The sequence below is a fragment of the Heterocephalus glaber genome, unplaced genomic scaffold, assembly GCF_053883595.1.
Source record: "Heterocephalus glaber isolate CG9 unplaced genomic scaffold, H.glaber_assembly_v1.0 deba00001837, whole genome shotgun sequence".
Lineage (NCBI taxonomy): Eukaryota > Metazoa > Chordata > Mammalia > Rodentia > Bathyergidae > Heterocephalus > Heterocephalus glaber.
Window position 1 is genome coordinate 219,617 of NW_028258493.1, and position 72,089 is coordinate 291,705.

General features: G+C 36.1%; 2 pseudogenes; both read right to left on the reverse strand.

Moving 5' to 3' along the window:
* Positions 1–11,773: 11,773 nt before the first annotated feature.
* Positions 11,774–12,932, reverse strand: LOC106008186 (olfactory receptor 14C36-like; annotated as a pseudogene).
* Positions 12,933–67,202: 54,270 nt separating this feature from the next.
* LOC101725410 (olfactory receptor 14C36-like) lies at positions 67,203–68,201 on the reverse strand (annotated as a pseudogene).
* Positions 68,202–72,089: the final 3,888 nt, after the last annotated feature.

A 72,089-nucleotide genomic window follows, 5' to 3' on the forward strand; every position in this document is an offset into this window, starting at 1 on the left:
GAAGCCATTAGGACCTGGGCTTTTCTTTGTTGGTAAGTTTTTTATTACATTTTCAATTTCACTCATTGTTATTTGGGTGTTTGGAATTTCTATATTTTCTTCATTTAATTTTGGCAATTTGTATGTATCTAGAAATCTGTCCATTTCTTCTGTGTTTTCCATTTTATTAGAGTACAGGTTCTCAACGTAGGTATTCATGATTCTCTGAATTTCTCCTGGATTTGTTGTTGCTTCACCTTTTTCATCCTTAATTACATGGATTTGAGCCTTATCTTTCCTTTTTTGATAAGGTTGGCTAAAGGTTTATCAATTTTATTTATTCTTTCAAAAAACCAACTCTTTGATTCATTGATGTTTTGTATCATTCTCAGTCTCTATTGCATTGATTTCTGCTCTGATCTTTATAATTTCCTTTCTTGTATGAGCTTTGGGTTTGTTATGCTCTTCTTTTTCTAGGAGCTTGAGGTTCTGCATTAGGTTATTTAACTGAGTTCTCTCCTTGTCCTAATATGGACATTCACTGCTATGAGTTTCCCGCATAGAATTGCTTTTATTGTGTCCCCCAGATTCCTGTATATTGTACTGGCATTATCATTTACTTGTAGAAACTGTCTAATTTCTTCTTTAATTTCCTCTGTCATCCAATGGTTTTTCAGGAGGGTGTTGTCCAATTTCCCTCTATTTGTGGGAGTTTTGCTATTTCTTATGTTATTGATCTCCAATTGTATTGCACTGTGGTCTGATAATATACAGGGGATAACTTCGATTCTTTTACATTTACTTAGATATGTCCTATGAGCTAGCATGTGATCTATTTTGGAGAATGACCCATGTGCAGCTGAAAAGAATGTGTATTCTGATTTTGTGGGGCGGAACACTCTGTAAACATCTATTAAGTCAATTTGTTCAAAAGCTTGGTTCAGTTCTAGAATTTCATTGTTAATTTTTTTTCTAGTTGATCTGTCTATTTGTGAGAGGGGTATTGAGGTCCCCCACTACAATTGTATTAGTACTTATTTAGTTTTTCATGTCCATTAATATTTTTGTATAGTTTTGTGCATCTCTTCCCCTTGGATTGTTCCTTTCACAAGGATGTAGTTGCCATCTTTGTCTTTCTTACTTAGTTTTGGTTTGAAATCTACTTTGTCTGCAAATAAGATTGCTATGTCTGCATTTTTCTGGGTTCCTGTTGTGTGGATAACTGTTTTCCATCCTTTTACTTTCAGTCTATGGATTTCCTTTTGAGTTAGGTGTGTTTCTTGTATACAGCATATTGCTGGATTTTCCTTCTTAATACATTCTGTCAGTCTATTTCTTTTGATTGGTGAATTGAGGCCATTAACATTCATAGTTATAATTGAGAGATTTTGACTCATCCTTGTCATGATGTTTAATGTTGTTGGCTCTTTTATTTCTTATTTCCCCACCTTTTGCTTTTGTGCCTTACCTTGTATGTTGCCTTCTCTCTGCTGGGTCTCATGGAGTTGTGACCTTCATTTTCTTTTTCTAGGATATTACTTAAATTTGTTTGGAGTGCTGGTTTGGTGCTCATGAAGTTTCTCAGGTGTTCTTTGTCGTGAAAATATCTAATTTCCCCATTGATTTTGAAAGATAATTTTGCCAGATATGACAGTCTAGGTTGGAAGTTATATTCTTTTAGGGCTTGAAATACTTCACTCCAGACTTTCCTTGATTTGAAGGTTTGTGTTGAGAAATCTGCTATGATTCTGATTGGCTTTCATTTGTAGGTGATTTGTTTCTTTTCTCTTAATTACCTGTAGAATTTTTTTCTTCTGTTGGGTTTTTGGGATCTTGACTATTATATGTCTAGGTGTAGAATTTTTTTCCTCATGGCTTGTTGGAGTTCTATATGCCTCACTTATCTGTATGTTCAATTCTCTACCTCTGTCTCAGAAGTTTTCTACTATTACTTCTATGAACTTTTTAAATGTCAATTGTGCTTTCTCCTGTTTTTTCGTGGACTCCTATGAGTCTTATGTTATTCTTCTTTGCATCATCTAGCAGCTGTTGGACTGATTTCTCATGGTCCCTTATTATCTTTAAGAAATCTCTGTTTTCATGGTCCTTAACCACAGTCCTGTCTTCTATATCTGATATTCTGTCTTCAGATTCTGATAGTCTTCTCTGCATGCTTTCCATGGAGTTTTTAATCTCTTGAATATCTGTTTGAATCTGTTTCATTGATTCAATTTCTTTCTCATGTTGGGCGATCATGTTTTCCATTTCTTTCTTATGCTGGGCATTCATGGCTTCCAGCATGTTCCTGATCTCATCTATTTTCTTATCTGTTTCTGCTCTAGAGCTTCTAATCTTGTCTTTCATTCTGCTCACCATGTCAGTATTTATCTGGGAGATTATTTCTGCTTTGAATTTTTCTAGAGCCTCATGCATCTGCTTTGTTACTTCCTGTGCTATCAGTTCAGGGTATCCAAGTGGTTGCTTGTCAGACTTTTCCTCATTTCCCCCAGAATTTCCTTTTTGTAGCATGGAAGCCTACCTTTGTGCCTTAAGTGTCTTCTCATTTTTGTTTTTGGTACTGTCCTTGGTTTAATTCCTAGGTTGATATTTCAAAATTGCTTAATGTAGGTAACTTTATTGCTTGTGTTTAGAACCCTTGTGGAATGATTGCTTTTCAGATGTGTCTTCTAGATATATCTTGTGTTTGGCTATTTTATTTTCCTTAAACCAGGTAGGAAAATGACTCTGAGGCTTTTATTTTCCTTATACCAGGAAGGAAAACTAATTAGATCAATCACAACATGTTAGCCCAAGAGACATAGTCAGCAATACCATAGCATCAAGCACAGCTTAGAAAATGACAATTTGTGGTAGTTATTAATCTATCAATTTTAACTATGTGAGTTAAATTCAAACTGAGGACCAACCTAACATAAGTTTATAATTAATAAACTCTTCAATATAGCATCTTTCCCCTTCGGGTGGGGAGTTAAAAGGAGATGGGGAGGGGTAGACAGGTAGAAAGAGCAGGTAAGATTAATGGTGAGGCCCGAAGACACACAAAGGTCACACAAACTCTAAGAAGTTGTTAATGGCAAGAGAAAATGGCAGAATGAAAGAACAGTGATGTGAATAGAATCACTTAACAGCAACAGGGAGGCAAGATACCAAATTTACTTTCCTTTAAACCTAATGATAATCAAAAGAAGGAAAAAGAGAAGAAAAAACAATAAGGGAGAAATTCGAATTCAGTCCAGAAAGGAACAAATGGGGTATGAAGAGCAATGTGGGAGAGCAAGAGAATGAGTGAGAGAGAGGGGAAAAAAGATAAAAGAAAGAAAAGAAAGTAAAGTAAAACTCTGAAGAGCAGAGAGAAAGTAAAAATTAAGAACTGAAAATAGGAGAAAAATATTTTTTTTCTTTTTTGCAAATATCACTAGAAATTATGGGCCTCCTTCAGGGTATGTCTCTGCTGTCACAATAGGCAATGTAGGAATCCATGTGCATATATGAATCAATGAGTTTCAGCAAGCAAGAAGCAGATGAAGTACAGTGACCTGATGTACCTTTATTGTAGAGACTCTTTACTTTTCTGCTGAGCTTCAGTTTTCATCAAGAAGCCTGAGAAGCCCTCTTTCTGTTACTAACTTCTGCTCTATATTGTAGCACTCAGGGCAAGGGTATTTATAATCTCCTATGCCTCTGTAGTGTAGGACCAGGTAGCAGAAAAGCCAGAAGGCCAGAGGCGCCCAGAGGGGGCTGGGGGATTTGGACTTGAAAGGGTCCACATAGCTAAGCAGACCTCACAGTGGCATGGGTGGGGCTCGGGATAGCCACGTAGCTTCAAGCTGCTCCTCTCACCTAGCTGGTCCAGCTTAGCATGATTACCTTCTTGATCCCCATGCTGGGCTGTTTTCAAGGTGAGATTCTTGCTGGGGAATAGGTGCACTTAGTGATGTTATCTGGGTGAGCCTCTGGCTGGGGCCTGTGCATCTGGCTCTTGTCAGGTTGGGCTTCTGGCAGGTGCCTGAACATCCATGCCACTGATGACCATCATGCTTCTGTCTGGGTCCTTTGAGCACTTATTGGTGGTATCTGGTGTCTATTGCTTTTTTAATTGTTGACCTTTCCAGTACCTCTATTGAATTTGTTTCTTAAGTATAGAAGTCTTTTGGTGGTGTATTTGGGGTCTTCTATATATAGTACCATGTCATCTGCAAATAATAATTTAAATTCTTAATTTCCTATACCAAATTGTTTCTCAGTTGTAAGACACTGAACATATAAAAGAGGATCAAAATGTATAATAGATATTGTTAAATAGGAAAAAATATAAAAGGGGAAGGTTAACTAAGGAGGAGGACAGGGGAATGGAAAGACGGGAAAGAAAAAAGTGTAAAAAGAAGTAAAAAATGAAAACAATGTTTATGTGAATAGTGAATGGTGGAGGGTTTGAAGGGTGGGAAGGGGAAGAGGAAAAATATGATTCAAAATATATCACGTATAGGTACAAATTCCCAATAATGAATGTCAGCATAGTGTATACCTAAAATACACCAATAAGCTTATGAATAAAATAAAATTTCCACTGCATTCTTTGTCTCAATATAATTATTGACAAATGAAATGTTAGAGGAAATTCCTGTATTTGAATGTAAAAACTTCAATGATACAAGCTATGTATAATATAGTCTGACACAAATTATTCTTTAAATATGATTTAACTTTTTAAAAATTCACTAATATTTTCCAGAGATGCATTTCATTCTCACACTTGTATTTATTTTTTATTCAGATTGAGACTGATAAAATTTTAATGCATGTTTTAAAGGTCAGAGACTTTTTAATTTGTGAAGAGGTGAAGGCCCCAGCTGAACATCCCACACCCAGGCTTGAGCTTCGGCCCCAAATGTCCCTCCAGGAAATGAGCAGATGTGAGCAGATATAAAGAGCTTTGGTCAGGCAACAATGGCAGAAAAGACACATTCAAGCTCATGGTTACTTGAAAGGTGCCACCAGACACTGAGGATTTCTGGATAAGGAGAGGAATGCAAGGATGAGGGCTCCCATGACAAGGTGGTTTGCACCACTGGCAGGATAGGCATCTGGATGTGCCTGATAGGGCCTCTTATTGGGCTGGAATTGTGAGGATGCTGAGAGGTGTCCCCCAGGATGGAGGGTGCGATCTCACTCCCAAGGGATCTTGACTCCTGCTTAGGAGAGTGGCCTGGGCTCCTCAGCAGTGCTCACTGCTCTCTCTGGGGTCATCTCCCTTTCAGGGACTCCTGATCCTGAAATCCAAGATGACTGCAGGGTTAGAGAAATGACTGGAACTTCAGGGTGCAGTTCTGGAGATGTGGAACAGAATGTGGCAAACCTGGCACTCCCTTGTCCCAGCGGGTCTTGGAAGTACCTGGGTGTGCTTTGTATTTTGGGAGAACATCATCTAGGTAACTGTAGGTAATGATCTTGTCCTGACAGCTCCTAGACAGAAACTCCATTTGTGAAGACCATGCCTATATGAGCTCAGCAGGCAGCCACCCCAAATTTAATGCACTAAAACAGATGAATATAAAATGAGACTAAGATATTGGGCTTTGTCCTAATTTTAGTTACCCATAGCACATTTTTTGGCCTAGCACCTATAGCTTTGTTAAAATTTTAATTTTAATTTTGTGTTATTTCTTTATATTTTGTTGGCAGGGAGCTTAGTCAAAGGCCTGAATCCAGGGCCTAGCTACTGAATAATTTGTCCATTTTCCATGGAAAATATGAGAAAAGAGAAACACAAGTTTATTTAACATTGGATCAAAGAGTGCACACAGCTATTCAGCACCTTGGAGCACAAAGAACACCACTATGTAGAAAGAGGGGAAAAGCAGGAAACAGACACTCACATTTGGCATAAAGTTTGGGTTTCCTGGGGCACAGGGAAAGTTCAACCATACCTACTTTCAGGATGGCTGGTTCTGGTGACTATGTGGTTATCTAAGAATGAAGAAGCTGGATTTTTTTATATTGAAAAAATTTTTATTCTTAAAGATCTATTTTTTCCTCTAGGTTACAGTTTCTCTTGTGTGCAATACCAGTCTGTGATTGTTTTAAACAAATGTGCAATCTATGCAATTTTCCTGTGGAAGGAGAAAATTTATTTATTCTTTCATCTTGTCACGCTGTTATGAATATTTGTACAAATACAGCTCCACAATGGTGGCTTTTTATTAACCTGATTTCAATTATTAAAAAATATGTGAGGCAGTGAAGCTCAGCTGTTCCCAGCATAGGGAAGGAAGCTTCCTGCCTCCATCCCAGGCTCCTAGGGCAGAGAGGGTGAGCTGGTCCCAGCACCCAGGAGGAAGCTCCCCCATCGCCATCCCAGGTTCCTAGGGCAGTGAAGCTCAGCTGGTCACAGTACCCAGAAGGACGTTCCCTGCCTCCATACTAGGCTCCTAGAGCAGAGAGGGTGAGCTGGTCCCAGGACCTGGAAGGAAGCTCACACACCACCATCCCAGGCTCCTAGGGCAGAGAAGGTGAGCCATGTGGGCACCAGAAGCACCATGGAAATGAGAAGACACGTAAGCCACAAAAACAGACTTCTGGATCACCTATAGCAACCCCAAAGGGAAACGAGATGGAACACTCTGATACTCAACAACCTAGACTCTCTGAGCTGGCAACAAAAGAGGATCTGGGAAAAATGAAATCAGAAATAATTTCTCAGATAACAGCAAAGATTTTGCTGATGGTGCAAGACATGATTAATAAATCTAGAGAGGACACAGATTAAAAAAATAGAGGATCTGAGGATTATGATGGAATCTCAACATAGGAAACAAATGGAATCCAAAAAACAGATAAGAACAGATTTCCAAGAGATTAAAAACTCCATCGAAAGTCTGCACAGCAGAATGAACCAATGTGAGGATAGAATTTCACATATAGAAGATAAGATTGCAATTAGTGACCAGGAAAAGAAACAGTGCTTTAAAATTGTAAGGGAACACAAGAAATCAATCCAGAAGCTGCTAGATGATGTAAAGAAGAATAACATAAGAATGATTCAAGTCAATGACGAAAGAGGAGAGAGTGCAGATGACATAAAAAAAATGTTCACAGAAGTAATGGCAGAAAACTTTCCAAGGAGGGGAAAAGAGCTTGACATACAGATAAGTGAGGCATATAGGACTCCAGCTAGCCTTAATAAAAAAAAATCTACACATAGGCATATAATAGTTAGGATTCCAGAAATCCAACAGAAGAATACAATTCTACAAGCAGTGAGAGAAAAGAAACAAATCACATACAAAGGAAAGCCCATCAGAATCACAGCAGACTTCTCAATGCAAACCCTCAAGGCAAGAAGAGCTTGGAGTGATGTATTTCAAGCCCTAAAGGAAAACAGCCTCCAACCCAGATTGATGTACCTTGCAAAACTATCTTTCAAAATTGATGGAGAAATAATATACTTTCATGACAAAGAGCACCTTAGGAACTTCATGAATACCAAACCGGCACTCCAAAAAATTTTAGACAATACTCTAGGAAGAGACAATGAGGGTCACAACCCCAGGAAACCCAGCAGAATGAATCCATTGGGTGTGACAAATTAAATGCAAAGGGGGAGAATCCAACAAAAAGAAAAGGTCATGACAAGGCTTTTAAAACTTTTAACTTCATCTCCCTAATGAGTGTATAGTTCAATCTTGTTGTACTGATTAGTATTTTTCTGATTCTAGAGTTTCACACCATTCCTTGTGCTATACTGGCTATTTATCATCTTCTTATGTCTACATTTTAATTGGGTTGTCTATTAATGAGCTCTAAGAATTCTTTATATATTCGGCTCATAGGTTATATGCATTGTAAATAGGGTCTGTTTAAGGACTACATTTCATTTTAATGATGTCATTTAAAGTTCTAAATTTTGGTGGAATTTCATTTATCAATTTTTTTCTTTTATACATCATGTTTTTTGTATTCTAGGTAGTTCTTGCCTACCCTGAATTCATAAATATTTTCCCTTATAATTTCTTCTTAAAGTTTTATACCTTTAGGCTTTCTTATTTAGGTTCATAGATCCCTTCAAGTTATTTTCATGTATGGAAAAAAAGGGTTGAGGTTATTTTTTTATACACGGATACTAGTGATCTAGTACCATTTGCTGAAGACACTCTCTCTTCCTCAGCTCTTGAATTGAGTTTATATTCTATTAAATGCTAATGTTAAATAATCTTTCAAAACTCAGTGGACCATATCTGTGTGGTTCTATTTCTAGATCCTCTGTTTTATTCCAATGATCTATATGTCTTTCCTTACACCAACACTGCCTTGATTACTGTAGCTTTAAAAGAAGTCTTAAAATTGGGTGCTAAACGTCTTCCAACACTGTTTTTGTTTTTGTTTTTGGCTTTTCTGGGTCCTTTGTACTCCTACATAACTTTTAAATTTCAATATTCAATTCTTCATTTATACCAAGTATACGCAGACCTGAATTTTTATATATACCTTGTGTTTTCTAATCCTGCTAAATTCAAGTACAAGTTCTAGGGGCTCCTAGAGATTTCTTAGTATTTTCTCTGTAGATGATCATTTCATCTACATATAAAGATATTGCTTCTGCTGTGCCAGTGCTATCCTAGTTGTGTCATTTTATTGCCAGACTATTTTGGTGGGAACTAGGTTTCAAAGTTTAATGGACAGATAAAGAGTAAGCATATCTGCCCTTGTTCCCCACCTTAAGGAGAGAACATTGTATCTTCTCCATTCATACAAGGTGTTCTCGCTGGAAGTATGGAGTACATGTCTTTAAATTTTTGAGAAGTTTCTGTTCTAATTCTCATCTCCTGATAGCTTTTACCATGAACAGCTGTAGAATTTGGTCCAATACTTTCTCTCCAACTAGTGACAGGATCAATCATATGGCTTTTTCCTTTCCTCTGTTAAAATGATGACTTTTGGGGGGTAGATCTTCCAATGCTGAACCAACACTGCCATCCCTATAACAAAACCACTTTCTACATCCTGCAGATCTGACTTCTAATAGTTTGTCTTGTTAAATAAATTTCTATCTATGTTCATACTTTTTTCTTCTATTATCTTTATCCACTTTTAGGATTAGCACAATGTTGAGTTCCTAAAATGAGGGGAGATGTGTTCCTTCTTTTTTCTGCTTTTATTGTTTGATATAATTTATCAGTTAAAATGTTTATGAGCCTGCTGTTGTCATATAGGTAGGTTTTCAAGCTAGGAATATGCTTTCTTTAATAGGTGCTATTCAAATTTTATATTTCCTCCAGAGTTAGTTTCATTAATTTGTCTTCTAAGTTACTTCTTAGAAGTTGTCAAATTTATTTCAAAAAAGATTTTTTAATATCCTTTTGACATCCTTTTAAATTCTGTAAAATCTGTGGTACTGTCTCCTAGATCTTAATATTGTAATTTAAAAAATGTATAATTGATATTGTGTAACAGGAAGAAAAGGTCTAAAAGAGCAGGGGAATTGGGAGGGGTAGGGGAAGGGAAAAAAGTTAAAGGAAAAAATATGAGAAGAGGTAAAAAATGGAAACAAGGTCTTTGCAAATAGGGAAGGGTGGAGGGGGTGAAGGTAGGGCAAGGGAAGGGGAAAAAAAATAAGAACCAAGAGACTCATGTAATGGTACAAGATCCCAATCATGAATGTAACTGTATTGTATACCTAAAATGTACCGATAAAGTTAATGGGAAAATAATACGTGAGTCTGGGTGCTATATAAGGACAGTAGGTTCCTTCAGGTCACAATCAGGAGGCTCCAAATCCTAGATCACATAGTACCCTCAGATCAGCCCCTGTAGGAGAGGCCATGTCAGTGACCTAATAGTGAGAGGGCATTAGGAGGAAGCTCATGGTGATACAGAAGCAAAGACAGAGCCAAGGTCAGGCTCTCTCAGAACACCACCCTCTGGTGGGGACTAAGTGGGGCTCACAGAAGTAGCACCCAAAGAACTCACCATGTCCCACTATGGCAGCAGGTCTCAGAGGTTTCACAGCTACATACCACCCTGAGCTGCAGTCCATCACGTGACTGCAGTTAAAACGCACACAAAACCTGCCAACTTCCATGATTTTCTTCCATTTCGATATTTGGAAAATTTATACTCCAAGAAGTTAAAGTTGTTGTCCTATTATTTTTATAATTCCTAAGCAACAAAGGCTTTCTTTTCAATTTAGAAATCGTTATAATTTTACCTTTTATATACTATGACATTTTATCACATTTAATGGTGATTTAGTTAAATATTGCTTTGTTTATTATCTAGAGTGCAAATCTGTTTTCTTAATACATGAAAAATTATTCAAAATCATTACCATTTTAACTTTTTATTCTCAAATTTTAATAGAAATTTCTTTTTAAATGGGTGATTTTTTTTCTGTTTATATTTGAATTAATTTGCAGCCATATTGCCTTAATAGGCTATTTAATACATCAAACATTGGTCAAAGTAAGGACAACTATTTTGCTTCTATATTAAATTCACATTTTCTGAAATTATATTTCATCTTCCATTGATGGTGCTATATAAAGATTACTTTAACATAATTTCTTCCACTTTGTTTAATGTATTATTGTAAAAACCTTCAATTTTTCCATCAGTGTCTACAATGTTGATAATCTAGTTTCAAATTATTAAATTGGAGGAAATTTAACATTTTGTGCTGTGAACTATATTCTTCAAGGTTTGTCAATAAATTTGCATGTTTTCATATAAATCTTTCTGTAGATTGAAATCCTTTTTATTCAACAATAATAACAGTGATGATTGTGCTCCACAAAAGAGCATAAATTGGATAAGTACAATTGTTGTCAAGGTTATAGATGAATAGATATATATAATCCCTTTCCAGCTAACATTGTAATGACAGAAATAAGTGAAATAAAAATAAGGATAATAATTATACTCTAATTTAATAAATTACATAAATTATTTGCTTCTTGTTTTTATAGGATAATAGTACAACCGAGTGAGAATCTGAGACAAAGTGAAAAGTCCCAGTTTGGGTCAGAGTAAGGCTTCCCAAGAACTCACAACTTTGCGGAGAAAGCAGAGTTGGGGGATCCCTCACACCTGTGGCCTGGCCTCCACAAGGCTGTGAAGGACTCCAGTGAACACAGAGAGGAGGCTTTGGTAACAGCATCCAGAGCTTTGAGGTAAGCTATGGAGCACAAATATACCTGTCTCTTTACTTGAGTTTATTAGCTCCAATACCAAATTATTCCAGAAAATACATGAACAATTCAATACAACATCTTGTATGCAAAGAATGTATACAGTTTGTCAATTAAAATGGAGAAACAAGCAAGACTAAATGGCTAAATTTTTCAATACCATGCCTGCTGAATTTTTCCTGATATTTCATAATGTGTATCTTAGTCTTTTTTATTGTTACATGGCATCCTTCTTATATATTCTCTCATTCAGTTTCTGATGAACTAAGAAATAGCTTCAACCATATACTCTATGAGGACTTTAGCAATGTGCTTCATATTCTACATTTTCTATGCATTGTAAAATGCTTGTTAGTTTAGTATCTTCATTATATTCTCACTTTCTAAAAGCAGCATTTTTGAACACAGGACACTTTGGGAGGAAATTTGAGATGTACAAAATTTGAACTTCTGCATCATCCAGCTCATTTGCCTATAGCTTGACTAAATAAAACTTATCCAAGCACTTTAGAAATGACTGACATTGATATATATGTTTAAAGAACCTAAGAATTAAATTCACACAAATGGTATGGAATAACTTTAATCATTTATCTGCATGTATTGCTAAAAGCATGAGTACGACTAAGCTGGATAGGAAAAGCCTCCTTAATTCCCAGTACATCTCCTGAATAGAACATTCTTGTCATGAGAGTCCTGATGGCACACATTATGTTTTCATTTCTGAGACTGTAGATAATAGGGTTGAAGAGGGGGGAATCATGGAGTAGAACACAGACAGGACCATGTCCATGACACCAGAAGACATTGCAGAAGGTCTCAGGTAGACATAAAAGGATGAGCTGAGGAAGACAGAAACCATGAGAATGTGGGGGACACAGGTGGAAAAGACCTTTTTCCTATCTGCTCCCTCTGGAGACCTGAGCACAGTAGAAAAGATGTGAATATAAGACTTGATGATATAAAAGAAACAGCTGCCACCAAACACCAGACCAGAGACAAGAATGGCAATCTGGTTGCTGAAGGTGTCAGAGCAAGACAGCTTTAGCAGAGAGGGGATATCACAGAAGAGCTGCTGAATAGTATGTGAGTGGCAGAAGGGCATACAGAAAGTGTTAGTGGTCTGTAGGGCTGCATAGACGAGGCCACTGAGCATAGCAGCCAATGTGCTGTGGACACACAGGTGAGGGTTCATGATCACAGGGTAATGGAGGGGCCTGCAGATGGCTGCAAAGCAGTCATGAGCCATTATTGTGAGAAATAATAACTCTACAAATGCAAAGAATATCACAAGGAAAACCTGAGCTACACATCCTGCCTTTGAAATGGAGCTTGTGCCCAGCAGGGAATTCATGCAGGAGTTAGGGACTGTGACAGAAATGTAGCAGGAGTCCAGGATGGACAGGTTTCTCAGGAAGAAGTACATGGGTGTATGATGGCTCTTATCAAGAGTAGTGACAGCAGGAATGACAAGGTTTCCCATTATGGTCACCAGATAAATGAAAGAGAAGAACATGGCATAGAAAAGTTGTAGAACCCACATGCCAGAAATCTCCATGAGGAGAAAGTCCATCATTGTGCTGGAGTTGGACATGTGTGGGTGATGTGGTCTGTGCCTGAAAAGAAAAGACAGAAGTGCTGAACACAGGAAGAATCACAGTGTGGAAAATACCTTCATAGCTATTAAACTCCAGACCCAGGGATCACAGGGATGTTCAGTGCCTGGATCTCCTGATATTTTAGGATGATTCTCAGTTTGTCTGAAAGATAGTCTCCATCAACCTAAGTAGGTATTCATTGTCATTGTTTCTCTGTTTATAATTTTCTCCTGCATTGAAATTTATGTGACTTGTTTTCTGAAGGTTATTAAAGTTTGTGACATGTGTATGATATATATATTTGTATATATATATATCTTAATACTGTTTCAATATCATTAAAACACTGTTCTAACTAGATTTTACTGGCTCATGTGCAGTTTCTAAAATGTTACAAGTCGATAAAATGTATCACTTTATAAGATTAAGAAATGAAAAAATCCTACATTCTAGTATTTTAAAAGAAATTAAAAATACAATAATTTGCAGTGTTAAGACCATAGCTTATTTAATTCAATATCCTTGTTTGCATCTTGGAGTGAAACAAGCTTGCTTTCTATTTTTCTCTCTTTCTGTCTTCTTCTGTGATCCTCTTTCTTTTTCTTAGGATCTAACCCAGGACCCAGAACACTTTCTATGCTAAGGAGCTGCTCTACCAATTAGGCATAAAAAATAAGCATAAAAGTGCCAGAGATTGTTCTATGTCTGTCTCTTTACTGGGTTAAGTTCAATATTTCTTCATCTTGGTCTCTCTTTCTCTCTCTCTCTCTCTCTCTCTCTCTCTCTCTCTCTCTCTCTCAGTATTGGGACAGCAGTAATTGAGATGACATGAGAACTACAGGAATTATTCAGAATGTCAAAAATATTCCTGAAATGTCCCTGGTTATCACTGTCAGGAACTTTGTTATGAAGTTTGCTGTTTTCCTGCAATTTTGAGACATATACTACTCTCACACTACTTAGGTAAAATTAATTTATTAATCATACCTCTCTAAATGTAATGAGTGTTAGCACTGCCTCCATGTTCTCAGAGTAGTCTCCTCTTGGACCTCAGCCATAGCCAGTCTTCCTTCCTGTGGTTCTCAAGGATCTGCTGTCCTCTGCCCAACACAATGTCTCTGTTTCCAACAGAATGTCCTCATGTTTTGCCTTTGATGAGTAAGTTAGAATTTCCTTCCCTTATATTTTATACTTCTGATCTAATTTGAATTTTACTATATACAACTTTCATGTGTTGTTATACCAGGCACATATAGCATGTGTCCATAATATTTATACACAAGAGAAATTTGCCAATGAGAGACTTCCCAGTGCCTCCTCTGATGAATAAGGTAGGGAAAAGGAACTCCCATGACCTGCTATTTCCATTCAGTACTTTAAACTTGTGACTTTCTCCACTTAAGATAAATGTCCCTCTCTAAAAATTAATAAAGATTTTTATTGTTGTGGTCTTTGAATTTATCCTATGATTTTTATTATAATAGGTACTTATCATGCAATAACAGGAGTTTAGAGAGTAATAAAGCAAATATCTCTGAATCTCATGAAAGTTTAATTCTACTACAAGAAAGCAACACTGTAGAGGTAACTGTCTAATGTAAAATATTGTGATAAATTTAAATTATTCTATGATAAATCAGAAATGGTATGTAGACAGGAAAGGAAACAGAACTTGGTTAACTAAGTGATTATTTTCGGAAGATTGCCACTTGCCAGGTAAGTAAATTGGCTTATTTTACAGTAGATGCTTGAGTTATGACCAGCCTGACATATGAACAACTTGGGTTAAGTCCACAATTTTAGTTTTAACTTATGACCACAGTCTTGAGTTTTGACCCAAATGCAGGCTACTTGTGCTTCCAGATGGTCTAAGATACAGATTTTACCCTTAAAAAGTTCTGGAAGAAACATTATAAAATCCTTTACTGTGTGGGATTAACTTAGAAATCCTGGGCCAATGTCTCTCGAAGGACAAAGAGATCTGTCTGGAAGAAAGTGTGCCCTAAAATAATACGAGAGAGACACTTCGAAAGCAATTGACCAACTTCAGTTACAACCAGCCCTCACAAATAAATTGAGTTAAAATTCATGTCAATTGTGTCTCTTTCCTACAAAACTACTACTTTGTTTTAGTGCTTCGTAGACAACACCAGTACTTATCTGTTGAGCAGCTTTAATTAATTAGATTAATACTAAATTTCTCCATACTTTGGTTAGATGAGAGACTGCACTGTGAAGCCTAACTTCGAGTCTTACAAGGATTGAAGACCAATATTTAATGATTTTCTATCCTAAGAGAACTAAAATCATGACAAAACATAACCTTTCAAAAGAATTCAGCTGATTTATATGTTAACACTTTATGACTTGAAATATATTCTTCCTGGGGAAAAAGTCTGAACAAGGTGATCTGAAGATTTATGTACAGGATAAATATATATTTATGGAATTACAAGAAATCTCTGTTGCTCTACCAATTAGTATATCTCAGAGATTATACATTGTGGGAATCTTTTCTTCACTTTAATTGTAACACTATCTAATACAGTTGAAGTCTGTTTCACTGAGACAAAATTGCTATTAGCATTATTGTACTCATGCCTCTCTTCATGTGAAGCCTGTGACCTTACTCTCTTTGGTTTAGGACTGAAATTTCCACATTTTATGTGAAGTTACTATGACTTACCCCAAGTAAGAAACTAGTATGCACTAAGCACACAAAATATATGCAAAACATAATGAGGAGCAGAAGCCTGGATATCTACAGTTAGATCAGGTGTTATTAATATTTGAATATAATTTACAAATACACAAACTTTTAGCATTCTGCTGCGAATGAACAATGATTTTATGGCATATAAATAATTCCAATATACCTGATTAATTAGGCTAGTTGATTTTCTCTTTAAGAGTAAAATACCTTGGAAATTTGTAAAATAAAGATTTTGAAAGTATACATTTCCACAAGCAAAGCACATCAAAGTATTTTCTGAATTAAATAATCACTCGGTATCAATAAATAATCTGCTTCTATACATTTTATTTAAACAAATTACATGGATAGTTCTCAAAATTCATCTCTCCAACTGTAAAGGAAAGTGCTAACTGCATTTCTCCTCTGTTATATTTAGATCTTTGAACTCTTCCCACCAAAAACTGCTGCTTTCTCAAAGAGTATCACCTCAAATCTTGGTACATATATTGAATTGGTAGAAAGCTTCAGGTTTCTTCAAGTTGCTGTCAATAAATATTTGAGATATTTGTTTCTTTCTGCCATATTGTAATTTTTGAGTTGTATTCTTGTGAAAGCATGACTTTATATGTAACACAATAACATACTTCCTAGAGCACATGGTTTGGGATTTTAAGTGTTTCTTTTTCCTTTTCCCAAAACTGTTTACTACTGTGAAACCTTATGCTCAAGTGTGTGGACTGGCCCAATGATACCAAGATATGCTTCAGATGTTTATTTTGTGCAAACATTTCCAAAACTGTTAGACAATTAAAAGAATAGAAATTATACATGAAAACTTAATTAACTGATAATGCACTAATATTATGGTTAATAATGTGGCTGTTGTATCAGAATGTATATTGAAAATATCTAATCATGTATGTGCTAAATGCAACTAAAATAATACAAGTAATTAAATTTTTCCCTCTAGATAATAATTTAGTCTGTTTATTTTGTTGGAATGAATTAATAACCATTTTTTCTCATGCAAAATCATTAAATTAATATTCTGCCATAGTGTCAAATGGGACTACATCTCCTTTAGTAGAAAAGAATTATAAAATACAAGACTTTTGCAACAAAATGAATGTTTTCTTTGTACTGTGGAGAGTTTTAAATGAATGATTAAATAAAATTTCAATGGATTCACTCATGGCATCATTGGTTTACATAGTGGTTTGATTCTTAGTTATTCTGGAAATTATGATTGAGTACCTAACACTCCTCAGCTCAGGCCCAGATAAAAGGGATGTGCTAATGTGGAATAAACTACAACCAGATTAATCAAAATTCAGCACTTTTAGAAAAAGATTCTTAGAAGATTCAAATTATGAATCATTCCAATTTATGTTTTTATTATATTTATATTTCTTCATTTTTATTTTAAACAGTGATTTTCCTTCTCAAGGAAACTGAGTCATTCGTGTTAAATCTGCATCTGAGATCATCTGAAAGCACAAGTAGCCAACATTCATATTGCAAATCAAGATTAGGTCTTAAATTAAAACTAGAATTCCACTCAAAGCCCAATTTGTTCCTACATCAAGCCAGTTGTAACTTGAAAGTCCACTGTATATCAGTGCATACCAATAGTTTTTTATTTGATTAAATGCATTCTTTTTTCACTTAAGTTATTAATTCATTCCAAATGAATGAGTGTTCACCCTAGAAGGAAGTTCAGAGACAGTTATAATGATATTCATAATATCACTTTACACTCACCAGGTCCACACTGTGAATAGCCAGTTCCTCCAGTAGCTCTTATCTCCATGTAAGATGTCTAAATATACATGGACCAATTTTCCAATGGTGAAACCTCAGCATCATTTCCTCATTTAAAGACTTCAGTAGGAATTTTATGGTGCAGCTAAAGTCACCAGGGACAGGTTCATGCGATTGTGTAACAATCATTACATCATTCCAATTATGTAATTCAGGGAAACAATTTTAAATGTTGGCAGGGCCCTTAGAGACTCATCAGGAAATACAGAGAACACTGTTGTTCCATGAAATGAATTTGCCTAAGTGCACATTTCTGGACCTCAGAATGGTTTGTAAATCTGGAAATATTGGTGTTCATTTCCTTCTTGCATGATCTGTTAGATTAATGCCTTTCAGGACTCATGTTAAAAAATGATGGAAACCTCCATTGGCGGGCACTTGAGAAATCTATTTGCTGTTGAGACTGCTTAAAATGGAAAGTAACTCTGCATTAAAAGTCAGCAAAACTACTTTAGCTCCAAAATGTGTAATTAAGTAATCTTTCAAGAGTTTTATCTATAATCCCTACTTATACACAAATGATGCACTAAGATATATGCTTTCCTGAGTAAGCATGCATTTGTAAAACTAGTTGGGGTTTATCAAATCACTGAATGATTTGTAAAAATAGAAGAAATGTCTGTGCCTCTAGAAACGCACATTGAATGGATATATAAAGATTCTGTGTGTCACTCATATGAGTTTTTATTTGTACAGCATAAGAGTAATTTTTGTGACAGATTAGATTTTCTAGCAAAAATTGCTTAGGTTTGATATTTTCAAAGAATGATCCCAAATGTAATTAAAAGTATCAGTACACACTCATAATTGTCTTTTATCACATGTGTAGAATCCTGAGCCATTTTCATAGATCAAGATCAGAAATGTGCCAAAGGAAACAAACTTATATTGATCAACAGTCCCATTTGTCCCTGCACTGGCTCTTGGAGAAGTATCTGAAGCTAAATAGGGGACAGGAGGTATACCAGATGCTCCTCCAGCATGGCATTTTACCAGACGGACAGCCAGGAAGCTCTTTGAGGTAGCCTGCACCATGTCAGAGACACAAGTAAAACTAAGAAGTTCATGGGCCGGGAATTTAGCTCAGTGGTTCTGTCACCTCTCTAGCAAGCACAAAGATCGGAGTTCAATCCCTGGTACCAAAAAAAAAAAAAATCCTAAGAAGTTTATGGTGGACTAAAATAAGCACATTTAAACATCAATGAATACGAACAATTTTAATGAATTTAGATCCATACATGCATAATGATGCTAAAATTAAAATATGTTTCTGATAACTTTAGGAGTTGACAATAAACCACTTGATCATTTTAAGCCTCAGAGCAAATTAGAAAATGTGGAAGGATTTATCCTGCTCACTCCAACCTAAACAACCCCACAAGCCCAGTGAATGAGACCAGCATGGATGAGAATATGAGTGTTTATTAAATATCATTTCAGGTGTATAATATTCTGGGGGGTACTGGGGATCAAACTTGGTACTTTGTGCTTGTGAGGCAGGCAGCAGAGCCACTGAGCTAAATCCCCGGCCCCTCAGCTGTATAATATTTAATTTTACATAGTCAAATGTCCCCTTATTTTTGACATATTCTTAACTTGAAACAGGAAATTTATTCCTATTATAATTTAAAAATGTAATTAATGTTACATTAAAAAATGAGAGATTTATACAATTTAATCCATTTTAATAAAATTTAAACATACAATGAAAGAGTTATGTTTATAAAATCTCTGACAGAAATATGAACATATATATATAAACACTTAAAATATATTATTTGATATTTAGATCTATAATCCACTTTGATTTTAGTTTAGTGCATGGTGAATGATATTGGTCTAGTTTTAGTCTTTGGGAGGTTGGAATCCAGTTTTCTCAACACCATTTATTAAAGAGGGTATCTTTCTTTCCTCCAGTGAGGATGGTTGTCTCCAAAACAGAAACACTAAACTTGCTGGAAGATAAGTTAGATAGAACTCTTGAAGACATTGGCATAGGAAAAGACTTTGTGACTAAAACCTCAGTACCATAGGAACTAGCACAAAGATTCAACAACTGGGATTTCATTTTATTAAAAAGCCCCTGGACTGCAAGAGAAACCACCAACAGAGCTAAGAGATGACCTACAATGTGGGAAAAATTTTATCAGCTGTTCTTCAGACAAAGGACTACTATCTAGAATCTATAAAAAAACTTAAAAAAATCAGACCCCTCAAATATAAAGACCCAATTCAAAAATGGGCATCTGAAATGAACAGACATTTCTCAGGCAAAGAAGTAAAAGCAGCCAATAAACATATGAAAAAATATTCAGCATCACTTGTCATTCAGTAGATGCAGATAACAACACTGAGATTGCACCTCATCCCAAAAAGAATGGCTGCTATCAAAAAATCAATCAATGACAAATGCTGGCAGGGTTGTGTGGAGAAAGGAACCCTTCTTCACTGTTAGTGGGAGTGAAAATTGGTGCAACTACTGGAAATCAATATGGAGATACCCCAAAACCTAGGATTACAGGTCCTATTTGATCCAGCTATACCCCTGATGGCTATCTTCCGAAAAGAATTAAAAGAAACATACCACAGAAATATATGTGCACCCATGTTTATATCAACACAGTTTGTAATAGATAAGCTTGGAAACAGCCCATTTGCCCATCAACTGGAGACTGGATAAACATTTTTTTAATATAAAGTGGAGTACTACTCAGCCATAAAGAATGAGAAACTAGAGACATTTATAGCTAAATGGATGTAAATTAGAGGCAATACTCAAGTGAAATAAATAGGACAAATGTGTAAATACTGAATAATTTTCATGGTATAAGAAGCCAAATGTGTAAATAAGGATCAAAATGCATAATTAATAATGTGAAATAGGAAAAAAGGTCTAAATGGGGTAGGAGAATTGGGAGGGGTGGGGGTAATGGAAAGAAGGGAAAGGAAAAATATAAGAAAAAAGGAATAAAAGTCTTCATAAATAGGGAGGGGTGGAGGGTTTGAAGGGAGGATGGGGGAAGTGAGAAAAAATAAGAACCAAGACACTTTATGCAAAGGTACAAATTACCAATGATGAATGTAACTGTATTGTATATCTAAAATGTACCAATAAACTAAATGAAAAAATATATTATTTGAAATTTCCATTAAAAAGTGGCAAGTGGCAGAGGAAGAAATTAGGTAGATGAAAACCATTACATATATGATAATGGATAATAAACATGTGTGATGAACTCAGGTTCATTGCACATTTTTTCATTTTTAAATTTTATTTCATTAGTGCATGTTGGAGTACATAAAGTTTGCCTTAGGCAGGAGGTGCAAGAATTTAACACATTTGATTCATTTTTATTCCTCTTCTTCCCTCCCACTTGCACCTCTACATCCCCATGTTCTCTTTTCATTATTATGTTGACTATTATTATTTTTTTTCATGTTTGCAAATTATAATGTTTATATTCATTGTGAGTATTTGGTACATGTTACATGACACATCTTAAATATTTTTATGTATCCTCTCATCCAGCCTCCCTTTATTCAGGGTCTCTTTGATCCTTTCCTGTTTGCAAAAGATCACTGTGTTTCCTTTTATCAAACTTTTATTTTGCTCTTTAATTTCAGTTTCTCATGCTAGAGAATCAATTAGCTATTTAACCTTTTGTTTCTGATTTATTGAACTTAACCTTATGGTCTCAAAATGTGTCTGTCATTTTCTCACTGCTGAGAAAAAATGCCCAACACTCACAAGTTAAGGGAAGAAAGGTTTATTTTACCTCACAGTTTGTAGAGGTTTTGTTCCCTAGTCAGCAAGATTCAAGGCATGCCTGCATAGCAGAGAGGCAGTGCAGAGGAGAAACAGTTTATGACATTGCAGGCAAAAGGAAGCAGCAACATCCAGCCTCTCCTTCCCTTTTATCCCATCCAAGCTACAACCCTATCTATTGGTGACACTTGTACCCAATGTGGGTCTTCACTTTTTGGTATTTTCATTCAGCTACATCCAAAATCATGCTAATCCATTTAGTGAAATAATCTAGTTATCTCACCAGTAAAACATATTCATATATCTTAGATCTACCTGCCTCTGAAAAGCCCCATCTATGAGGGCATGAAGCTTTAGGAGGATAACTAAATAAAAGCCATAACAAGGTAAATTCATTTTTCTACAAATGACTAAAGCTGTCTTTATGGCAGAGTATCACTTCATTGTGTGTAAATATATTTTCTCTATCCAGGTTTCTGTTATTGGACACATAGTCTGCTTCCAGGATTTAGTTATCATGAATTTTGCTGCTATAAACATAGACATGCATGTATCACTGTAATTCAATGTATTTAACTCTTTGGGGAAGATATCAAGGATTTGGATACCTGGGTAAAATGGAATTTCTATGTTTAGTTCTTTGAGAAATTTCCATATGGATTTTCACATTGGCTGTATTAATTTATATTCATATAAACAATATAGAAGGTTTCCTTTTTCACTACAGCCATACTGGCATGGGTTATTTAATTTCTTGATGATTGTTTTTACTTCTTGTGTAAGAGGAATTCGTAGGGTGATTGTAATTTATTTTTATCTAGTGGCCAGAGATGTTGAACATGTTTTCATGTTTACTTGCCATTTGTACTTCTGAGAAGTGTCTATTCATTTCACTTGACCATTTTATGATTGAGTCTTTTATATTAGATACTACTCCATGTCTGAGGAATAGTTTGCAATGATTTTCCCATCCTGTAGGTTGTGTCTTTACTTGGTTGATATTTTCCTTTGCTATTCAAAAGCTTTTTAATTTGATATGACCCCATTTATTGATTTTGCTGTTGTTTCTTATGTACTTTTGTTCAGAAAGTCTTGCCTACACCTATGACTTCAAGAGTTTTACCGACTTTAACTTTCAGCAGGATAATTATTTGGACTCTAATCCTTATTTTTGGTCCGTTTTGTGTTTCATTCAGTGTACGATAAGATATATGGATCCAGCTTCTGTCTTCACAGTAGAGATGGCCAGTTTTCCCAGATCGTTTTCTAAAGAGGTTGTCTTTCCTGTAAGTTATGATTTGGCCACTGTGTTAGAGGCCATGAGTGACTGTGTCTAGGGATGTTTCTGAATCTTTCTCCAAGTTAGTTCTCTGCCACATATGGCAGTCTTAGTGTCAGTACTGTGTCAATTTTATCACTCTCACCTTGGACTATAACTTGAAGTCAAGAACTGTGATTTCTCCTGCTTTACTCTTGTTGCCCAGAATCGCTTTTTCTATTCAGAGTCGGTTTTGATTCCATATCAATTTTGGATTTTTTTCTCTACTTCTGTAGACAATGCCATTGGCATTTTGATTGGAAATTCTTGAAATCTATCACTTTTGAAAGTATCGCCATTTTAACAATATTAATCCTGCCTATTCAGGAAGAGGGGATATCTTTCCATTTTCTGATGTGCTTTTCAATCTCCTTTTTTAGAGGACTGTAGTTTTCACAACAGAGGTTTTTAAACTCCTTGGTTAGCTTAATTGTAAAGTATTTTATTTTTCTTGATAGTATTTTGAATATCTTTAAAAATTTCTTTCTCTTTGAGTTCACTATAGGTGCGCACAAATGCTGTCAATTTCTGAGTGTTGATTTTGTATCTTGCAGACTTCTCTAACTTTGTTATGGATTATAAGAGGTATTGATGCAATTCTTTGGGTCATCTATGTAAATTATCATGTCATTTGCCTATCATAATGATTTGACTCCTTTCCCATATTTATCCCTTTTATTTATTTCTCTGGCCTAATTTTTCTGGTTACTCTGGAATATAACGCTGACCAGAATAGGTGATAATGGGCATCTTTGTCTCGATACTGATTTCAGAGGGGAAGCTTTCAGTTTTGCACCATTTAATAAAAAGTTTGCCTCTGGTTTTGCCTAAGTAGCTTGTGTTAGATTCAGTACGATTCTTCTATACCCATTTTCTTCATGGTTAAGTCATCATCTCTCCATTCTCTCTGTATTTCTCATTTCTCTATATTTTGTAAAATTAAAGCAAAATGTTAATACAATTCTTAAATTTAACACTAGTTATATTTCTTCTCCATTCTTTGTCTCAATATAACTATATATAATTTGAATCAATTGAATTATTTGAATATAACAACTTCATTGTTACAAGCTATGTATAATGCACTCTAACACAAATTATTCCTTCAATATCATTTAACATTTTAAAAAATTCAATTATATTTTCCAGGGATGTGTTTAGTTCTCACATTTGTAGTTATTTTTCCTCAAATTAAGAATTATAAATCACTTAATGCATGTTTTAGCAGTCAGAGTCCTTTTAATTTGTGACCAGGTGAGAGCCCCACCTGAGGGTCCCAACAGCCAGGCTTGGGCTTCACCCCCAAATGTTCATCAAGGAGAAGAGCAGCAGTGAGGGGAGAGAAAGAGCTTTGGTTGGGTGACCATGGCAGGAAGGACAGACCCAAGATCAAGATCACCTCTAAGAGACTAAGAGACACTCTGAGGATTGCTGGTTAAGGGAAGGAAGGTAAGGATGGGGGCTTCCATGGCTGGGTGGTTTGCTTTGCTGCCAGGGTAGGTACATGGCTGGGTCTGGAATGGCCTCATTTCAGGCTGGATCTATGAGGGGCTAAGAAGATTCCTCCAGCCCTGAAGGTTCAGTTGCACTCTCAGGGTAACTTGGCTCCTGCTTAGGGGTGAGGCCTTGGCTCTGCAGCAGAGCTCACTGCTCTCTCTGGGGTGACCTCCTTTGAGGAGCCCCTGATCCTCAAATCCAAGATGACTGCAGGGTTAGGGAAATGACTGGAACTTCACGATGCACTTCCAGGAATGTGGAACAGAATGCTGCAAAAGCTGGCAATTGCTTGTACCAGCACATTTCAGAAGTAACTCAGTACGCTCAGTCTTTCAGGAGAACATCATCTAGGTAAATGTAGACTCCTAGATAGAAAATCCATAAGTGAGGATCATGCCTATATACAGAGCTTGACAGCCATCCCAAAATTTAATGCAATTAAATAGATGGATATAAAGTGAGACACACATATTAGGCTTTATCCTGATTTTAGCTACTCATCCCACATTCTCAGGCCCAGCACCTATAGCCTTGTTAAACTTAATTTTTATTTTGTGTTACCTCTTTATACTTTGTTGCCAGGTAGATTGGTCAAAAGTCGGAATGTAGGGCCCAGCTACTGGATTTTTTCCAACTTACTATCAAAAATATGAGAAAATGGAAACACCAGTTTAATCACATTTTGATCAAAGATTGAGGGCAGCTATTCAGCACCTTGAAGAACACAGAATCTAGATATGTAGAAAGGGGTGAGGAAAAGCCAGAAACAGGCAGTCACACATGGATTCATGGTTGATTTTCCAGAGGGCACAGGGAAGGCTCAACGTTCCTTATTGTCAGGACTCCTGAGGGAGATGTCTCTACTCAGAATGAAGGAGTTGAATTTTTTTTATCTTTAAAATAAACTTTTATCATTAAAGATATATTTTGCCTGCATCTTAGTTTCTCTTGTGTGCAATACCAGTTTGTTGTTGTGGTAAACATGTACTACCTTTCCACCTCTCCCCCCACAAGGGGAAAATGAAATTCACTCTTTGATCTGGCTATAGTGCTATGAGTATTTGTGCAAATACAGCTCCATAATGGTAGTATTTGTATTAGCACATTTTATATTATCAAATAATATGAGTCTGGGGGCTGTTGAAGGACAGTAGCTTCCTTTAGGCCACAATCAGGAGGCTGCAAATCTTAGATTGAACAGTACCTTCAGGTCAGCCCCTGTGGGCAAGGTGATGGCTGCAGCTTCATGGTGAGAGGGAATTGGGAGGAAGCTCATGGTAATACAGAAAGCAGAGACAGAGCAGAGTTCAGGTTCTCTCAGACCAGTGCCCTCTGGTGGGGACTAACTGAGGCTCACAGTTAGGAGAAACACCCAAAGACCTCATCATGTCCCACTAAGGCCTCAGGCCTCAGAGATTCCACCATGTCCATACCACCACTCTGAGCTACAATCCAACACCTGACTGCAGGATAAACCACACCCATAACATAATGACTTTCATGATCCTCTTACATTTCCATCTTTGGAAAGTGTATTCTCCTAGAAATTGAATGTAAATATTTAAGAGTGTGCAGATCCCAGCAAGAAACCTCTATGGACTAGAGCTGTACAAGTTCAAGCCGGTCTAAGCCACTGCCTTGCCCAGACCCCACTAATTTGGGCCCGTGAGCCCTAGCCAAAAGCTCACCTGAAAAAGAGCTGCATGGGTGTACAAGAAACAGCCAGAAGTCTGCCCAGATTCCATCCAAAAGTGCTTGCAGATTCTGGTGAATAGTCTGCTAGGACCAGAGCTGTGCAGATAAAGGTAGGTCCCTGACAGGGCCCTGCCCAAAACCCAGAATCTTGGATCCACAAGTCCCAGCTAAAAGCCTGCCTGGAAAAAAACTGCACAGGCACACAAACAACAGCCAGAGGCCCACCCAGATACCATTGGTAAGTGCATGCAGAAACCAGATAGAAGCTCACTCAGACATAAGCAACTCAGGTGCACAGTCCCCAGCCAAAGGCACTGCCAGAGAACAGCTATGTAGGGAGGCAAGCCACAGCCACAGGCCCGCCCAGACAACAGGGCAGCACAGGGATCCAGAAGGCCACCATCCTGAACCCAGGAATTGGCACCATGGTGAACAGAAGAAAAAAGGCCTCTACTTGGATTGCTGAGAATTGAAGACCTCTGAGTGACAAAAAGTCACCTCATCAAAGGCAGATTAGGCTGCATCTGTTAAAATGAGAAAACGTAAACAAGTCTCAAAACCAGACTTCCAGATCCCCTAAGATAACTCAAAGGGAAATGAGACGGAATCTGATACTCAATCACCTGGACTCCCTGAACTGGCAACAAAAGAGGATCTGGAAAAAATGAAATCAGAAATAATTTCACAGATAACAACAGAGATTGTGTCCATAGTGCAAGTCATGATTAATAACTCTAGAGCAGACACAGATTAAAAAAAAATAGAGGAGCTGAGGAACATGATGTAATCCTACCATAGTAAACTAATGGAATCCGTAAAACAGATGCAAGCAGATATCCAGGAGATTAAAAACTTAATTCAAAGATTATGTAACAGAATGAGACAATGTGAGGACAGAACAACAGATATAGAAGACAAGATTGCAATTAGTTACCAGGAAAAGAAAGATTTCTATACAAAAGTAAGGGATGATGAGAAATTAATCCAGCAGTTGCTAGACAATGCAAAGGAGAATAACATAAGATGGTTGAAATCAAGGAAGAAACAGAAGAGTGTGCAAATGACATAAAAAATATTCACAGAAGTAATAGCAGAAAACTTTGAAAGAAGGGAAATACAACTTGACATACAGATAAGTGAGGCATCTACAACTCCAACTAGCCATGATAAAAAAAATCTGTATGAAGGAATGTAACAGTTAAGTTTCCAGAAACCCAACAGGTGAACAAAATTCTATAAGCAGTTAGGGAAAAGAAACAAATCACATACAAAGGAAAGCCCATCAGAATCACAGCAGACTTCTCAACACAAATCCTCAAGGGAAGAGGAGCTTCAAGTGAAATATTTCACACCAAAAATGAAAATAACCTCCAACCAAGATTGATATACCCTGCAAAATTGTCTCTCAAAATTCATGGAGAAATAAATTACATTAATGATAAGGAAGACCTGAGGAACTTCATGAATACCAAACTAGCACTCCAAAAATTTTTGAACAATATCCTAGGAAAAGACAAGGAGGATCACAACCCCAGGAAGCCCAGTGGAATGAATCGATCAGGCACGACAAAAAATTAAATGCAAAGGGGAAGAATACAACCAAAAGAAAAAGGCATCACAAGGATAAGTTAATACATATCAGTTATAACCATCAATGTAAATGGTCTCAACTCACCAATCAAAAGAAATAGACTGGCAGAATTGGTCAAGAACCAAAACACAACAGTGTGATGTATGTAAGAAACACAATTCAAAAAGACACTCATAGACTGAAGTTTAACGTTTGGAAAACAATACTCCATGCAACAGGAACAAGAAAAAAAGCAGGAGCAGCTATCCTCTTCTCAGATCAAATGGATTTCAAACCAACACTGATTAAGAAAGAAAAACAAGGACACTATATCCTTGTAAAGAGAATAGTCCAAGAGGAAGAGATGACAATCATAAATATATAGGTACCAAATACTAGTGCACCAGACTATATAAAACAAATGCTAACAGACTTGAAAAATCACATAAGCGCTAATACAATAGAGTGTAGGAACTCAATAACCCACTGTCACAAATAGATAGATCAACTAGACAATGAATAAAAAATGCAATACTACAACTCAATCAAACTCTTGGAGAAATGCACTTAACAGATGTTTACAGAGTGTTCCATCCCACAAAATAAGAATACACATATTTTTCAACTGCACACAGGTCATACTTCAAAATAAACCATATACTTGTTAATAGAAGATGTTTAAGTAACTGCAAAGGAATTGAAGTTATCCCCTGTATATAATCAGACCATAGTGCAATGGAATTAGAGATCAATAACAAAAGAAACCACAAGATTTTCATAAACACATGGAAATTAAACATGGTACTCTTGAACAAGCAATGGGTCACAGAGAGGAAATTAAAGAAGTCAAGCATTTCTATAATTAAATGACAATATCATTACAACATATCAGAATTTTTGAGATACAATAAAAGCAGTGTTAAGACAGAAATTCACAGCAGTGAATACTCATATTAGGAAAACAGAGTGAGCCCTATTAAACAACCTGATGCTGAACCTCAAGCTTCTAGAAAAGGAAGAGCTGGACAAACCCAAAGCTCATAAGATGGAGGAAATTATGAAGATCAGAGAAGAAATCAGTGCAATGGGGACTAAGAGAACGATACAAAAAGCAATGAAGAAAAGAGCTGGATCTTTGAAAGAATAAACAAAATTGGCAAAACCCTAGTCAACCTTACCAGAAAAAGGAAAGAAAATACCCAAATCCATGAAATTAGGAATGAAAATGGTGAAATTACAGCATACCAAGCAGAAATCCAGAGGCTTATCAAGACCTATTATGAGAATCTATACAATATTAAGATGGAAAACACAGAAGAAACGGACAGATTTCCAGATACATATGAATTATAAAAGTTGAAAGAAGAAGACCTAAAAATTCTAAACAACCCAGTATCAGTCAATGAAATTGAAAACATAATTAAAAACCTTACCAATGAAGAAAAGCCCGGGTCCTGAAGGCTTCACTGCTGAATTCTATAAGACATTTAGAGAAGACCTAATGCCATTACTGTGTAAACTCTTCAGTGAAATTGAAAGGGGAGCAATACCCCCAAATTCCTTCCTGGAAGAAAGCATCATCTTGATCCTCAAAGCAGAGAAAGACCCAAATGAAAAATAGAACTATGAGCCAGTCTCACTAATGAACATAGATGCAAAAATGCTTAATAAGACACTGGCAAACAGAATCCAGATCATCACGAAGTCATACACCCTCATCAAGTGGGATTCATCCCAGGGATGCAGGAATGTTTCAATATATGCAAATCAATAAATGTAATATGCTATATTAATAGAGCCAAAGACAAAAATATTACAGTCTTAGTAGATTCACAAATAAGTGTTCAACAAAAACCAACATGCCTTCATGATAAAAACGCTGCAGAAAATTGGAATAGACAGTCTCTATCTCAACCTGACAAAAGTCGTCCATGAAAAACCAACAGCCAACATCCTCCTAAATTGTCAAAAACTGAAATCTTTCTAAATAAAATCAGGAACAAGACATGGATGTCCGCTATCACCACTCCTTTTCAATATAGATTTGGAAACATTAGCCATAACAATTAGACAACCAAAAAAATGTATAAACATAAGCAACAAAGAAGTTAAACTGTCAATATTTGCAAATGTCAGGATACTCTATATAGAAGACCACAAGAACTCCACCAAAAGACTTTATAAGCAAATTCAGTAGAGCAGCTGGATACAAAGCCAACAAAGAAAAATCAATAGCTTTCCTATTCATGAACAACAGACTCCCTGAAAGAGGAACTGGAGAAAAAAAAAATCCAAAATACTTAGGAATCAAGCTAACAAAAGGAAACAAAGACTGCTACTCTGAAAACTATAGCACTTTGAAAATGGACATCAAAGAGGATATCAGAAAATGGAAAGGCATCTCTTCCTCCTTTATACGAAGAAGCAATGTAGTGAAAATGGCCATACTTCCTAAACTGCTCTACAGATTCAGTGTAATCCCAATTGAAATTTTAACAGCATACTTCACAGACATTCAGAAAACAATCCAAAAATTAAGTAGGAACAAGAAGAAATCTGGAATAGGAAAAGCAATTCTAGGCAACAAAGGTAAGTTAGGGGGTATCACAATCCCCAACTTGAAACTGTACTATGAAGCTACTGTGATAAAAACACCATGGTACTGGCAAAGAAACAGGCCTGAGGACCAGTGGAACAGATTAGAAGATGCAGATGCAACTCCAGACACATTCAGCCACCTCATCTTCAACAAAGGAGCCAAACAACCTCACTGAAGGAAACACAGCCTCTTTCATATATAGGACTGGAAAAATTGGGGTTCAACTTGCCAAAGATTAAAACTAGACCTATATCACTCACCACTAACTAAACTAATACTAAAATGGATTAAAGTTCTAAATTTTAAAACATAAACACTAAACCGGCTGGAAGAGATGTTAGGGAGAACTCTTGAATATATTGGTGCAGGAAAAGTTTCCTTGAACAAAACCTCAGTTGCATGTGAACTAGCACAAAGAAGCAACAAGTGAGATCTCATCTTATTAAAAAGCTTCTCCACAGCAAGAGAATACACCAATAGTGTGAAGAGACAGCACAGAATATGGGAAAAAATTTTACCAACTGTTCCTCAGACAAAGGTTTGCTATCTACAATATATAAAGAACTTAAAAAAAATCAGACCTCCCTAATCTAAAGACCCAATCAAAAAATGAGGATCTAAAATGAACGAACATTTCTCAGAGAAAGTAGAAATAGCAAATAAACATATGAAAATATATTCAACATCACTGGTCATTCAAGAGATTGAAATGAAAACAACACTGAGATTCCACCTCACCCCAGAAAGAATGGCTGCTATCAAGAAATCAACCAATAACAAATGCTGGCAGGGTGGTGGGGAGAAAGGAACCCTTCTCCATTGTTGGTGGGAGTATAGATTGATGCAACCACCATGGAAATCTGTATGGAGATGCCTCATGGAACTAGGATTAGAGGTCCTATTTGACACAGCTGTTCCCCTACTGGTTATCTTCCCCAAATAATAAAAAGAATTGTACCACAAAGTTATATGTGCACCGATGTTCATATCAGCAGAGTTTGTAATAGCTAAAGCTTGGAAACAGCCCAATTGCCCATCAACTGAAGACTGGATCAAGAAAATGTGTTTCTTTATAAAATGGCATACTACTCATCCATAAAGGATGAGAAATTAGAGATATTTATAGTTAAATTAATGCACATTGAGGCAATTCTCTTGAGTGAAATAAATGGGACAGATGTGTAAATACTGAATAGTTTCTCTGGTGTGAGAAGCTGAAAATGTAAATAAGGATCAAAAGGAAGGGGAAGGCAGAGGGGTAAGGGAAAGGAAAGAAGGGAACAAAATAAATATGGGAAAAGGAAGAAACAGAAACAATCCTTGTAAATAGGGAGGGGTGGAGGGGTTGAAGGCAGAGGGGTGAAATGGGGAAAAATCAGAACCAAGATATAACACATTCCCAATGATGAATGTCATTGTATTACATACCTAAAATGTGCCAATACCATTAATTTTCAAAAATGAAATTTAGCCTGTTACAGTAAAAGTTGTCCTGTCATTTTTATACTTCCTCAACAAAGAAAGATTTTCTTTTCAATTTAAAAATCATTGTAGATTTTACCTTTCATCTAGTATGATATTTTGTCACACTTAATTGTGATTTAGTTAAACATTGCTTTGTTTGATATCTAGAGTGAAAATTGTTGTCTTAATACATGGAAAAATTCTTAAAAATCATTACCATTTTAACTTTCTTCCTCAATTTCTAATAGGAATTTCCTTTTAAATTGGTGATTTTTTTTCTTTTAACTTTTGAATTAGTTTTGAGTAATAGTGCCTTAATTAGCTATTTAATACATAAAATATTTTTCAAAATAAGGACAATTATTTTACTTTTATCTTAAACTCACATTTTCAGTTTCCATATTTTCTGACAATTATTTTTCATCTTTAGTCGTTTGTTCTATACAAAAGCTATTTTAACACAATTTGTTCCACTTTGCTTAAAGTACTGTTGTAAACACCTATTTTTCCATCTGTTCTTATTATGTTGATAATGTAATTTCAAACTGTTTAATTAGAGCAAATTTAACATTTTTGACGGTGATCTATATTCTTCAGGATCTGTCATTAAATTTCCATGTTTTCACATAAATCTTTCTGTGGACTGAAACCCTTTTTAGGTTTCAACTGGTAATAATAACCAGCATTAGTAATGGTGCTGCAAAAAACAGCATAAATTGAATAAGTACCATTGCTGTCAAGGTCATAAAGAAATAGATGTATATAATCCCTGTCCAGCTCACACTCTGATGAAGGAAATGAGTGAAATAAAAATAAAGCTACTACTTATAACCTAATACAATAGATTTCCTTATTGGTAAATTGTTCGTATCTTACTTTTTGCATGTTAAAAATACAAATGAGTGAGAATCTGAGACAGAATTCAAGAGCCAGTTTGGGTCAGTGTGAGGCTTCCCAGGAGCACACACATCTAAAGAGAGAACAGAGTTGGGGGACCCCTCATACCTGTTATCTGGGCTCCCCAAGTCTGTGAGGGGCTCCAGTGAACACAGTCATTTTTCCCCATATAATAAATTATTTGCCTCTGATTTGTCATAAGAAGCTTTTATTAGATTCAGTAAGGTCCTTCTATACCTATTTTCTTCAGGGTTGTTTCATTATTTTTCTATATGTCTCTGTTTTTCTAGTTTTTCTATATTTTTAAAAATTCTCATAAAACACAATGTTAACATAATTTTTAATTTTACTAATTAAGTAATTTTCTTCTCCATTCTTTTTCTCAATATAATTATTTGTAATTTGAATCATTTGAATTATTTGAATGTAACAACTTCATTGATACAAGCTATGTATAACATAGATTGACACTAATTTCGTTTACCATTTAAAAAAAATTAGTAATATTTTCCAGAAATGTATTCAATTCTCACTTCTGTATTTGTTTGTCCTCAGATTAAGAATGATAAATGTATTATTGTATTTTGAAACAATCAGAGTCTTTTAAATTTGTGACCAGATGAGAGCCCCAGCTGAGCACCCTCACAGCGAGGCTTGGGCTCCAGCACCAAATGTTCATTGAGGAGATGAGGAGCTGTGAGGGGAGAGAAAAACCTTTGGTCAGGCTACCATGACAGGAAAGACAAACACAATCTCAAGATCACCAGGAAGAGGCTAAGAGACACTCTGAGGATTTCTGGATGAGGGGAGCAAAGCAAGGATGGGGGCTTCCCTGGTCGGGGGGGTTGCTTCTCTGGCAGGGTAGGCACCTGGTTGGGTCTGGCAGGGCCTCAGCTCAGGGTGAAACTGTGAGGGGGCTGAGAGGAGTCCTCCAGGCCTTAACGTGCCATCCTCCTCTCAGGCAAATGGCTCCCGATTAGGGGAGCTCCCTTGGTTCCCCAGTGGGGCTCACTGCTCTCTCTGGTTGACCTTCCTTTGAGGTCCTGATCCTGGAATCCAAGATCACTGCCAGGTTAGAGCAATGCTGTGACAAAAGCTGGCACTTACTCGTCCAACCCCATATTGGAAATACCTTGGTATAGTCAGTCTTTGGGGAGGACATCATATAGGTAAAGGCAGACTCCTAGACAGAAACTCCCCAAGTGAGGACCATGCCTATGTGCAGAGCAGAGCAGGCAGCCATTCCAAATTTTAATGCAATAAAAAAGATGGCTATAAAGTGAGACACAGACAATGAACTTAATCCTGATATTAGGTACCCATAGCACATTTTTAGGACCAGCACTTATAGAATTGTTAAACTTTTTCATTTTTATTTTGTGTTACCTTTTTTATTTTGTTGCTAGGTAGCTCTGTCAAGGGCTAGAATCTAGGGACTAGCTCCTGGATTATTTGTCAACTTGCTATTGAAAATATGAGAAAATGGAAACACCAGTATAATCATAATTTGATCAAAGGTTGAGGTCAGCTATTCAGTTCCTTGGAGAACACAGAATTTTGATATATAGAAAGAGGGGAGGAAAATCAGGAAACATGCACTCACACATGGATTCAGGGTTTGCTTTCCATAGGGCACAGGGAAGGTTCAACTTTCCTGATTTTCAGAAAAGCTGGGGGAGGCATGTCCACACTTAGAATGAAGAAGTTGGAATTTTTTATCTTTAAAAACTTTTTATCATTAAAGATCCATTTTGCCTCTAGCTTAGAGCTTCTTTTGTGTGCAATATTAGTCTCTTGTTGTGATGAACATGTATTATCTATGTAACTCTCCGATGCTAGGGGAAAACTAAATTCACTCTTTTATCTGGCCACAGTGCTGTGAATATTTGTGCAAATACAGTTCCATGATGGTTACATTTGTATTAACCTGTTCTATATTATTAAACAATATGTAACTCTGGATGCTGTATAAAGCAGTAGGTTCCTTCAGGTCACAATCCGGAGGCTGCAAGTCCAAGATTACACAGTCCCTTCAGCTCAACCACTGTGGAGGAGGTGAAGATAGTGACTTCACAGTGAGCAGGAATTGGGAGGAAGCTCATGGTGATACAGAAAGCAGAGACAGAGGCAGAAATTGGGGTCTCTCAGAGATCCACACCCTGGTGTGGATTAACTGGGGCTCATACTTAGGAGCAGCACCCAAAGACCTCACCATGTCCCATGAAGACCTCAGAACTCAGAGATTCTCCAGTACCATATCACCACTCTGAACTACCCTCCCGGACATGACAGTGGGATAAACTACACCCAAAACATGATGAGCTTCATGATTCTCTTACATTTCTATGTTTGGAAAATGTATCCTCTAAGACATTTAGTGTGAATCCATAAGTGCTAGCAAATCCCAGTGAGAAGGCTGCATGGAATAGAGCTGCACAGGTTCATGCAGGTCCAAGCCATGGCCCTGCCCAGATCCCATTAATTTGGGCCCTCAGGCTCCAGCCAAAAGCCCACCTGGAAAAGAGCTGCACAGATGCACAAGTAAAAGCCCAAGGCCAACACAGATTCAATCTTTAAGAGCACACAGATCACACTGAAAACCCACATGGACCAGGGCCATGTGGGTGCAGGCAGATATCAGTCAGGACCCCAGAAAACCCCACCAACTTGGACCCCAAAGCCACAGCCAAAAGCCTGTCTGAAAAAGGAGCTATGCAGTTGCAAAAGCAACAGCCAGAAGCCTTCCTAGATATCACTTGTAAGTGCATGAATAACCCATGGAGAAGCCCACTCAGAAACAAGAAACTCAGGTGCACATCCCACCACCAAAGAACTGCCAGACAACAGCTACACAGGGGGGCAGGTCACAGCCAGAGCCATGCCCAGATACCATCCTTAGTGTGCAGAAGGTCCAGGCAGAACACGTTCTGGACAAGAGGACAGTGCAGGTATCCAGAATCCAGGAATTTTCACAGTAGTGAGCAGGGAAAAGGCCTCTCAGTGGCTTGCTGAGAACTGAAGACCACTGGTTGAGCAAAAAGTTTCTACAACAAAGGCAGCAGGCTGCAACTGTTAAAATGAGAAGACACACAAATAATTCTCAAAACAAGACTTCCAGATCACCTAAGGCAACCCAAAAGGGCAATGAGATGGAACAATGTGATACTCAACTTGATTGGGAACTGGTGAAGAAAGAGGATCTGGAAAAAATGGAGTGAAATAATTTCTCAGATAACAACAGAGATTGTGTCCATAGTGCAAGTCAGGGTTAATAAATCTAGAGCAGACACAGATAAAACAAAGTAAAAGAGCTGAGGAACATGAGAAAATCCCAGCATAGGAAACAAATGGAATCTGTAAAGGAGATGCACACAGTTATCCAGGAGATTAAAAACTCCACTGAAGTTTACACAGCAGAATGAGCCAATGAGAGGACAGAATATCAGATATAGAAGTCAGGATTTCAATTAATGACCAGGAAAAGAAAAAAAAATTAAATAGTTAAGGTCTATGAGAAATCAACCCACTAGCTGCTAGACAATGCAAAGAAGAGTAACATAAGTCTGATTGGAGCCAATTAAGAAACAGAAGAGAATGAAAATGACATTTTAAAAAAAGCTGTTCACAGAACAAATGGTAGAAAACGTCCCAAGCAGGGGAATAGAAATTGACATACAGACAAGTGAGGTATATAGGGCTCCCACTAGCTATGATCACAAAAAAATTATACCAAGGAATATAATAGTTAAGATTTCAGAGACCCAATAGAAGAACAAATTTCTACAAGCAGTTGGGAAAAAGAAATAAATAACAAAGGAGAGCCCATCAGAATCACAGCAGACTTCTCAACACAAAGCCTCAAGGCAAATAGAGCCTGGAGTGAAGTATTTCAAGTCCTAAAGGAAAACAAACTCCAACCCAGAATGATGTAACCCACAAAAATATCTTTCAAAATCCATGGGGAAATAAGATACTTTCATGGACAAAGAGTACATGAGGAACTTCATGAATACCAGACTAGCACTCCAAATAACTTTAAGCAATATTCTCAGAAAAGACAAGGAGGATCACAACCCCAGGAAGCCTAGTAGGATGAATCTATCAGGGATTACAAGAAATTAAAGGCAAAGGTTTAGAAAACCACCAAAGGAAAAAGGTAATACAAGGATAAGTCAATACATACAAATTATAACCATATATGTTAGTGGTCTCAATTCACCAACTGAAAGAAATAGAGAGGAAGAATGGATCAAGAAGCAAGATTCAATAATATGCTGCATAGAATAAACACATTTATTTCAAAAACTAACTCATATACTGAAAGTTGAAATGTGGAAAACAATACTCTATGCAACAGGAAGAAAATGAGCAGGAGTAGCTATTCTATTTGCACCTCAAATGGATTTCAGACCAACACTAATTAAGAGAAAAAAAGGACACTGCATCCTTGTAAAGACAAAAATCCAAGATGAAGAGATGACAATCATAAATACATATGCACCAAATACTAGTGCACCCAACTATATAAAACAAATACTAATGGACATGAAAAATCAAATAAGCACTAATATAATAGTAGTGGAGTAACTCAATACCCCCATGTCACAAATAGATACAACTATACAAAAAATGAATGACTAAAAACTAGAACTCAATCAAACTCTTGAACAAAAGCACTTAACAGATGTGTACAGACTATTCACTCAACAATATCAGAATATAAATTTTTTTGGCTGCACATAGGTCATTCTGTGAAATAGACCACATAATTACTTATAGAACATGTTTCAGTAACTGCACAGGAATTGAAATTATACCCTGTATATTATCAGACAATAGTGTGATGAAATTAGAGATCAATAACAAAAGAAATCATAGGAATTTCTTAAACATATGGAAATTGAACAATATGCTTCTGAATAACCAATGGGACAAATTAAAGAATAAATCAGACAGTTTCTACAATTAAAATATAATATCAATACTATATATCAGAATATATGGGACAAAATGAAAGCAGTCTTATGAGGGAAATTCATAGCAGTGAATACTCATTAGGAAAAGAGAGTGATCTCAAATAAACAACTTGCTGCTGAGCGACAAGCTTCTAGAAAAAGAAAAGCAAGACAAAACAAAACTCATAAGAGGAAGAAAATTATAAAGATCAGAGAAGAAATCAATGCAATGGAGATTAAGAGAATGATACAAAAAATTAATGAATCAAAGAATTGCTTCTTTGAAAGAATAAATAAAATTGACCAACACTTAGCCAAACTTGTCAGAAAAAGAAAGACCCAAATCCATGCAATTAGGAGCAAAAAGCATGAAACTACAATATACCCAGCAGAAATCCAGACGATCATCAGTACCTACTTTGATAACCTATACACCAATAAGAGAAAACACAGAAGAAATGGACAGTATTCTAGATACCTATGAATTACCAAAGTTGAATGAAGAACTAAAAATTACAAAAAAGTCAATATCAATCAATGAAATTGAAAACATAATTAAAAACTTACTAATGAAGAAAAGCCTGGGTCTTGTTGGATTCACTGCTGAATTCCACAAGATATTTAGAGAGGAACTATCACCACTACTGTTTAAAATCTTCAATGAAATTGAAAAGAAAACAGTACTCTCAAATTCATTCCTGGAAGCAAACATAACCTTGGTTCCAAAAGCAGAGAAAGGCCCAACCAAAAAATAGAATGATAGGCCAATCTCACTAATGAGCATAGAAGCAAAAATGGTCAATAAGATTCTGACAAACAGAATGCAGAAAACTGTCACAAAGACCATACACCCTGACCAAGTGGGATTCATCCCAGGGATACAGGGATGTTTCAATGTCTGCAAATCCATAAATGTAATATAATATATTAATACAGCCAAGGACAAAAAACATATGATTATCTAAATAGATGCAGCAAAAGAATTTGACAAAATCCAACACCCATTCATGATAAATCCCTAAGCAAAATTAAAATAGATTATCTTTATCTCAACCTGATAAAAGCCATCTATGAAAAACCAAGAGCCAACATCATACTAAATGGCCAAAAAAAGAACAAGACAAGGATGTCCACTATCACCACTCCTATGCAATACAGTTTAGGAAACAGCCACAGCAATTAGACAAGTGAAAGAAATAAAAGGAATTAGATATGAAACAAAAAAGTCAAATTGTCATTATTTGCAGACAGTATGATACTCTATGTAGATCATCCCAAGAGTTCCATCAAAAGTCTTGTAGACTTAAAATCCAAATCCAGTAGGGCAGTTGGATACAGGGTGAACACACAGAAATCAATAATTTTCCTGTATGCAAACAACAGACTCACTGAAAAAGGAACTGGAAAAAGCTCTCTTTACAAGAGTATCCCAATAGAGAGAAATATCTAGGAATCAGCCTAATGAAAAAAGCCAAAGACCTCTACTCTGATAATTAGAATACTCTGAAAAAAGACATTGAAGATGATATCAGAAAATGGAAAGATACCCCTTTCTCCTTGGTAGGAAGAACCAATATAATGAAATGGCCGTACTTCCAAAATTGCTCTATAGATTCAGTGCAATCCCAATTGAAATTCCAACAGCATACTTCACAGATCTTGAGAAAACAATTCAAATATTCATTTGGAATAAGAAGTGATGTCACTTCCAGTGCAGAGGAGGAAGCTTCTGCTTTGACATTCCACCACTCCCAGCACAGAGGAGACAGTTTCCAGGTCGACATTCTACTAATCCCAGTGCAGAGGAGAAGTTTTCCAGGCCAATGTACCTCCACTCCCAGTGCAGAGGAGGAGGCTTCTGGGTCAATGTGCCACCACATCCAGCAGAAAGAAGGTGAGTCACGTGAGCACCAGCAGCACCCCTCTCCTGGTGAAATGAGAAGACAAATAAGACTCAAAACCAGACTTCAGATCACCTACAACAACCCAAAAGGGAAACGAGATAGAACAATTTGATACTGAACGACCTGGACTCCCTGAACTGGCAACAAAAGAGGATTTGGAAAATATGAAATCAGAAATAATTTCTCAGATAACAACAGAGATTATGCCCATAATGCAAGGCATGATTAATAAATCTGGAGACAAGCTGAAAAACATGATGGAATCCCAACATAGGATACAAATGGAATCCATGCAGATGCAAACAGGTTTCCAGGAGATTAAAAGCTCCATTGAGGGCCAGGGATTTAGCTCAGTGGTTTCACTGCCTGCTGCAAAGCTCAAGGAACCGAGTTTCATCCCTGGTACAAAAAACAAACAAACAAAAAAACAAACTCCATTGAAAGTCAACACAATAGAATGAGCCAATGTGAGGACAGAATTTCAGATATAGAAGATAAGATTGCAATTACTGACCAGGAAAAGAAAAATTGCTTTTAAATGGTAAGGGACGATGAGAAATCAATCCAGAAGCTACTAGACAATGTAAAGAATATAATAAGGCTGATCAGAGTCAATGAAGAAACAGGAGAGAGTGCACATGACATGAAAAAATTGTTCACAGAAGTAATGGCAGAAAACTTCTCAAGCAGGGGAAAAGAACCTGAATTACAGATAAGTGAGGCAAATAGGACTCCAACTAGCCTTGATCAAAAAATATCTATACATAGTCATATAATTGTTAAGATTCCAGAAACTCAACAGAAGAACAAAGTTCTACAAGCATTGAGAGAAAAGAAACAAAACACATACAAAAGAAAGCCCATCAGAATCACAGCAGACTTCTCAACACAATCCTTCAAGGCAAGAAGAGGTTGGAGTGATGTATTCCAAACCAAAAAGGAAAACAAGCCTCCAACCCAGATTGATGTACCCTGAAAAACTATCTTTCAAAATTGATGGAGAATTAAGATACTTTCATGACAAAGAGCACCTTAGAACTTCACGAATACCAAACCATCACTCCAAAAAACTAGAAAATATTCTAGGAATAGACACTGTGGATCACAACCCCAGAAAGCCTAGCAGAATGAATTCATTGGACAAGACAAGAAGTTAAATGCAAAAAGGGATATTCCAACATAAAGAAAAACTTCTGATAATGATAAATCAATACTTATCAATTATAACCATCAAGGTTAATGGTTTCAATTCACCAATCAAAAGAAATAGACTGGCAGAATGGGTCAAGAAGCAAGATCCAACAATATCCTGGATACAAGAAACACACTTAATTCAAAATAAACTCACAGACTGTAAGTTAAAGGGTGGAAAACAATACTTCATGCCACAGGACCCCCCCAAAAAGCAGTAGTATGTATCCTCTTTACAAATCAAGTGGATTTCAAACTAACACTGATTAAGAGAGTCAAAAAAGGACTCTAAATCATTTCAAAGGGAACAATCCAAGAGGAAGAGATGACAATCATAAATTTCTATGCAACAAACATTAGTGCACCCAATTATATAAAACAAATACTAATGGACATGAAAAATCATATAAGCATTAATACAATAATAGTAGGGGAGCTCAATACCCAACTGTCACAAATAAAAAGATCAACTAGACAAAAAAATAAACAAGAAAATAGTAGAAATCAATCAAACTCTGAAACAAATGAATTTAACAGATGTTTACAGAGTGTTCCACCCCACAAAATCAGAATACACATTCTTTTCAGTTGCACATGGGTCATTCTCCAAAATAGACCACATACTCGCTCATAAAACATATTTAAGTAAGTGCAAAGAAATTTAAGTTATCCCCTGTATATTGTCAGACCATAGTGTAATGAAATTGGAGATCAATGGCAAAAAAATAAAACCCACAAAGATTTCATACACAAATGGAAATTGAACAACACACTTCTGAATAACCAATAGATCACAGAGGAAATTAAAGAAGAAATCAGGCAGTACCTTCAATTAAGTGACAATGACAATATAACATATCAGAATCTATGGGATACATTGAAAGTAGCCTTATGAGGGAAATTCATAGCAGTGAATACTCATATAAGGAAAACAGTGATTCCAATTAAACAACTTGATGCTGAATATCAAACTTCTAGTAAAAGAAGAGCAGGACAAGGAAAGAGCAGGACAAGCCCATACAAGTAAAGAAATTATAAAGATCAGAGGAGAAATCAATGCGATGGACACTAAATGAAAGATACAAAAAATCAATGAAGCCAAGAGTTGGTTCTTTGAAAGAATCAACAAAATTGACAAACCCTTAGCCAACCTTATCAGAAAAAGAGAAGAAAAGGCCCAAACCCATGCAATTAGGAATGAAAAAGGTGAAATTACAATGGATCCAGCAGAAATCCAGAGGATCATCAATACCTACTTCGAGAACCTATACACCAATAAGATGGAAAACACAGAAGAAATGGACAGATTCCTACGTATGTATGAATTACCAAAGTTGAATGAAGACGACCTTAAAATTCTACACAACTCAATATCAATTAATGAAATTGAAAATGTAATTAAAAACTTACCAGCAAAGAAAAGCCCGGGTCCTGATGGCTTTGCCACTGAATACAACAAGACATTTGGAGTACAACTACTGTTTAAACTCTTCAATGAAATTGAAAGGGAAGCAATACCTCCAAATTCCTTTATGGAAGTAAGCATCACCTTGATCCCCAAAGCAGAGAGAGACCCAAAAGAAGAAGAGAATTTTAGGCCAGTCTCATTAATTAACATAGATGCAAAAACCATAAATAAGATAATGGCATATAGGATGCAGAAGATCAAGTAGATCATACACCCTGACCAAGTGAAATTCATCCCAGGGATGCAGGGATGATTCAACATACACAAATCAATAAATGTAATACACCATATCAATAGAGCCAAGGACAAAAACCATATGATCATCTCAATAGATGCAGAAAAAGCATTTGACAAAATCCAACATGCATTTATGATAAAATACCGAATAGTTTCTCTGGTGTGAGAAACTGAAAGTGTAAATAAGAATTAAATGTATAATAGGTAATGTGAAATAGGAAGAAAAGGGGCAAAGGGGAAGGAAGTGGGAGGGGTAGGAGAAGGAAGTGGGAGGGGTAGGGGAAGGGAAAGAAGGGAATAAAATTAATAGGAGAAAATGGAAAAATAGGAACAAAATCTTTGTAAATAGGGAGGAATGGAGGGGTGGAAGGGAGGGCTGGGCAAGGGTGAAAAAGAAGAATCAAGAGACATTATGCAAAGGTGCAAATTTCCAATGATGAATGTCATTATACTGTATACCTAAAATGTACCAATGACTAGAATGAATAATCAATAATGCAAAATAGGAAGAAAATGTCCAAAGGGGTAGGGGTATTGGGAGGGGTAGGGGAAAGGAAAGAAGGGAAAGGAAAATTGATGAGAAATGGAAAAAATGGAAATAAAGTCTTTGTAAATAGGGAAGGGTGGAGGGGTGAAGGGACGGCTAGGAATGGGGAAAAAATAAGAACCAAGATGCATCATGTAAAGGTATAAGTTACCAATGAGAAATGTAATTGTGTTGTATACCTAAAAAGTACCAATAAAAGAATTTAAGAAAAAAGCAATTGGAATAGATGGTCTCTACCTCAACCTGACAGAAGCTATCTATGAAAAACCAACAGCCAATATCATACTAAATGGTCAAAAACTGAAATCCTTCACACAAAAATCAGGAACAAGACAACAATGTGCGCTATCAACATTTCTGTTCAATATAATTTTGGAAACAGCCATGGCAATTAGACAAGAGAAATAAGTAAAAGGAAGAAAGATAGGAAATGAAGAAGTCAAATTGTCATTATTTGCAGATGACACGATATGCAAGACCCGAAGAACTCCACCAAAAGTCTTTTAGACTTAATAACCAAATTCACTGTAGAAGCTAGATACAGGGTCAAAAGACACAAATCAGTGCATGAACAATAGACTCACTGAGAGAGAAATAGGGCAAACAATTCTTTTCACAATAGCATCCAAAAAACCGAAATACCTGGAAATCAACCTAACAAAACAAATCAAGGAACTGTTCACTGAAAATTGCACCACTCTGAAAAGACAGATTGAAGATGATCTCAGAAAATGGAAAGACATCCCCTGCTCCTGGATAGGAAGGATTAACATAGTGAAAATGACCATATTTCCAAAACTGCTATATAGATTCAAAGCAATTCCAATTTAAATCCCTTCATGGACCTTGAGAAAAAAATCCAAAAATTCCTTTGGGACAAGAAGAGACATAGAATAGCAAAAGCAATACTAGGTAACAAAGACATGACAGTGGGTATTACAGGCCCTAAATTGAAACTATACTACAAAGCTACTGTGATAAAAACAGCATGGTACTGGCAAAGAAACAAACCTGAGCACCAGTGGAACAGATTAGAAGATGGAGACACAACTCCAGATACACTCAGCCACCTCATCTTTGACAAACGAGCCAAACACCTTCACTGGAGAAAAGATAGTCTCTTTAATAAATCATGCTGGAAAAGTTGGGTTTCAACTTGCCAATGATTAAAACTAGACCTATATCTCTCACCATGCACTAAACTAAAATAAAATGGATTAAAGATCTAAATATTAAAACAGAAATTCTGAACAGGCTAGAACAAAGGTTAGGTAGAACTGAAGAAATTGGTTTAGGAAAAGATTTTATGAACAAAACTTCAGTTGCCTGTGAACTAGCACAAACAATCAACAAATGGGATCTCTTTTTACTAAAAAGCATTTGCACAGTAAGAGAAACCACCAACAGAGTGAAGAGACAGCATACAATATGGGAAAAAGTTTTCACCTGCTGAACCTCAGACAAAGTTCTACTATCTAGAATCTATAAAGAACTTTTAAAAAAATCAGACCTCCCATATTTAAATACCTAATCAAAAAGTGGGCATCTGAAATGAACAGACATTTTTCAGACAAAGAGATAGAAATAGCAAATAAACATACGAAAAAATGTTCAAGATCACTGGTTATTTGAGAGATGCAAATGAAAACAACCCTGAGATTCCACCTCACCCCAGAAAGAATGGCTATCATGAAATCAACCAATAATAATTGCTGGCTGGGGTGTGGGGAAAGAATAACACTGCTCCACTGCTGGTGGGTGTGTAGACTGGTGAAACAAATGTGGAAACCATTATGGAGATACCTCAAAGAACTAGGACTGTGAGTTTAATTTGACCAAGGTATTCCCCTGCCAGGGATCTTCCCCCAAAGAATTAAAATAATCATACCACATGATATATGTGTACCCATGTTCATAGCAGCACAATTTATAATAGCTAAAACTTGGAAACAGCCCAAATGCCCATCAGCTGGATACTGGATAAAGAAAATATGTTTTTTAATAAATGTAATATATATAAATATTAGATTTATAACTTTATAATTTTAGTACTACTCAGCCATAAAAAATGAAAAATTAGAGACATTTATAGCTAAATGGATGCACACTGAGGCAACACTCTTAAGTGAAATAAATAGAACACACATGTGTAAATGCTGAATAGTTTCTCTACTGTCAGAAACTGAAAGTGTAAATAAGGATTAAAAGGTATAATAGATAATGTTCAATAGGAAAAAAAGGTGCAAAGGGGAATGGGAAGTGGGAAGGGTAGGGGAAAGGAAAGAAGGGATTAATATGAAAAAATGGAAACAAAGTTTTTGTAAATAGGGAGGGATTGAGCATTTGAAGGGAGTACAGGGGAGGGAGAAAAAATAAGAGCCAAGAGAGATTATTCAAAGCTGCAAATTTCCAATGATGAAAGTCATTATATTGTATACCTAAAATGTAACAATAAAATAAAATGTAAAAAAATAAAAATAAAAAGAAGAGATGAGGTGATGAGTTGATGCTCTCTTCCAGTAATGAATTTGGGAGTATGGTTTCCTTATTAATTTTACTGAACATTATAAACAGTGGTGGCAATAGTCCTTCTCTAAACTTCTTGTCAAATTCAGTAGTGAAGACATCAGGACACGATTTTTTCTTAATTGGTAAGTTTTCAATACATTTTCAATCTTGTTGACTGATATTGCATTGCTTAGAATTTTTAGGTCTTCTTCATTCAACTTTGGTCATTCATATGTATCTAGTAATCTGTCCATTTCTTCTGCATTAACCATTATTGTTGTATATGTTCATTCTCAAAGTAAGTATTGATGATCCTATGGATTTCTGCTGGCTCTGTTTTATTTTCACCAATAAAATGTCATTAAAATATTATTAAAACATATAAAATTATTAATAACCAATATTTACTAATTAATAATTATCATTTATTAATATTATCGATATTTAATATTTATTGATATTTGATAATTCATTAATATCCAATGATTACTGAGTTATGTTATTAATATTTATTTATTATTAAAATATGTAATATTAATAAAATATTATTAGTGAATATTATTCCTAATTGCATGGATTTAGGTCTATTTTTTTCTTTTTTTGATAAGGTTGGCTAAGGGTTTGTGAATTTTTTGTTTTTTTAAGATTCAACTGCTTCATTGTTTTTTTGTATCATTTTCTTAGTCTCCATTGCATTGATTTCTGCTCTAATCTTCATAATTTCCTCCCTCTTATGAGCTTTTGGGTTGTCCTGCTCTTTTTTTTGTAGAAGGTTGATGTTCAGCATCAGGTTGTTTATTTGAACCTGATCTTTTTTATTAATATGAGCATACACTGCTATGAATTTCCCTTTCAACATTGCTTTCATTGTGTTCCATAAGTACTGATATATTGTAATGATAATGTCATTTAATTGTAGAAAGTGTCTGATTTTTTTCTTTAAGTTTCTCTGCAAACCATTTGTTGTTCAAGAGTATTGTGTTCGATTTCCATGTTTTTATGAAATTCTTGCAGTTTCTTTTGTTATTGATCTCCCATTTCATCACATTATGATCTGATAATATACAGGGGATAACTTCAATTTCTTTGCATTTACTTAAACATGTTGTACATGTGAGTATGAGGTGTAATTAGAGAATCACCCATGTGAAGAATATGTATTACCAATTTTGGGGGTGCAATACTCTGTAAACATCTCTTAAGCTCATTTGTTCGAGTTTGATTAAATTGTAGCATTGCATTGTTTATTTTTTGTCTAGTTGATCTATCTATTTATGACAGTGGGGTATTGACATCCTCCACTACTATTGTATTAGTGCTTATTTGATTTTTCATGTCCCTTAGTATTTATTTTATATAGTTGGATGCAATCGTATTTGGTGCATATATATTTATGGTAGTCATCTGTACCTCTTGCATTGTTCCCTTTACAAGGGCATAGTGGCCTTCTTTGTCTCTCTTCATTAGTACTGGTTAGAAACCCATTTTAGCTGCAAATCATATAGCCATTAGTTCTTTCCTTCATGTTCCTGTCACAAGGAGTATTGTATTCCATCCTTTAACTTTCAGTCTATGAGGTTTTTTTGAATTAAGAGTATTTATTTTATGCAGCATATTATTGATTCTTGCCTCTTGACACATTTTGCCAGTCTATTTCTTTTGATTGGTGAATTGAGACCGTTGACAATGATGGCTTGGGGCAGGGATTTAGCTCAGTGGTTCCATTGCTTGTCTTGCAAATACAAGGACCTGAGTTCGATCCCTGGTACCAAAAAAAAAAAAAAAAAAAAAAAGACAGTGATGGTCGTAACTCATATGCATTGAATTATCCTTGTCATGACATTTTCCTGTTGTTGGATTCTACCCCTTTGCATTTAATATCTTGTTCTGCCTGATGGATTCATTCTACTGTGCTTCATGGGGTTGTGCCCATCATTGTCTTTCATAAGATACTGTTTAAATTTTTTTGGTGTGGTGATTTAGTGTTAATAAATTTCCTCAGGTGTTTTTTGTCATGAAAGTATCTTATTTCTCCATGGAGTGTGATAAATAGTTTTGCAGGGTTCATCAATCTGGGTTGGAGATTTTTGTTTTAGGGCTTGAAATACTTCAATCAGACTCTTCTTGCCTTGAGGGTTTGTGTTGACAAGTCTGCTGTGATTCTGATAGGCTTTCCTTTGTATGTGATTTGTTTCTCTTCTCTAATTGCTTTCAGTAGTTTGTTCTTTTTGGTTTCTGGAATCTTTACTATTATATGCATAGGTTTAGGTTTTTTATCAGGGCTAATTGGAGGCCTTTAGGTTTCACTCATCTGAATGTCAAATGCTTTTCCCCTGCTTGGGAAGTTTACTGCCATTACTTCTGTGAACAGTTTTTTATTTCATTTGCACTCTCCTCCATTTCTTCATTGACTGCTATCAGTCTTTTGTTATTCTTTGCATCATCTAGCAGCTGCTGTATTAATTCTTGTGGTCCCTTGCTATTTTTAAGAAATCTTTCTTTTCCTTATCACTAATTGAAATCCCGTGTTCTATATGTGATATTCTGTACTCCCAATGGCTTATTCAATGGAATTTTTTAATCTCCTGGAGATCTGTGTGCATATATTTTCATGAATTCCATTCCTTTCCTATCCTGGGATTCCATCACATTTCTCAGGTCCTCTGTTTTTTGTTATCTGTGTCAGTTATGCAGTTATTAAACATGTCTTTCACTATGGACACAATCTCTGCTGTGTTTTGATAAATTATTTCTGATTTTATTTTTTCCAGATCCACTTTTGTTGCCTATTCAGGGAGTCCAGGTCATTAGATATCAGATTGTTCTACCTCTTTGGCCCTTGGGGTTGGTTGCCTTTGGTGATTTTGGAAGTCTGGTTTTGAGTCTTGTTTAATGTCTTCTCACTTCAAACAATGTAGTCTGTTGCTCCTTTACTTAGGTGACTTTTTGCTCTTGCAGTGATCTTCAATTATCAACAACCCTCAAAGAGGCCTTCTCTCTACAGCTCAGAACTGTGCCAATTTCTTTGTTCAGAATGATTGGCTTTTGAATCCCCACACTGGACTGTTTTCAGAGTGGAATTCTGGCTGGTGCCTGGTGCACTTAGGGATGGTATCTGGGCAAGCCTCTGGCTAGGGTCTGTGTACCTGAGTAGCTCTTGTCAGGGTGGGCTTCTGGCTGTTGTCTGGATACCTATGCTGCTAAAGACCATCATGCTTCTTGGTGGGTCCTTTGAGCTCTTATTGATGGCATCTGGTGGCTATTGCTTTTTCAGTGTTGACCTTGTATCCAACAATTCTACTGAATTTTTTTCTTAAGTATAGACATCTTTTGGTGGACTTTGGGGGTCTTCTATGTATAGTACTATGTCATCTGCAAATAATGACAATTTAACTTCTTCATTTCCTATACCAAATTGTTTCTCTGCTGTAAGACATTGAAAGTATAAACACAGACCAAAATGTATAATAGATATTGTGAAATAGGATAAAAAGGTAAAAGGGGAAGTGCAACTCAGGAGGCAGAGGGGGGAAAGGAAAGAGTAGAAAGAAAAAATTGTAAAAACAAGGAAAAAATGGAAACAAAGCTTATGTGAATAGGGAGTGATGGAGGAGTTGAACGGTGGGAAGGAAAATGTGAAATATAAGAGTCAAGATACATAATGTTCTTGTACAAATTCTCAATAATGAATGTGATGACAGTGTATACCCAAAATGTACAAATAAATTTAATGAATAAATAAAAAATTTCATCTACATTCTTTGTCTCAAAATAACTATTTATAAGTTGTATGTTAAAGGAAACTCCTGCATTTGAATCCAACAACTTCAATGATACAAGCTATGTTCAATAGAGTCTGACACAAATTAATATTCAAATACCATTTAATGTTTTTAAAATTTAAGTAATATTTTCCAGAAGTGTGTTCAACTTTCAAATTTGTATTTATTTTTCTTCTGATTAAGAATGATAAATCTTTTAATGCATGTTTTAACAGTTTGAGACTTTTAATTTGTGACCAGATGAGAGCACCTGCTGAGCATTCATGCAGCCAGCCTTGGGCTCCAAGCCCCAAATGTCCCTCAAGTTGATGAGCAGCAGTGTGGGGAGAGTAAGAGCTTTGGTCAGGTGACCATGGCAGGAAGGACAAACACAAGCTCCAGGTGACCTGGAAGGGGCTAACAGACACTCTAAGGATTTCTGGATAAATGAAGAAACTCAAGGATGGGTTCTACCATGGCTGGGTGGTTTGCTTCACTGGCATGGTAGTCACATGCATGGGTCTGGCAGGGCCTCATTTTGGGCTGGATCTCTGAGGGGCTGAGAGGAGTCCTTGAGGCCTGAGGGTGTGATCATGCTCCCAGGGGAACATGGCCCCTGCTTAGAGGTGAGACCTTGGCTCCTCAGGAAGTCTCACTGTTCTCTCAGGTGTGACTTCCCTTTGAGGTGCTCCTGATCCTGGAATCCAAGATGACTTCAGAGATAGGGCAATGACTAGAACTTCCCAGTGCAGTACTGGGGATGTGGAACAGAATGTGGCAAAGGCTGGTGCTTCTTTGTCCCAGCACGTCTTTGAAACACCTTGGTGTGCTCAATCTTTGGGGATGACATTGTCTACATAAATTTAGGCTGACAGAAACTGTAAGTGGTGACCAGGCCTATAATCAGACCTGAGTGTGTGGCCAACTCAAACTTTAATACAATAAAAGAGATGGCTATAAAATAAGACTCAGATATTGGGCTTTATCCTGATTTTAGTTATGCATACCACATTTTTAGGCCCTGCACCTATAGCCTTATTAAAATTTTAGTTTTTATTTTGTGTTATCTCTTTTTATTTTGTTGCCAGTGAGCTTGATCAAAGGTCTGAATCTAGAGCCTAGCTGCAGGATTTTTTTGCCCTGTTGCCATTGAAAATATGGAAAAATGGAAACATGAGTTTATTCACAATTTGATCAAAGGATGAGGGCACCTATTTCAGCACCTTGGAGCACACAGAACCCCACTATGTAGAAGGGGAAGGGAGCAGGAAACAGGCGCTCACACATGGAATTAGGGTTGACTTTCCAGAGGGCACAGGGAATGATCCACCTTCCTTTCAGGATGGCTGCTGGTGGTGAGGGTGTGGTTCTACTCTTAGAATAAAGAAGCTGGATTCTTTTTATCTTTAAAAATTTTTTATCATGAAAGATCAGTTTTTGCCTCCAGGTTACACACTCTCTTGTGTGCAATACCACTCCATAATTGTAAAAAAAAATGTTGTTGTATAATCTATGCAACTCTCACATGGAAGGGGAAAATTAATTCACTCTTTGATCTTGCCACAGTGTTATAAATATTTCTGGAAATACAGCTCCATGATGGTGGCATTTGTATTAACCTGTTTTGTATTATTAAAAATATGTGAGTCTGAGTGCCATATAAAGACAGTAGGTTCCTTCAGGTCATAATCAGGAGGCTGCAAATCCTAGACCATGGAGTCCCCTCAGCTCAACCCCTGTCAGGGAGGAGATCTGCAGTGACTTGACAGTGACAGGGCATTGGGAAGAACCTCATGGTGAGACAGGAAACAGGGAGCAGAGGTCAGGCTCTCTCAGAGCAGCGCCCTCTGGCGGGGACTAACTGGGGCTCAGAGTTAGTAGCAGCACCCAAAGCCCTCACTATGTCCCACTAAGGTCTCAGGTCTCAGAGAGTCCACAGCTCCATACCACCATCCTGAGGTAAACTCCTACATGCGACCATGGGATAAACCACACGAGAAAACTGACAACCTTCATGATCCTCTTCCATTTCCATGCGAGGAAAATGTATTCTCCAAGAAAATTAGTGTAATACAGTAGAACTTGATATCTTATCATTCTTATAATTCCTCAGCAACAAAGGTTATTTTTTTCAATTAAGAAATCATTATACATTTTATCTTTTGCATAGTATAATATTTTGTCACATTTAATGGTGATTTAGTTAAACATTGCTTTGTTGATATCTAGAGTGCAAATGTGTTTTCTTAATACATGTAAAAATTCTTAGAAATCATTATTATTTTAATTTTTTCTCCTCCATTTCTGATAGGAATTTCTTTTTACATTGGTTATATTTTTTCTTTTTACTTTTTAATTAATTTTGGCAATATCACCTTAAGCTATTTAATATATCAAACATTGTTAAAATTAGGAAAACTATTTTACTCTTATCTTAAACACACATTTTCTGTTTTCATATTTTCTGAAAATTAATTTTCATTTTCAGTTGCTTGTTCTATACAGACCATTTTAACATAATTTCTTCCACTTCTTTAAAATTACTGTTGTATACACCTTCTCTTCTTCCATCAATACCTATGATGTGGATAATCTAATTTCAAACTATTTAATTAGAGGAAATTTAACATTTTGGAGGGTAGCCTATATTCTTCAGAAGGTGTCTTTAAATTTCCATGTCTCCATATAAGTCTTTCTGTAGACCGAAACCCTTCTTTTTTTTCAACTGGCAATAATAACCAATATTAGTAATTGTGTTCCATAAAACATCACAAATTGAATAAGTACCATTCCTCTCAAAGTTATAAATGCACACACACTTACACACACACAAAAACACACACACACACACACACACACATATAGTCCTCACCTCATCCAGCTCAAACACTGATCAGGGAAATGAGTGAAATAATAATAATAACAATTACATCTTCATTTAATAGATTACTGATGTGATAAATTATTTGCTTCTTGTGTTTTTTATAAAATAAATGTACAAATTCATGAGAGTTGAGATAAAGTGACAAGAGCCAATTTGGGTCATGGCGAGGCTGCCCAGGAACTCTCAACTCTGACAAAAAAGCAGAAATGGGGGACCCATCATACCTGTGGCCCAGGCCTCCAATGCTGTGAGCGCCTCCAGTGAACACAGAGAGGAGAATTTGGGGATAGCAGCCATAGCTCCTAGGTAACCAGTTGAACATTAATATGCCTGTTTCTTTGCTTGAGTTTATTAGCTGCACTACCAAATTTTTACAATATCTTCTGACAAATGAATGCATATTTTAGTACAGTACTTTGTAAACAATGAATGTATATAATGTTGTCAATTATAATGAGGAAATAAGCAAGACTACAGGAATAAATTTTTTCATACTACTATACTACTTCAGTTATATTTTCTCCTAGTGTTTCATAATGTGCATCATAGATGTTTTATTATGTTACATGCCATCCTTCTTATTTTTCTCTCATTCAGCCTCTGCTTAATTAAAGGATGGCCTCTTCCATATACTCTGTGAGGAGTTTAGCAATAAGTTTCGTATTCCGCATCTTCTATACATTTTTTAAAATGCTGGTTAGTGTAGTGTCCCCATGATCTTCTTACTTTCCAAAAGCCACAACTCTGAACACAGGAGAGTTTGGCGGGAAATTTGAGATGTTAAAAATTTGGACCTTTTCTGTAGTAATCAGCTCTTTTGTCTATTGCTTGCCTATATTGAACTTACCTGAAGAATTTAGAAAACAATGACAATGTTATATGATATGCTTATAAGATCTAAGTATTAAATTCACAAATGTTATGGAATAACTTTAGTCACTTATCTGCATTTATTGCCAGAAATATGACTACAAATAAGCTTGGTAGGAAAAAACCTAATTTCTCAATACATCATCCAAATGAAACATTCTTCTCATAAGTTTCCTGATGGCACACTTTATCTGTGCATTTCTGAGATTGTAGATAATAGGGTTGAGGAGGGGAGGAATTACTGAGTAGAACACAGACAGGATCATGTCCATGACCCAGCAGACATTGCAGAAAGTCTCAGGTAGATATAGAAGGATGAGCTGAGGAAGACAGACACCATGAGAATGTGGGGGACACAGGTGGAAAAGGACTTCCCACTCTGCTCCTACTGGAAACCTGAGCACAGTAGAAAAGATGTGAATATAAGACCTGATGATATAAAAAAACAGCTACCACTAATCACAAGAACAGAGACAAGAATCATGCACTGGTTGCTGAAGGTGTCAGAGCAAGACAACTTCAGCAGAGAGGGGATGTCACAGAAGAGCTGCTGGACAGCATGCGAGTGGCAGAAGGGCAGCCTGAAGGTGTTGATGGTGTACAGGGCTGCATAGACTAGTCCACTGAGCAGAGCAGCCAGTGTGCTGTGAACACAAAGGAGAGGGCTCATGATCACAGGGTAATGATCACAGGGGCCTGCAGATGGCTGCAAAGCAGTCATTAGCCATAATGTTGAGAAACAGCATCTCCATGTACACAAAGAAAATCACAAAGAAGACCTGAGCTACACATCCTGCCTTTGAAATGGACCTTGTGCCCAGCAGGGAGTTCATGTAGGATTTAGGGACCATGACAGAAATGTAGTAGGTGTCTAGGATTGACAGTTTCTCAGGAATTAGTACATCAGCATGTGAAGTCTCTTGTCACGGGTGGTGACAGCAGCAATGACAAGGTTTCCCATTAGGGTCACCAGAAAAATCAGACAGAAGAGTATGGCCTAGAAAATCTGTAGCTCCTACATGCCAGAAATCTCCATGAGGAGAAAATCCATCATCATGGTAGAGTTGAACATCTGTGGACGATGTGCCTGAGAAGAGAAGGCAGAAGTGCTGAACCGAGGAAGAATCACAGTGTGGAAAATTTCTTCAAAACTGTTCAACTTGGGATGCTGGGATCTCAAGGTTGTTTGCTGCCTGGCACTCCTAATATTTTAGGATGATTCTTCCTTAGTCTAAATGATACACTCCTTCAACCTGAGCAGATGTTTATTGTCATTATTGTTATGTTTGTAATTTCCTCCTGTATTGAAATTGATGGGACCTATTGTTTTTTAAAGGTTAGTGAAGTTCTTGACATGTTTATGATACATACATATCTTAATACTAAGTAGGTTGGGATAACATTAAAATATTCTAATTATTTTTTTACTGTCTAATATGCAAAGGTTCTAAACTGCTCTTATTCCTTCATATATGTCATTTGATATGATTAAGAAAGGAAAATCCTATATTCTTTTTAAAAATAGGAATAAAAATATAATAATTTGAAATCCTAAGATCATAGATTATCTCATTTAAAATCCTAGTTTGCATCTTAGAGTGAAATAAGCTTGCATTTTATTTTTATTTTCCTCTCTCCTTCCTCTCTCTCTCTTTCTCTCTTCTCTCTCTCTCCCTCTTTCTTTCTTTCTTTCCTTCATTCTTTCTCTCTCTTTTTTCTTTCTTCTTCCTTAGGATCTAACCCAGGACCTAGAACATTGTCTATGTGAAGTACTTACTCTACCAGTGATATAGTTCTCCCTACACATAAAAGTGGCAGAGGTTGTTCAGTGTCTTCTACTCTATTGAGTTAGGAAGTATATTCCTTTGTATCTGCTTTTATATCTTTGTCCCTCTTTCTCATCTATCTTTCTGTGTGTCTTTCTTTGTCTCTCAGAATCAGGACAGTATTAGCTGAGATAGTATGAGAAATAAGGGAATTATCAGAATATCAAAAATAACCCAAAATGTCCCTGGTTATCATTGTTAAAAAAGTTGATATCATGCTTGATGGTTTTTTTTCTTCAATTTCAGGTCATATACTACAGTCATGCACCATTTAGGTAAAATTCATTTATCACCTGTACCTCTCTAAAGGTCCTGCGTGTTAGCCCTGCCTCTGTGTTCTCAGAGCAGCCTCCTCTTGGATCTCCATCCGAACCAGCTGCCCCTCCTGTGGTTTCTCAGGCATCTGCTGCCCTCTGCCCAATTCAGTGGCTCTGAAAATAATTTCAACAGAATGTCCTCACATTTTCCCTTTGATGACTGAGTTAGAATTTCATTCCCTCACATTTTTATACTTGTGTTCTAATTTGAAATTTACTATATTCTACTTTCATATGTTGTTATAACAGGAACTTACAGCATGGGCCCATAATATTTTTAAGCAAGAGAAATTTACCAATGAGAGACTCCCCAAGGCTTCCTCTGATGAATAAGGTAGGGAGACAGTATTCACAGGACCTGCTATTTCCACTCACCAATTTAAACTTGTGGCTTTCTTTACTCAAGACAAATGCCCTTCTCTAAAAATGAATAAAGATTTTCAATGTTGTGGTCTTTGTGTTATTTGAATTTATCCTATGATATTTTTTACTACAACAAATATTTACCTCATGCTATTATAGGAGTTTTGAGAGTAGTAAAGGAAGCAAACAACTCTGAATTTCATGAAATTTTAATTCTACTAAAAGACACTAACACCGTATAATTAAATGTCTGTTTAAAAAGATTTTAGTACCTTAAATGATGCTATGATAATTAAGAAATGGTATATACATAGGACAAAGAAACAGAACTTGGTCAACTGAGTGAAGATTTTAGAAGATAGAAACTGGCCATGGAAATAAAGCCACATATTTTATAGGGGATCCTTGAGTTACAATGAGTCTGACATATGAACAACTTGGGTTAAGACCAGAATTTTATTTTTAACTCATGACCAAAGTCTTGAGTTATGACCCAAATGCTGGCTGCTTGTTCTTCCAGATGGTCTCAATACAGATTTAACACTTAAAATCCTGGAAGTAACATTACACCATCCTTTCCTGTGTAGGCTTCATTGAGAAATCCTGGGAAAATGTTGCTCTAAGGACACAGATCTGCCTGGAAGAAAATGTGGCCCAAAATTACACAAGAGAGAGACTTTGAAGGCATTTGACCAAATTGAGTTACAACCAGCCCTCGCAAAAGAATGGCATTAGTAAATCAAGTGTACCCTGTGTGTCTTTTCTCCAAAATATATATATGGAATTACAAGAACTCTCTGTTGCCATTCCATTCAGTATATGTCAGATAATGTACATGCTAGGAATCTTTTCTTAAACTTTAATGTAACATTTTCTAATACAGTTAAAGTCTGTTTCACTGAAACATATTGCCATTAGCATTGTGCTCATGCCGCTCTTACTGAAAGTTTATGACCTTACTTTCTTTGGTTTAGGACTGAAATTTCCACATTTTCTGTGAAGTTATCAGGACTTACATCAAATAAGAAACTAGTATGTACTAACCTCATGAAGTTTATGCAAAGCATAATGAGGAGCAGGAGCCTATATAGCTAGAGTTAGATCAGCTGTCATTAATATTTGGATATAATTTACAAATACACAAACTTTTAGCATTCTGTTGTGAATGAACAATGATTTTATGGCATATAAATAATTCCAATATACCTGATTAATCAGGCTAGTTGCTTTTCTCTGGAAGAGTAAAATACCTTGGAAATTTGTAAAAATATAGATGTTTAATTATACATTTCCATGAGCAAAGCACATCAAAGTATTTTCTGAATTAAATAGGTACTCAGTATCAATAAATACTCTGCTTCTACACAATTTATTTAAACAAATTACATGGACAGTTTTTTAAAAATGCATCACTCCAGCTGTAAAGGAAAGTGCTAACTGCATTTCTCCTCTGTTATATTTAGATATATGAACTCTTCCCAAAATAAACTGCTGCTTTCTACAAAAGCATCACCTCAAATCTTTGTACATATATTGAATTTTTAAAAAGCTTCCAATTTCTTCAAATTGCTGTCAGTGAATATTTGAGACATTTGTTTCTTGCTTCCATTTTTAAATTTTTGAAATTTACTCTTGTGAAAGCATGTTTTTGTATGTGAGACAATAATCTACTTCCTAGAGCACATGGTTTGGGATTTTGAATGTTTCTTTCTTCCTTTTCCCAGACCTGGTCACTACTGTGAAACCTTATGCTCAAGGGTGTGTACTGACCCAAAGATGCAAAGATATGTTTCAGATATTCATTGTGTGAAAACATTTCCAAAACTCTCAGACAATTAAAATGATTGATACTATACATGAAACTTTAATTAATTGATAATGTGGTGATATCATGGGTAATAATATGTGTGTTGTCTTAGAATGTGCAAGGCTACACTTAAAATATCTAATCCTCTTATGTGCTAATTGTAACTTAAATAATGTAGGTCATTAAATTGATCCATCCAGATAATAATTTAATCTGTTTCTTTTGTTGAAATGAATTAATAGCCATTTTCTCACATAAAATCATTACATTAATATTCTGTGATGGTTTCAAGTGGGACTATATCTTCTTTAATAGAAAATAAGTATAATATACAATACTCTTGCAAAAAATGAAGTGTTTTCATTATTTTAGTGTGTTGAGTTTTAAAAAGAAAATGCCATGAATGAAATTTCAAATAAGTCACTCATGGCATCACCAGATTTGATTCTTAGTTATTCTGGAAATTATGATTGAGTATCTAACACTCTTTAGCTCAGGCCCAGCTAAAAGGGATGGAATAATGAGGAAGAAACTGTAACCAGATGATCTAATCAAAATCCAGCACCTTTACAAAAAGATTCTTGGAAGATTTAAATTAGAAAATATCCCATTTTATGTGTTTTATTGTATTTGTTTTCCTTCATTTTTCTGTTAAACAGTGGCTTTCCTTCTCAGGGAAACACATAGATGCAGCCTCCTGATTAAACTTCTCTGATATTTGTATAGAATGAGTAAGAGGATTCTGCATTTTAAATTTCTCAGTTGACAGTGACTACAGAAAGCTGTTCAGATTTGAATCCCTTCGCTCACTTGTGCTGCCAGACTTTGAAATGATGGGGCTGTTGGAAGCTCTTGACCCATTCATTCATTGCTTTACATTTTTAATTCATGGGAAGTTGACATGTTTCCTTACATCTAATGAACCAATCAGTTTCATGAAATAATTTATCTGAGTGATGATTTACTGAAACATGCAATAGATGAATTTATAGTGGAAACTTCACTTACAAACTCAATTTGTTTATGAGGGCCATTTTTATTTCAAGATGGTCAATTAAAACCTCAGGCTCCTCTACACAACCTTCAAAGATTGTTTCTTGTATAATTTTAGGCCACACTTTCTTCCAGGCAGATCTCAATGTCCATAGAGAGACATTTGTCCAGGATTTCTCAGTTAACTTCTCACAGGAAAAGATGTGATAATGTTCCTTTCAGACTCTCTAAGTGTTAAATCCTCATCTGAGACCATCTGGAATTACAAGTAGCCAGCATTCAAGTAGTAACTCAAGAATTGGGTCATAAGTTCAAACTAAACTTCCAGTCATAATGCAAATTGTTCCTATGTCAAACCAGTTGTAACTCGTGGGTCACTGTATATCAGCATATGCAGATAATTTTGTATTTGATTCAATTCATTCTGTCTATTCAAATAAGTTATTAATACATTCCAAAGGAACAAGCATTCAGCATCAAAGGAAAGAGATGGTTATTATGATATTCATAATAATACACCACATTTACCAGATCCACACTGTGAATTACCAGTTGCCCCAGTAGCTATTTTGTCCATGTAAGTTGTTCTCATGTAAATGAACAAAGTTTTCAATGATGAAACCTCATTAGTGATTCTTAATTTAAAGACTTCAATAGGAATTTTATGGTCCAGCCTATAGTCACCAGGGAAAGGTTCATGTGATTATGTGACAGTTGTTACATCACTCCAAGTACATAGTTCAGAAAAACAATTTTGAATGTTGGCAGGCCCCTTAGAGACTCATTAGGAAATCCAGACAACACTGTTGTTCCATGTCAAAGAAATTTGCCCTAATCAGTGCACATTTCTGGACCTCAGAATGGTTTGCACATCTAGAAATATTGATCTTCATTTACTTATTGCAGTATCTGTTAGATTAATGACTTTCAGCACTCATAGTAAGAAATGATGGAAAACCTCATTGGAAGGCACTTGAAAAATATATTTGATGTTGAGACTGTGCAAACTGGAATGAACTCTGCATTAATACTCAGCAAAACTACTTTACCTGCAAGTTGTTTAATTAACTAATCTCTCAATTTTTTAATCCACAATCCCTATTTATACAGAAATGATGCACTGATATATGCTTGCCTGAGTAAGCATGCATTTTTAAAACTAGTTGGAGATTATTAAATCACTGAATGATTTGTAAAAATAGAAGAAATATCCATGCCTCTAGAAATGCACATTGAAGGGATATTTACATATTCTATGTGTTGCTCACATGAGTTTTAATGTGTACAGCCCAGGCATAATTTTTTCTGACAGATGAGAGTGATTTTCTAGTTAAAATTGCTTAGGTTTGATTTTTTCAAAAAAGGTTCCCAAGTGTAATTAAAAGTATTAATACACACTCATAATTGTCTTTTTTCATATATGTAGAATCCTGAGCCATTTTCATTGATAAGTTCGGTAATGTGCCTAAGGAAACAAGCTCTCATATGAATTTATCAGCACTACCATTTGTCACTGCACTGGCTTTTGAACAAATATCTGAAGGCAGATGGGGGACAGGAGGTATACCAGATGTTCCTCCAGGATGGCATTTTACCAGATAGACAGCAAGGAAGCTCTCTGAGATAACTTGGGCCTTGACAGAGAGAGGAGGAAAACTAAGAAGTTCATGGTGGACTAAAATAAGTACATTTGAACATCAAAGAATAAAACCTCTTTAAATAAATTTAGATCCATCCATGCATAATGATACAAAGGTTAAAACATGTTACTGATCACTTTAACAGATGTTAATAAACCATTTCATCATTTTAAGCATCAGAAAAAAGTAGGAAACATGGAAGGATTTATACTGCTCACTCCAAACTAAACAACCCATCAAAGAGCTATGTGAGGTCTGTAAACACCTTAAATGAGCCCACCAGGGATGAGATTGTGAGTGTTCATTAGAGTTCACTTCAGCTGGTTTATAGTCAAGCTTAAATATTCACATGTAGCCAGATTGTTGACATATTCTTAACTAAAAACACAGGAATTTTTTTTCTATTCTCATTGCAAAACTGTAATTCATGTTATATCAAAAAAAGAGAGGATTGAAAAATTCAACCCATTTCAATAATATTTTAAAAGATAATATAAGAATTATGTTTACAAAATATCTTTAACAGAAAAAGACATACTTAAATTATTTAAAAATATATTATTTTAATTTACGTTAAAAGTAACAAGAGGTAGAGAAAGAAATTAGGTAGATGAAAACTATTAAAAGTACTATAATAATTAATAACCTTGACTGATGAACTCAGGCAAATTCACTGCACATTTTTTCATTTTTAAATTTTATTTCATTAGTACGTTTGTAGTGCATGCAGTTTGCCTTGGGGAGGAGGTGCATGTACTTCACACATTTGATCCATTTTTACTCCCCTTCTACTTCCCAGCCACCTGCACTTCTAAATTCCCATTTTTAATTTTTATTATTATGTTTACTATTATTAATTTTAGTTCATGTTTCCAGTGTATTACACTTATATTCATTGTGAGTATTTGGTAAATATACATGACACATCTTGAATATTTTTACATTCCCTCTCCTTCCAGCCTCCTTTCATTCAGGGTCTCTTTGACCCCTTTCTGTTTGCAAAAGATCTATCACTCTGTTTCCTTATATCAAACTTTTATTTTGCTCTTTAATTTTAGTTTCTCATGAAGGAGAAACCATTAGATTCTAACATTGTGTTTCTGATCTCTTGAACTTAAAATTATGGTCTCAAAATATGTCTTTGTCATTTTCTCATTGTTGAGACAAAATACCTGACAAGCACAAGTTAAGGCAGGAAAGGCTTATTTTACCTCACAGCTTATAGAGGTTTCAGTGCATAGTCAGCAGGCTTCAAGGCAGGGCTGAATAGCAGAGGGGCAGTGCAGAAGAGAAACAATTTATGGCATAGCAGGCAGAAGGAAGCAGCAACATCCAGCCTCCATTTGCATTTTATTCCACCCAGCCTACAAGCCTATGTATTGGTGCCACTCATACCCAGTGTAGGTATTCTTTTTTCAGTATATCCATTAAGCCACATCCAGAATCATGCTAATCCAAACAGTGACCTAATTTATTTATCTCTCCCATAAGCCACATTCATATATCCTAGATCTCACTACCTCTTAAAAGCCCAATTTATGAGGGCTTTGGGAGGACAACTAAATAAATGCTTTAACAAGGTGCATCCATTTTCCTACAAATCACTCAAGCTTATCTTTCTGTCTGGCAGAGTAATACTCCACTGTGTATAAATACCACATTTTTTCTATTCAGTTTACTGTTATTGGACTCACATGATGCTTCCAGGATTTAGTTATCATGAATTTTGCTGCTATAAACACAGACACGTATGTCTTTAACTCTTTGGGGAAGATGTCAAGAATTTGGATACCTGGGTCAAATGGAATTTCTATGTTTAGTTATTGGAGAAATTTCCACACTGATTTTCACAATAGTTGTACTAATTTATATTTCCATAAACAATGTAGAAGGGTTCATTTTTTCACCACAGCCATACTAGGATTTGTTGTTATTTAATTTCTTGATGATTGCCTTTATTTCTTGTGTTAGAGGAAATCATTGGTTGCTTTTAATTTGTTTTTGTTTAATGGCCAGAGATGAAGATCATTTTTTCATGTTAATGTTCATTTGTACATCTGAGTAGTGTCTATTCATTTTACTTGCCCATTTTTTAATTGTGTCTTTCATTTTTGGAGGTATAATTTTCTGGCATACAAGTACTCATATTAGATATTACTCCTTTGTCTGAGGAATAGTTTACAATGATTTTCCATCATAGGTTGTGTCTTTACTTGGTTGAATTTTTTCCTTTGCTATTTACGCACTTTTTAATTGGATACGATGACGTTTATTGATTTTGCTCTTGTTTTTAATGTATTTTTGTTCAGAAAGTCTTTCCTACACCTATGCCTTCAAGAATTTTACTGATTTTATCTTTCAGCAGGTTAATTGTTTGAATTCTAGTCCTTAGAATTTGATCCATTTTGGTTTTCATTCAGTATATGGTGAGAGTCATGGGTTCAGCTTCCATCTCCATAGAGATTGCCAGTTTTCCCAGACAATTTTCTAAAGAGCCTATCTTTCCTCCAAGGTATGCTTTGGTCACTTTGTCAGAACTCACATGTCTGAATGGTTTTAGGGATATTTCTGAATCCTCTCTTCTAGTTCTTTGGCACATATGACAGTTTTAGTGTCAGTACTGAGTAGTTTTCATCTCTCTAACCTTGGAGTATAACGTGAAGTCAGGCAATGTTATGCCTCCTGCTTTGCGCTTGTTGCCCAGAATTGTTGTTTTCTATTCTGACTCTCTTCTTCTTTCATATTCATTTTGGATATTTTTTTCTCTAGTTCTGTAAGCAATGCCATTGGTATTTTGATGAGGAATACTTTAAATCTATCAGTTTTGAAAATATGGCTATTTTGACAATATTAAATCTACCTATACCAGAAGAGGGGATATCTTTCCATTTTCTGATATGCTTTTCAATCTCCTTTTTAGTAGTTTTCACAAAAGAGTTTTTTAACTTCCTTGTTCAGATAAATTGTAAGGTATTTGATTTTTCTTGATGCTCTTGTGAATTTTTTTTTAAATTTCTTTCTACTGAGTTCATTATACATGTGCACAAAACCTATTGATTTGTGTGTTGATTTTGTATCCCGCTACATTGTTGTAAATGATTTATGAATTTTACCAGGTTTTTGGTGCAATTTTTTGGGTCATCTATGTAAAGAATTATGCCATCTGCATATCATAATAATTTGACTACTTCCTTTCCTACATTAATTCCTTTTGTTTATTTCTCATCCCTAATTTTTTTCCATTAATCTTTTGAGTACAGTGCTGAGCAGAATTGGTGAGAGTGGGCATCCTTATCTTCTTCCTAATTTAGAGAGAAACTTTCCAGCTTTTTCCCATTTAATAAGTTATTTGCCTCTGGTTTGTCATAAGTGGCTTTTATTAGATTTAGTAAGTCCTTTTGTAACTATTTTCTTCAGAGTTGGGTTTTTATTTTTCTACATGTCTCTTTGTTATTGTAGCTTCTCTCTCTATATATTTTTTTCATAAATTTAATTTAATTTTTTTGTATTAAATTCTTTTATTGGTACATTGTAGGTATACAACACAATTACATTTCTCATTGGGAATTGTACCTTTACATAATGCATCTTGGTTCTTATTTTTTCCCCATTCCTAGCCCTCCCTTCACTCCCTCCACCCTTCCCTATTTACAAAGCCTTTATTTCCATTTTTACCATTTCTCATCATTTTTCCTTTCCCTTCTTTCTTTTCCCCTGCCCCTCCCACTACCCCTACCCCTTTGGACTGTTTCTTCCTATTTTACATTATCGATTATTCATTCTAATCATTGGTACATTTTAGGTATACAATATAATGACATTCATCATTGGAAATTTGCATCTTTACATAGTCTCTCTTGGTTCTTATTTTTCACCCTTGCCCAGCCCTCCCTTCAACTCTATATATTTTTAAATTCCCATGAAACCAAATGTTAATATTATTCTTAATTTTACCACTAGTTAAGTTTCTTCTCCATTCTTTGCCTCAATATAATTATTTGTAACTTGAATCATTTGAATGTAACAACTTCATGTATAGCATAGTTTGACACAAATTATTCCTTAAATATCATTTATCATTTTAAAAAAATTAGTAAAATTTCCCCAAATGTGTTCAATTCTCCCATTTGCATTTATTTGTTCTCAGACTAAGAATGATAAAAAGTATTAATGCATTTTGTAACAATCAGAGACTTTTTAATTTGTGACCAGGCCCCAGCTGAGGGTCCTCACACCCAGGATTGGGCTCCAGCCCCAAATGTCCATTGGGGAGATGATCAGCTGTGAGGAGAGAGAAAGAGCCTTGGTCAGGAGCAAAGCCAGGAAGGACAGACACAAGCTTAAGGTCACCAGGAAGGGCCTAAGAGATATCCTGAGGATTTCTGGATAAGGGGAGGAAGGCAAGGATGCGGGTTTACATGGTGAGGGAGTTGCTCCTCAGGAAGGTTAGGCACCTGGCTGGGTATGGCAGGGCCTCAGCTCAGGCTGGATCTGTGAGAGGGCTGAGTGGAGTCCTTCAGTCCTGATGATGCTATCATGCTCCCAGAGGAATATGGCTCCTACTTAGGGGAGTGGCCTTGGCTCCTCAGCAGGGCTCACTGCTCTCTCTGGGTGAAATCCCTTTGAGGCAATCCTAATCCTGGAATCCAAAATGACTACAGTGTGAGGGCAATGACTGGAACTTCAGGGTGCAGCTTTGGAGATGTGGAACAGAATGTGGCAAAACCTGGTGCTTGCTTGTCCCAGCACATTTTGGAAGCATCTTGGAGTGCTCCATCTTTTGGGAGGATACCATCTAGGTAAATGTAGGTAATGATCTTGTTCTGACAGCTTCTAGACAGAAACTCCCTAAGTAAGGACCATGCCTATTTGCAGAGCTCAGCAGACAGCCCTCCCAAACTTTAATGCAATAAAAGAGATGGATATAAAATGAGACATAGATATTGGGCTTTATCCTGATTTTAGTAACCCATAGCACCTTTTTAGGCCCAGTACCTTTGGCATTGTTAAACTTTTAATTTTTATTTTGTGTTACCTCTTTATAATTTATTGCCAGGTAGTTCAGTCAAAGGTCTCATCTAAGGCATAGCTACTGGATGATTTGCACACTTGCCTTAGAAAATATTAGAAAACAAAAATGGTAATTCATTCACAATTTGATCAAAGGATACAGGCAGGTATTCAACACCTTGGAGCACACACAGTCCTTATATGTAGAAAATGGGAGAAAAGGCAGGTAACAGGAACTCACCCATGGATGCAGGGTTGGTTTTCAGAGGGCACAGAGAAGTTTCAACCTTACTTACTTCCAGGGCTGATAGGGGAAGAGGTGTCCACTCTTAGAATGAAGAAACTGGATTTTTGTACCTTTAAAAAATTTTTATCATTAAAGATCCATTTTGCCTCCAGGTTAAATTTCTGCTGGGTGCAGTACCAGTGTGTCATTGTTATGAACACGTATAATCTATCTAACTCTCCCATTGAAAGGGAAAACTAAATTCACTCTCTGAAATGGCCATAGTACTGTGAATATTTGTGCAAATACAGCTCCATGATGGTGGCATTTGCATTAACCTGTTTTCTATTATTAAAAGATATATGACCCTGGATGCTGTATAAAGACAGTAGGTTCCTTCAGGTCACAGTCAGGAGGCTGCAAGTCCAAGATCACACAGTCCCCTCAGCTCAGCCCCTGTGGGGGAGGCAATGGCAGTGACCTCCCAGTGAGAGGGCACTGGGAGGAAGCTCATGGTGACACAGGAAGCAGAGACAGAGCAGAGGTCAGGCTCTCTCAGAACAGCGCCCTCTGGTGGGGAGTAACTGGGGCAGCACCCAAAGACCTCACCCTGTCCCACTAAGGCCCCAGGTCTCAGATTCCACAGCTCCACACCACCCTGAGCTGCGGTCCATTACATGACTACCGGTAAACCACACCTGAAACATGACGACCTCCATGATCGTCTTCCATTTCCATCTTAGGAAAATGTATCCTCCAAGAAATTTAGTGTGTTCCAGTGAAAGTTGATGTTCTATTATTATTATATTTTTGTTACTGGGGATCAAACTTGGGACCTTGCACTTGCGAGGCCTCCACTGGAAACAATGAGCTAAATCCCTGCCCAGTGTCCTATTATTTTTATAATTCCTCAGCAACAAAGTTTTGTTTTCAATTTAGAAATCATTACAGATTTACCTTCATGTAATATGACATGCTGTCACATTTAATGTTGATTTATTTAAACATTGCATTGTTTGTTGTGCAAAGTACAAATCTGTTTTCTTAACACTGTATAAATTCTTAAAATCATTACCATTTTAACATACTATCCTCAATTTCAAATAAGAATTTCTTTTTCAATTGGTGATATTTTTTTCTTTTCACTTTTCTATTAATTTTGGGCAAATTGTCCTAATTGGGTGTTTAACACATCAAACATTTGTCAAAATAAGGACAACTATTTTACTTTTATCTTGTACTCACATTTTCTGTTTCCATATTTTCTGACACTTATTTTTCATCTTCAGTTTTTTGTTCTATACAAACACTATTTTAACATAATTTCTTCCACTTCATTTAAGTTACTGTTGTAAACACCTTGTCTTTTTCCATGAATATCTATAATGTTGATAATTTAGTTTCAAACTAATTAAAGTAAAATTTACATTTTTGATGTGATTTATATTCTTCAGGATCTATCATTAAATTTTCATATATTCATAAAAATCTTTCTGTAGCTTGAAACCCTTTTTAGCTTTCAACTGACAATAACCAACAGTAGTACTTGTGCTCCATAAAACAGCATAAATTGAATAAGTACCATTGCTGTCAAGGATATAAAGGAATATATATACATATATATATATATATGTATATATATGTATATATAATCCCTATTCAGCTCACACTCTGATGAAGGAAATGAGTGAAATAACAAGAAGAATAATCACTATAGCCTAAATACAATAAATTACCTTCTTGGTTATTTGCTTCTTGTTTTTTATAGAGTAACCTTACCAATGAGTGAGAGTCTGAGACAAAGTGACAAGAGCCAGTTCGGGTCAGGGTGAGGCTTCCAAGGAACACACACCACTGAGGAGAGAGCAGAGGTGGGGACCCCTCATACCTGTGGCCTGGGCTCCCAAAGGCTGTGAGGGGCTCCAGGGAACACAGAGAGGAGGCTTTGGGGACAGCAGCCATAGCTCCTCCTTACCCTACCCAGCGTTAATATGCCTGTTTCTTTACTTGAGTTTATTAGGTCCACTACCAATTTTTCACAGCAACATCTTCCTGGAAATGCATGCATATTTCAATACATATGTTGTACATGATGAATATATAATGTTGTCAATTAGAATGAGGAAATAAGCAAGACTAAAGGAATAACTTTTTCCATAGCACTTTATTTCCTCCTTGTGTTTCATAATGTACATCATAAATATTTTATTGTTACATGCCATTTTCTTTCATTTTTCTCTCATTCCCTCACTGCTTATTTAAGGGATGACCTCATCCATATACTCTGTGAGGAGTTTGGCAACATGTTTCATATTCCACATTTTCTATACACTTTTAATATGCTGGTTAGTGTAGTGTCCTTATGATCTTCTCATTTTCTGAAAACCCCATCTCTGAAAACAGGAGACTTTTGGGGAAAAGCTGAGATGGAAAAACTGTTGGGACTTCTTCTGCAGTAAGCAGGTCTTTTGCATATTCCTTGCATATAGTAAACTCATCCAAACACTTTAGAAAGTTTGCAATTGACATATGATTTGTTTAAAAGTCCTAACTATGAAATTCACACAAATGCTACAGAAAACCTTTAATCAGTTATCGGCACTTATTTCCAAAAGCATGACTACCACTAAGTTGGGTAGGAAATGCCACCTTAATTCTCCATACATCTCCCAAATAGAACATTCTTGCCATGAATTTCCTGATGGCACATTTCATCTGTTCATTTCTGAGACTGCAGATAATAGGGTTGAAGAGGGGGGAGATTACAGAGTAGAACATAGAAAGGACCATGTCCATGATGCCAGTAGAGATTGCAGAGGGTCTCAGACAAAGAAGGATGAGCTGAGGAAGACAGACACCACGAGAATGTGGGGGCACAGGTTGAAAAGGCCTTCTTCCTCTCTGCTCCCACTGGAAACCTAAGCACAGTAGAAAAGATGTGATTATAGGACTTGATGATATAAAAGAAATAGCTACCACCAATCATCATAGCAGAGACAAGATTTGCAATCTGTTGCTGAAGGTGTCAGAGCAAGACAGCTTCAGCAGAGAGGGGATGTCACAGAAGAGCTGCTGGACAGCATGCAAGTGGCAGAAGGCCAGCCTGAAGGTGTTGATGGTGTGCAGTGCTGCATAGATGAGGCCACTGAGCAGAGAGGTCAGTGTGCTGTGGACACACAGGCAAGGGCTCATGATCACAGGGTAATGGAGGCACCTGCAGATGGCTGCAAAGTGGTCTTGAGCCATGATGATGAGAAACACTACCTCTACAAATCCAAAGAATAACACAAGGAAGATCTGAGCTACACATCCTGCCTTTGAATTGGACCTTGTGTCCAGCAGGGAGTTTATGCAGGAATTAGGGACTGTGACAGAAATGTAGCAGGAGTCCAGGGTGGACAGGTTTTCAACGAAGAAGTAGATGGGCGTGTGAAGGCTCTTGTCAAGAGTGGTGAAAGCAGCAATGAGAAGGTTTCCCATTATGGTCATCAGATAAACCAGAGAGAAGAACGTGGCATAGAAAACCTGTACATCCCATATGCCAGAAATCTCCATGAGGAAAAAGTCCATCATCCTGGTGGAGTTGCACATCCATGGGTGATGTGGCCTCTGCCTGAGAAGAGAAGACAGAAAAGCTGAACCCAGGAAGATGCAGCCTATGAAAGATGCTTCTTTCCTGTGATACTGCATAGCTCTTCCTTTCTGTAATTTATATTTATGCTCTAATTTATATGGATGATATCTATATATACATAAATCTCCAATATAATGGAGATTCGTGAATGATTTAATATTCCACTAATTATATACCTACTGCTGTTATCACAGTTTTTTTTTTGTTTTGTTTTGTTTTTGGTACTGGGGATCAAACTCAGGTCCTTGCACTTGCGAGGCAGGCAACGGAACCACTGGGCTAAATCCCCGGCCCAGTTATCACAGTTTTGTGAGTAGTAAATGAAACAGAAGGCCCTGAATGTCATGGAATTTATACTGTTTCAGAAGAGAGTAATACTATACGATTAAATATTTCACAAAAAGCTCAATATTTCCAATAATTTTGAATGGTTCCATGAAAGGTTACAAAGGTATGTACTACTGGAAGAAGTAAGGTATCCTGAATATAGTAATGATTTTTGGAAGGTGGAAAGGTGCCAACAGAATAAACTCACAGATTTTAATTCTTTCCTCCAAAACTGGTGGTGGTGGTGGTGGGGTTGTGTGTATTTGTGTATTTGTTTTTCTCTTTGTACAGAGAACACCAATATTTATCTGTTGAACAGATTTAATGAATTAGGTTATTGCTCAGTATTTTCATACTTTGGTTAGAGGGAGAGACTGAATTGTGGAGCTTAAACCCTAATCCTATAAGATGTAAAACCAATATTAGAATAATAATTTTATGCTGAGGGAACTAAGAACATGGCAAAATATATCCTTGCTAAAGGATTTTGCTGATTGGTAGGCTAAAAGTTTATTATGTGGAATATTTCTTTCTGGTAAAAAAGTGGGAGTTGGCTAATTTTGAGCTTTGCTTATAGGATGCATTTGTATTTGAGGAATTACAAGAAAGACTTCTGTTGCTGTGTCAATCAATACACCTTAGGACCAGGGATTTAGCTCAGTGCTGCTGTGCTTGCCTCACAAGCACAAGGTCCTGAGTTTGATCCCTGGCATGACATTAAAAAAAAAAAAAAGTAAGTAAGTAAATAAATAAATAAATAAAACACCTTAACTATCTAATGTCCTGAGAGGATTTTCTGAAGCTCTAATTATGACATCATGCCCTATATTAAACACCTGTTTTATGAAGCCACCTTTTCCATAAGCATTGCTATACTCATGCATCACTGTATTTAATGACTATGACCTTAATCTCCTCTGGGTTTGGAGTTGAAATTTCCACAACTACAAAACTTATGATTTATCCCAAATGAAATATATGTGCAACTAACTGAACCCAGTGTGTTCAACTCTAGATTAGAAAGGGCACACCTGAAATACACACAGTTTAATGTTTTAATTAATATTTTGCTATAACTTGCAAATATAGAAATATGTAGTTTTCAATTTTGGATGAGGTATAATTTTATTGGTATAAATAAACCTAACATCCTGGATTTAAGTAACAGTTTTTTTTTTTCCTGAAGAGTAAAATTTCTTGATGGTAAAAGTATAGATGTTAAATGTTTACATTTGCACAAGGAAGACATGTCAATATATTTTCTGAATTAAATAGCTTTGCACCATCAAGAAGTAGTGCACTTCCTTACAATTTATTTAAATAAGTTTAGTGATTAGTTTTTTTTCAAAATGTATTACTTGCTGGTAAAATAAGTACCACCTGTGTTTCTCTTCTATTTCAGCACTGAGGGCTTCCTCAAACAGACTGCTGCATTCTTTAGCAGGACCACTTCATACCTTGTGATGTATTATAATTGGTATAAATCTTCAGATTACTTCAAGATGAAGTCAGTGAAGGCTGGAAGCATCAATTTCTTTAATTTTGTTATTTTGTGAAATAATCTTTGGTGAAAAGGCAGCTTTCTAATTGACAGAATAACACACTTTATAAACAGCACATGGTTTTGGATTTAAAAATTTGATTTCGGCTGGGGATTTAGATCAGTGGTTCCAGCATCTGCCTTGAAAGCAGAAGGTCCCGAGTTCGATCCCTGGTACAAAAAAATTTTGGTTTGTCCTCTGCCAAACTACTTACTAGTGGTCCAGCTTATTCTCTGTTATCAAACTGACTCTGAAGGCATTAATATATGTTTCAGGTATTTACTATATACAAACATTTCCAAAACTATTATAGAATTAAAATGATAAACTACAAAAACTTTAATTCATTATTAATGTAGTTTGCAGTTGTTGTCACAGAAAGTATAAGGCTCATCTCACACCTAAAAATGATAACATTTTATATTTAAAATATTTAATCCCTTTTTGTGCCCCTTCTAATTTAAATCTTGCTGTTAGTAATATCATGCATCTAGATGATAAATAAATAAATAATTTATTTATTTATTATTTTGTACTGGGAATCGAACTTGGGACCTTGCACTTGCGGGGCAGGTGCGGGAACCACTGAACTAAATCCCCAGCCTTAATCTATTTTTTAAATGAAGTCATAATGATTTCTTCCAAATAGAATCATTAAATTCAGATCATTCTTTGTTCACTAATTGGACTGAATTTTCTTTAATAGAAAATAACTATAATATATAGGCTTTGTGTAACAAAAAGAAAGGTTATATTTTGGACTTTGTAGAATTTTTTCAAAAATCTATTAATTAAAACCTCAGTTACATTCCTCATGAAATCACACATTTACACATTCACTTTTAGGCATTCAAGAAATTGTGATTGGGGCCGGGGATTTAGCTCAGTGGTTTTGCCGCCTGCTGCTCAAGCACAAGGACCCGAGTTTGATCCCTGGTACCAAAAAAAAAAACAACCCAACAACAACAAAAAGAAATTGTGATTGATTATCTAACATTTATCAGCCTAGGCCCAGCTAAAAATTATTGACTAATAAACAATGCACTGTCACCTGTTATCTTTACACAATATGGCCCATTTAAGAGTATTTTTAGAACACTTACAATATTGCATTTTATGTGCATTTCATTACATGTATGTTCCTCTATTTTTCTCTTAAGCTATTTTTCTTCTCAGAAGAAGTATTAGATGCAGTCTCCTTTTGCACTGCCTGGAGATTTGTGGAACAAGTAAGTGATTTTTGGTTTGTAAATTTCTCAGTTGACAGCAATACAAACACTGTTCTGAATGTCTTTGCCCACCTGCTCTGCCACAGTCTGAAGTGATTGGTTTGTTGCAGGGTCCTGACCCACTCCTTCATTGCTTTTTTGTTTCTAATTCATAGTACTAAGCTATTTTTTTCCTACATTTAATGATACATTCAGTTCTATGAACTATTTCATGAATTATTACTGAAATATTAATCTAAATTAATTTATATCAGCATTTACAGTTTTATTTTAATTTAACCCATTCTGCCTTCACAAATAAGTTAGGAAGGAAGTCCAAAGGAGTGAACATAAAGCATCAAATATAAGAAAGGAAATAGTCATCATGATATGAGTAATAATAAACTACTCTCTCCACACTGCAGTAGAGAGTCAGGTCTTCTAGTGGTACCTTCTGCCATGGAACGTGCAAATGTAGTGGAACAAATTCTTCACAGTAAACATCATTGATTTCTTCTTTTAAACACTTCAAAAGGAATTTTATGGTCTAAATATAGTCAACAGGGACAGATTTATAAAAGTATGTGACAAAATTCTGACATCATTCCAAGCAAGTTCTTTTGGAAAATAAGTTCAAACATCTACAAGTCTCCAGAGTCTCAGCAGAACTCAAAAGAGAATTGTTTCTCAGTGATAATGAATTTGGCCTAAACTACAGATATGGACATCAGAGAGATTCGTAAGTCTGGGAATTCTGACTTCTATGACT